The sequence below is a fragment of the Podarcis filfolensis genome, assembly GCF_964270895.1.
Source record: "Podarcis filfolensis genome assembly, chromosome: 2".
Taxonomy (NCBI): Eukaryota; Metazoa; Chordata; class Lepidosauria; order Squamata; family Lacertidae; genus Podarcis; species Podarcis filfolensis.
Window position 1 is genome coordinate 67,211,522 of NC_139605.1, and position 72,089 is coordinate 67,283,610.

General features: G+C 42.8%; 1 protein-coding gene, 1 long non-coding RNA gene and 1 pseudogene across 5 annotated transcripts; 2 read left to right on the forward strand and 1 right to left on the reverse strand.

Annotated features, from left to right (window-relative positions):
- Positions 1-2,285: 2,285 nt before the first annotated feature.
- LOC310756355 lies at positions 2,286-8,705 on the forward strand. Its single transcript, XR_014544828.1, has 3 exons — positions 2,286-2,352; positions 4,404-4,489; positions 8,310-8,705. It is a non-coding gene; the product is annotated as an uncharacterized lncRNA (long non-coding RNA).
- Positions 8,706-14,397: 5,692 nt separating this feature from the next.
- Positions 14,398-21,374, reverse strand: LOC310754201 (annotated as a pseudogene). Its single transcript has 3 exons — positions 20,946-21,374; positions 15,372-15,432; positions 14,398-14,489 (listed from the first exon to the last, which is right to left on the reverse strand). The product of its transcript is annotated as an uncharacterized misc_RNA (transcript).
- Positions 21,375-33,302: 11,928 nt separating this feature from the next.
- On the forward strand, positions 33,303-58,408 carry VDAC1 (voltage dependent anion channel 1). Of its 3 annotated transcripts, XM_083600167.1 has the most exons (9): positions 33,303-33,970; positions 44,570-44,639; positions 45,705-45,754; positions 45,911-46,063; positions 46,160-46,212; positions 53,513-53,740; positions 54,321-54,471; positions 56,645-56,702; positions 57,406-58,408. In XM_083600167.1, the coding sequence occupies exons 1-9, from the start codon at positions 33,872-33,874 to the stop codon at positions 57,495-57,497; spliced, it is 954 nt and encodes a 317-aa protein (XP_083456293.1). In that variant the 5' UTR covers positions 33,303-33,871; the 3' UTR covers positions 57,498-58,408. The 3 variants fall into 3 exon arrangements, with proteins under 3 accessions (XP_083456293.1, XP_083456295.1, XP_083456294.1); XM_083600169.1 differs by lacking the exons at positions 33,303-33,970; positions 44,570-44,639; positions 45,705-45,754; positions 45,911-46,063 and adding an exon at positions 49,758-50,576 and having other exon boundaries at positions 46,160-46,644; positions 52,373-53,740; XM_083600168.1 differs by lacking the exons at positions 33,303-33,970; positions 44,570-44,639; positions 45,705-45,754; positions 45,911-46,063; positions 46,160-46,212 and adding an exon at positions 49,758-51,856 and having other exon boundaries at positions 52,048-53,740.
- The last annotated feature ends 13,681 nt before the right edge of the window (positions 58,409-72,089 follow it).

Consider the following 72,089-nt stretch of genomic DNA (forward strand, 5'->3'; position numbering starts at 1 on the left):
TGAAACTGAAGGGGCAGATAATGACAGCAGATCTGTGACAAAAGGAAATTTCAGATAATTTGAATATAGCAAAGATGGGGAACCTGTGGCCCTCGAGAGGTTGCTGGACTACAACTCCCATCATCCCTGAACACTGGACACGGTGGTTGAGGGTGATGGGAGATGGAGTCCAACAACCTCTCGAGGGCCACAGGTTCCCCCATCCTTGGAATAAAGAATGTTTGTTTGAAATGTATACCTTCAGTATTTTTATTCAATAATCTAATGTCTTTGAAAGCTGTCAGCATGGCTTTAAAAAATCTCATTTGTTTGGGTTATTGTAAAAAATGAAACCTTTCACAGAAGAATGAGATAAAAAAGTGTGTTCATTTTATGGATGGTTTACTAGTGATTAAACACTGATGAATCAATCGGTTTCAATAAATTATTTTAACACAATGTACAGTTTTGTATCGTCCCCACAGCATACTTGCTTAACATGTGCAGTACGATCCTAAGTATGGTTACTAAAATATATCCCACTGAGTTCAATAGAACTTACCTTCTGGGAAGTGCATTAAGGATTGGAGCCTCAACTATGCATAAACAACTCTAATTCAGAGCAATCCTATGTATGTCTATATAGAAATTCTGTTGTGTTCTCAGGAGTTTAAATGCGAATAGTCAACACTGAACACAGTGGGTCTTACTTCTGTGTAAATTTGCATAGAATTGCTTCTTTAAAATAGCTATTTTAATTTTTTGGTAAAAAAGCGTAAGTCCTAATTAACCTTTTATTCTAGGCAGTGCTTGGAAAATGAGGACTGCTAATATAAGGTGAAATGAGGTTGTATTTTTCTAAGGCGTAATTGTTCACATTGTGAAGCACAAACAACTCCTAATAACCGAGCTCTAGTGCCATGCACAAGGCACCTCTGTATGACGAGTCTCGGTGCAAATCAGGGCCAATCTGATGGTGCATAAATATTCAAATCCTCTGTAGAGAATGAGCACACCTGGCTTTATTACAGGGTAACACATTCTAACAAAGAGAAGGTGATCAATATGGATGTCACAGCAAAGCCCTGTGTTCTCCTTTGAATGTGAAGTACAGTTGCTTGCACATCAATAACTTGAGCATCAAAGGAGCAGCACATTTTAATGAGCCATTTCAACAGTTTTGTTTGAAAAGAATTGTTTTAAATTCATTTTAAAGCACCATCACCCATCTCAATCACCCATCTTAGTGTTTATTATGTAGAATGGCATTAAGGTTATATTTACATACAATCACAGGTTTGGGGAACTTGATGGCACTGAATATTGTCGTATTCTGCCATTGAAATGAAGGCTAGAGCAGAGGGGTTTTAAGAACTAGATCACATTGTAAAACTAGTTACAATAAAAGTGTCAAGTCATGGTCAGCAACCACATACCAGCCAGACGAAAGTCAGAACAGGAGCACTTCAATGACAGATCAGGGACACCCTTACATTAACTGTTGCAGAGAATTAAAATAAATGTTACTCAATACAAAGAAAAAACTACCGGTAATAATATAATTTTAAACAATACTGTGAGTTTCTTCCATCAACTATTTGGACACTTCCTGCTCTTCAGTCTATATCACTCAGTCAAGAGGTGGCTAGGTTGATTGTGGGGACAAACTATCACAAGCATACAATGTTTTGCTTGCAGGATTTTCACTGGCTGACAATCTGCCACAGGGCCAATTTTAAGGTGTTGGCATTAACATATAAGGCCCTATACACCTGAGAACCAGGTTACTTGAGAGACCAGCTTATCCCTTATGTATGTGGAAGATCACTGTGGTCAGCGAAAGAGTTTCTTCTGCAAGTTCCAAAGATCTCAGAAGTGTGCTCTGCAGTAACTCAGATCAGGGATTTCAATATGGCTGCCTCTTATGTAAAACAGTATCACTGTTGTCAGGTGCCCAGTATCTGCACTTTCTGGAAACAATTGAACATCTGGCAGTCTTTCTCTGCTGGATAAATGGGTCTTTGCCACAAGTGTCTGCTTTGTATTGTTTCAGTTTTGTTTTAAATGTATCCACTGGGTTTTTAACTGGGTTTTTTTTTGCTCTTTTTATTCTATATCAGCTTGGGATGATTGTGTAGAAGACATTTAATAAACAAATTAATAATAATATAGATGCACTTCTAAAAAAAGAACCTATGATTCTTTTTTCAGGATTCTAGCTTGCACCGGCCCTACCATTTGGTAGAATGACGCTGCAGCAGCAGGGAGGAGCATCCATGTGTTAGTTGACAGGGGTGTTTGTGCCACATGGCCTGCCCTGGGCCCACTCTATTCAGTTGTGATGGGAGATGCTGTCCCTTCTCCATTGTTGAAGTAAGATTCTACTGGAGTCTCATCAGTTTTCATATGAGGAATGGGAAACACTAGCTAGTCTTTCACCCAATGCTGGATTTACATATAAGCTAAACTAGATATAGCTTAGGGCCCCACTCTCTTGGGGCCCCCCAAAAAAAATTAAAGGGAAAAAACCACTGGGTGTACATTTCCCAAATTCTTAATTGTATTTCAGTTCAACAATTACTTTGATAAAATACATATCTTGTTATATGCAAATAGCTTTAGATACCTATTAGGTCCATAAATTACCATATAGCATACATTCAACACAAAAAACAGCGACCATTTGTTGTTGACAAAGGACAGCTGGACATATAAAAGGCCCCATTAACTTCAGTAGCTTAGGGCCTCATCAAACCTAAATCCAGCCCTGCTTTCACCTCAGGTAGAAAAAGACATTGGGCCAGCCCTTATTCTAACATTAGGTAGCAGTGCCAAATAGCACCAGAGATGTTTTTATTTATTTATTTAAGAAAAGTACACCCTCTTTTTCATCATATGTCTCAAAGTGGCTTACATAGTGGCTTACATAGATTAAAACATTTCACAGCAGAATAGTAGAACAACATTCATGGTGCTGGAGCAACTGGCTAAAATGTTTTAAAATGTTTCAAACGGTTCTAATGTTGGTTCATCTGTTTTGTTTTTGCTGGGTTGATGTTGGTTAAATGTTTAGTTGGGGCTGGTGGTTATTTTAATTTTGGTATAACTGCAAACTGTTATACCAACAGGGCGGGATATAAATAAAAATGTATTATTGTTGTTATTGTTGTTGTTGTTGTTATTGGTTTCTATTGATTTGTTGGTTTGTTGATATTTTGTTTTTTAATGTTTGATGCTTTGTTGTGTTTTTATATATGTTGTAAGCCACTCATAGTGGCTGGGGAAACCCAGCAAGATTGGCGGCATATAAATAAATAAAAATATTATTTTTATTTTATTATTCAAAAGCCATTTTGAAGTAAAGCCATTTTAACCCATTGCCTGAAACTTAGAGATTGTGCCTGCCTAATTTTGACTGGGCATCAAGGGCTCAGACTTGCTCAGAAAAAAGAAAAGTAAACACATGTTAAAACTGTTCTTATAATATTTTTTAAAAAACAATTCACAAGGAACCTCCTGGACTGGTTTTTTTTTTTGGTCAAAAGTGTTAACCTCTGATTCAGAAAAATAATATTAAATGAAAATAAACATAAAAGCTTGTCTCAAAAAAGCATCCTTTTCCGGCCAAACACAGTGAAATACAACGTTTGCTTGGGGGTATCAGGTGCATCTACCACATTTTACAGCAAGCGAAGCCTGTAATATAGAACGGTTTTGATCTCCAGTAACCTGTTCACAACTGCACATATGTCATAACGGATCCTGTCTCTCTTCTCGATAAGAATCTCCAAGAGGTTTTTTTGTTGTTTGTGTTGTGTTGTGTTTTTTTTCTTTTTGACAAAGTACTGCAAGCAATTCAAAGCTGCTTGGCACACAACAAATGTGAGAAACCCATGACCACAGACTGCCTTTAAAGCAAACCCAAGATTTGACATTACTCACATCTTCCGATACCTGTCAGAGTTCAAACAGGAAACCTGCTTTTTCCTCAAATGTCAACAACATTATTTTTTACGAGTTGCTCTGAGGTAAAAGTCACAATGTAAGGGGCCAACTGTCTTGCAGCTTTTCATGGCCGGTGTGAGCTACTATTTTTGTATCATTCTTGACACAATATTAAGTGAACTCTTGGGTGCTTCAGCAGAAATGGACATTTTTGCCCTGAACTCACAAAACACAGCAGCATTCTGAAAGATAGAAATATTTCATTAACAATCCCAGCATACATGTAAAGCACATTTATACCACTTTAACAATCAATCTCAATACTTGAGATTCCCCTCAAGTATCATGGGGCCTGTAATTTACCCCTCATAGAGCTACAAATCCCAACACTCTTAACTACAGTTCCCAGAATTCTTTGAGGGCATGTAGCTTTTAGATGATGATATCTGCTAATGCCTTTTGCTGGCTTTGCTGGACAGGTGATGATGGCACTACAATCACTATTTCCAGTCAAGAAAACAGAACAAATCTCCGTCACAAACAGCTGTGGCACCAAGGGTTAAAAGTGAGGAATTTTAGATTATTTTCAGACCTATTTTGATCTTTTGTAATACCAAGACCCCAATGTTCCTTCCTTCCTTCCTTCCTTCCTGGGTGGGCAACCAGGGGTGACTGTTGCTTCACCCTTGCCAACATCCTGAAGCAGATTAGGCTACTGCATCCATTTCACAAGGTAATAGTCTATAAATGCTTTCTCAGGTCCCGTGCTGGAGGCCTTCATTTGGAGTTAGCCCATGAGTCATCATAAAATCCATGCTGTTCATTTGCTAGGAGGGCAGGGATAGGTGGATGAGTACAGAGAGATGTGTGTTTTTAAAAAATGGCATAAAATTATTGTAAAAGTGTTAATTATAGTTTATTCAATGAGTTGGCTCAAGAGCTGCCTTTTAAACTTCCCACCCTTTTAAAAATAAATACCCTAGCTGCCATGTTTTATCCCGAAGTGTCTCTCTGAAAGCAATGACACATTATGAGATGCCCTCAGTTCAGGGCATTGGCAATTCCATTTTTTCTTTTCTTTTAACATGCAGGTTTGATTTTTCCCTTTTTTATAATAATTTTTATTTGTTGTTGTTGTTTAGTCGTTTAGTTGTGTCCGACTCTTCGTGAACCCATGGACCAGAGCACGCCAGGCACTTCTGTCTTCCACTGTCTCACGCAGTTTGGTCAGACTCATGTTTGTAGCTTCGAGAACACTGTCCAACCATCTCGTCCTCTGTCGTCCCCTTCTCCTTGTGCCCTCCATCTTTCCCAACATCAGGGTCTTTTCCAGGGAGTCTTCTCTTCTCATGAGGTGGCCAAAGTATTGGAGCCTCAGCTTCAGGATCTGTCCTTCCAGTGAGCACTCAGGGGTGATTTCCTTCAAAATGGAGAGGTTTGATCTTCTTGCAGTCCATGGGACTCTCAAGAGTCTCTTCCAGCCAGTGGCGTAGCGTGGGTTGTCAGCATCCGGGGCAAGGCAAGTAATTTGTGTCCCCTAACCCGTGCATTTGCGCCCTCTAACCCGTGGATTTGCGCCCCCTAACCCTAACCCCCAGATGTTGCGCCCGGTGCGGCTGGCCCCCCTGCACCCCCCACGCTACGCCACTGCTTCCAGCACCATAATTCAAAAGCATCAATTCTTCGACAATCAGCCTTCTTTATGGTCCAGCTCTCACTTCCATACATACAATAATTTTTATTAGTTTTTCCAAATATTTTCCACCATAACATCAATTTAATAAATAAAATAAAGAAACATTTGGCTATATAAGCCAGGCTAGGCAATTCCATTTTCAACCTACATGGCAGGAGTCCCCCTCTGACTAGTAATTCCAAATGTGCTTCTCAGTTCTACTTTTCTAGAAAAAGAGGTGCTGGGACTCACGCCTCCCTTGTTCTGTTAGAATGCCAATGGTGCCCACCTGAGAGGTGCTGGAATTGAGTTCTGTTGAGTTCCTGCTGATACAAAGCCCTAGTGCATCTACTTATGGGTGGCTTTTACCTGCTGTTCCCAGGTACTTTTTGGACTCCATGTCACGTAGTGTTTGGCAACCCTTGGTGTGAACCCACCTGTCCTTCCGGTCATTGTGTCGTTGAACTGCCCTGGCTGAAGGAATTAATTCCTAGAGTGCTACTGGGTGGTGGGAGAATGAAGAACAGCTGACCATTTTTGACACTGACTGAAAATGAATAAAGGGGGAAAATTAGCCTATGGGGAAACTGCTTGATTGGGAAAACTTTCCTTGATGATTTATGAATGACAGATGAAAAAATGCATTGTGAAAAAGGACACACAGGCGGTTCCATTACTATCATCTTGCTTTTTACATGTCATTCCGAAATACATTTTTATAGTGTGCATAATCAAGAGGCAGACCATATGGCAAAACCTTGTCATTCTAAAAAAGAAAATCACATCAAATCCATTGAGCTCAGCTGTACAGCTGGCTTGTTTAAGAACAGCTGGTTGGCATTAAGAATACTAATAATGCTCATAGGGAGAACTACATGTGGAGGCAGCAGGAATGAGACCAAATGGTCCACACACATCAGCTGATTTCTGCAGAGATCAAGGAGGGTTTCTTTTTTTGTGAGCAGAAATGCATAACAGATTAGCTTTGTTACTTGTATGAATAACACATTTGACTTGTTTCTGCTACCTCAAACTTTGAGAGTTGCAACAAGGCATAGAGTGCATTCATTGACAAAGCTACAGTTGCATGCTGACCTTAGAGACAGGCACATATTGTTGTGCTGTATGTCAGTTGCAATCCTGCTCACAAACCTTATGTAGTCGGATATAGGAAGCATGCAGACTTGTGCGGCCATGCCTGGATCTATGATGGTGTAGGGATCAAAGGCTGCCGCTTTGCAACAAGATATAGTTCTTTGTTCTTTGCCTGAACTCAAGGAACTGTGGTTTCTTCTAACTCTGGTTAGCAAACCAGCATCAAACTGCATCAAACTTATTTATTAGCTAGTTAGGATAAACCATAGTTCCCTGACTTCAGTTGTAATAGGGAACCATAGTTTGCTGAAAAGTGAAAGCCTTTCATCTTCTCCTTGCACATAGGGAGGAGTTGTGGTGGGAGATGGATCAGTGGGGATGGGAGGTAGACCATGAGGGCTGGACCCAGGGGGGCATAAGTCTATGGCTCCTCACAACGACACTTAGAAGGGAAGAAAACACAACAGGGCTGGATTAGTATGTTTTGAAGACAGTGAAGAAATGCACATGGCAATTGAAAGAGCACCACTCACTCCAGAGTCTAGAATGATCTAAATGAGCCACTGACGGGAGCCATGTAAGCTTAAGGCTCATGCAAGTTCATTTTTGTAATGGGAATCCATCGGCATTTGGCCACTCTCTGCTTCTAGCTCTATGCTGGGCTTTCTGGATTACTGGAAGAAATGAGATTAATTTCATATTACCTGGTGTCTGTCTCAGACTACAAGCATTTCATTTAGTTTTAAAAGAGTAAGAGCAACTGCAAGATTCAGACCAAAATCCATTCAGTTTCTCATTCACCCCAATTAATTTGATGGCTCTGTAGGAAATGAACAACTACCTCATCACTGAGAAATGCCTTTGCTGTTGGGAAATCAACTCCTGATGTAAATTTTGATCCATGCTGGTGGGAATGTTTCACATGAAATTAGAGCTAAGCACAGCCTAATATCAAATTAATCTACTGCTTGAAAGAGAGGAGCTCATGTCTGCATAGAAGGCCCCAGTCACAGAATGATTATAGGCCATATTTACAAAGTTGTGAGGGAGAGGTAAGGACTCGGCTAAAGCTCAGAGGGACCCTCGCTGGTCAGCCTGCAGGGAAACAGTGAGTTCTATATCAGAAAATGTGGGATGAGGCCTGACAGCAAAAGCTTCAGTTGGAATTATTATGTACTGATTCTTGTTCTTGAATGCTTTGAGCTGGTAAAGCAATCTGGTCATATAAAGCTCTCTTGTTATGCTTCCTTGTTTAGAATAGAAATTCCAGGGATTGAAAATGGGGTGTTTTATATGATGTGTACACATAGCATAGTCTCAGACACTAAGCTACAGGCCCAAAAAACCTCCAAGATAATTAGAGTTTATTCTTATGACTTTTAGATTGCCATGGATGACTCCCCCTGCTTTCAAACTGCTTTTAATTGACATTTTAATGCTCTGTGTATAACTATCCTTTAACAAAAAAATCTTAAAAAAATATTTATACTGCTTTATTCTGCTGGGATTCTTTTGACTGCTACCGTAATATTGTTTTAACATTTTTAGACTAAGGCTTTATGGATTGTATATGTTATTATGACATATTATTTTTTAATATGTGACTCTTTTCTAGGTTCAGAAGCTGAGGAAGGAAGAAGCATTGTGGTCTTTGGGAGGGAAACCGAGACATGAAGAGGGGAGATTGTTTGGTCCTGAGGGGAAACAGAAACAGATGGCAGAGAGGAGGTATTGTGGTCCTAGAGAGGGGCTCTCTGAGGGGAGAAAACTGAGGCAGAGAGAGAAGATGTGGTCTTGAAGGTAAACTCACTTAGTGACCCAAGGGTTCAAGGTCTCACATGATGACCTAAGGGTTCAGGCAGGAGGACATGAGAAAAGACAGGTAAACAGGGTAAATGGGTCCTAGATCAGGGGTCACCAACCTAAGGCCCATGGGCCGGAAGCAGCCCGTGGAGGTTGTTTGACCGGCCCACAAGCGGCCCCTGAACTGAGGTGCCCGCTTGCGCGCTGTGCTAAACTGGCACAGTGTGGCACAGGGACTTGCTTCTGTGGTGCCGGAAATCATATCTGCGCACACGCAGATCCCAGAAATCACATCTGCACAGACGCAGACTCAAAAAATCATGGGCACACACATGCAGACACTGAAAATCACGGGTGCTCATGCATGCGAGAGATCCAGCCCATGGAGGGATCTCTGTGGGACCAATCCGGCCCAGGTGAGATAAACCTTGCCGACCCCTGTTCTACGCAGATGAAGAATTTATACACCAACTTGGCACAGTAGCTAAATTGGCAGCCAGCATAGACCTCTTAACAGCAGTGTTACATGCTGACAGTAGGCCACTCCTAACAGCAGCCTAACCCTGGTATATGCCACCAGCTGTAGCTTTGGGACCAACCTTCAGGACAGCTCTACATAGGGCGCGTTACAGAAATGCAGCTTTGAGGTTACATGCACTGTATTAGATCATTTCCCCATGTAGCTGTATTCCCAACAAAGGCTGTTCCGTGAGGAGGAAATACATGTCTGAGCCCCTCACGTGTCTTGAAAGTCCAAAAAGATCAGATACAGGGAATCAACCACAGCAGCTGAATTATGGCGATGACCTGCAAGAAACAAACATTAAAATGAAATATTAGGACACGTTAGGTCTCATATTAAATAAGTGAAGGCAATGGTGTGGTGTGGACTATGGACGAATATGACTTGGAGCAAGTGGGCTTTCATTGAATTAGACTACAATTTCAGCAATTGAATCTATTTGAAAGAGAATCCCCTGTTGGGACTGGGTGGGTGAATTATTGTGAAGCCAAGTTAAAAGCTCTACTTGTGGAAACATTCGGTTGGTGGTCCTTTTTCTTTGTTTTGTCAGCTCTTGTTGAACATCTGTTTTGAAGAATAATTAAGTGCACAAGTGGCTAGGAACCAAATCATATTCGTGAAGTCATTGCTGAATAATTCTGTTTTCTGTGTATGAAAGCATTATGACGCTGTGTTAGGACCAGGGGAAATGCTTGCCCATGTAATTCAGCTTTACCACGACAAAGAGCTGAAGTTGTTCCAGCCCAGGCAGAGACGTCAGCTTGTCAACAGCGGAGTTCTCGAAAACACTGTGCCAACTTTGCAACAGAACTCTTTGAGGAAGACATCACATAGTGCTAGGCTGCGTGAAACAATGCAGGGAAATGCTCCTCCAGACGGGAACATTTGGGTACCAAGAAATCCTTGTTTATTTGTGTAGGATACCTTATTTATTTTGCCACCTTCCAAGCTATCTTGCCTTTTCCCCAAGAGTTTATAATAACTTCAATCCCCCCCAACCCCTATCTAACATTTTTTTATTTTAAAAAACACTATATGTCAAGGCTCAGTGGTGCAGCACATGTTTTTCATGCAGAAGAATCCAGTTTTGATCCCTGGCTCCCCCTGCTTAAGAAGAACTCTGAGTGGAGAACCCCTACCAGTCAGAGTAGACAGAATTGGATGAACATACGTAACTCTCTATGATTATATTAATTCAGTGTGCCCAAGCCATGTGCTGCTTTGTAAACCATGTGCCCCTGGCACAGCTCACATCCATACCATGCATTGAAAACACATAGCTATTCTCCCAAAGAATCCTGGGAAGTGTAGCTTACCCCCACAGAGCTGCAATTCCCAGTGCCCTTAACAAACTGCACACAACCTAGATAGACACTCAGTAAGGCACTGCAGTTGTGGTAACAGAAGCCTCTGACTGGTTCGGGAGAATTGACAGGGTTCCATTGTTCTTGTTCCTCTCATGATGCAGGTTCTCTCCATCCATCCCTCTCCTTAAGAGGCTTTTGGACTCTGTCAGTCATTTTTCTCAGCCATGGAAAGCAAGGATTGAGCAGACGAGGGATGAATGGATCAGTCATGCTCCTTTCATATTTACCCATACATCTGCTCTGTTCTAATTCCTTATTGATTTCCCACCCCCCTAAATAAACTCTGTATGGATTTAGTATGCAATAGTACACAATATCAGATACAATGGATTTATTCTGTTACGGCAAGGATTTATGTTTGCGCAACACTACACCCGTCTCTCTCCACCCCCCATGTGCTCTGTTCTCTGTTTTCTTCTCAAAAGCCACTGGAACAGATCTGGGGAAGGTGCAGGAGGGTGGAGAAGAAGGAAAGGTCTGTTATGCTAGCATAAATCTTTTTACCTTCAGAGCAAGTGTACTGGATACGGTGTCAGGGACTGGACTGAGGAGGAATGGTGGGGACCGCCCCCCCTCTTCCTGAACCTTCCTGAGAAGAGGAGGACAGTATAGATTTAGAACAGTGGTTTGCAGAAGGTCATAGTTCAGAGACAGTAGCAGGGAGAAGCTGGGAAATATTGGGAGAGCGGCAGGAAGAAGAAGCACCAGGGGAGAGACAGCTGACAGACTCAGTGTCTTTAGACAGCATTCCTACCCCACCCCCTCCCAGGACCCAGCATGCATTGAGAGTAGTAGAACAGAAAGCTCAGAAGCAGAATGCACAGATCACAGGGAGGACACACAGAATAGGAAAGACAGAGGGGTGGAACTTTACTCAGAGCAGACATCATATCTCTCTCTCTCTCTCTCTCTCTCTCTCTCTCTCTCTCTCTCTCTCTCTCTCTCTCTCTCTCTCCCTCTCTGAATATTGAATAAAATACCATGGTAAGAACGTCTTTTCCCCCCCATTTCTAGCTGCCAGCCATGAGGGAGATGGATCAAATTCCTTGAAGCTTGACATACAGCCCAATATCTGACAACTGACTGTATACATTTTTCTTTGGGAAAATAATTTGTTGTTCTGTGGAGCAGTTGGAAAGATCTGTTCCTGCCACCCATATATAAAGCAGGACTGGTAATTGCATCCATGGTGGTGCACTATCCCAACCAGGGGTGTAGTATGGGGAGGGGGGAGATATACAAGGCAGCCTTCATAGTCATAGCCTATTGATATCAGGCAGGTGATCTCACTGCTTGGTGCCTGCTAAAAACATTCTTGTTTAGACAAGCCTAACCAGATATCTAGACTGCTGAGGGGGTTGGACTTGGTGACCCTCACAACTCCTTCCAACTCCAGAATTCTATGATTTGGTTTTTTGCTGATTATAATTTTTTGAATGATTTAAGTGTTTCTACTAATAATTCTATTGTGTCGTCCCCCCCCCCCGTAAACTGCTTTGTAGTTTTATGTTTCTCTTAACAATCAAGTGGTTACGAAATAAATGTTACAAAATAAAAATAAATAAATAGTTCTATCTGCCACTTCCTCCTTTCTGGAGTCATTCCATGGGTAATACCATGCAGTCAGAGATGGCCATACACCATAACTATATGATGATGCCACAGAGAGCGGGTTGGGCAGGGTGAGAGTGAATATATCGCAAGTACAAACGTTTCAGCAAAGAAGGCCAAAAGGCTTCAAGAAAATGAGAGCCGTTTTTCCATGCTGCTGAAAAATACTTTCTCTCTCACATGCAAAGTCTACTAGTTTTGTTTGAGTTCTAGTTACAATCCAATTTGGCTTGATTCTGTGTGTACATGAACTTTTAAACAGCCCCTTCTTTCCTGTCTGTATACAGACACGCTGAAGCTTTGTTCAATCCCATCACCAGAAATGAGGATTATCTGTCTATCCTGCAGTAATTATGATTCATCACTTCAATGTAGTTCAGTGTTAAATCAGGACAAGCTGTGAGTTAGTACATCTCTAATCTGCAGCTTCAGAACGTTATAAACAGCAGGTCACATCATGCATATGGATTATTCAAGAATCTGAATATTGTAGTTGCCTTTCAAACTGAGCTCATACTCATGTTTAGCTGGTGTTTAGATAAGAAAACTAGCGTAGCAAGACAGACAGCCCAATGTAAATTACCCCTTTTATCTGTTGTTACTTGATCTGCAATGCCAAATGTCCAGAGAAGAAAAAAGGTTTGCTGCTACAAAATCCTGAACAAATCTTGTATGAATGTCTATTTGTGCAATATGTATATGGCTACAGTCCTACTATAGAAGGAGCTCAAACGTAGGCCATTTACTCAAAAGTAAGTCCCACTGAGGGCTCACTCACGTAAGGGGATGACAGAGGACGAGATAGTTGGACAGTGTTCTCGAAGCTACCAACATGAGTCTGACCAAACTGTGGGAGGCAGTGGAATACAGGAGTGCCTGGTGTGCTCTGATCCATGGGGTCACAAAGAGTCGGACACGACTAAACGACTAAAAAAAAACATGCATACATACCAAGGAGAAAGTTCCATTGAAACCAGTGATTTTTGCCTAGTAGGACCAGTTTGTTAGCTATGTGTATCAAAGTCTGCTTGGCTTGGGAGGTCATAATATTCCCAAATGTCAACATGCAAGTGCAGCTCTAGTTTATTGTTTATTTATTTTATTAAAAAGTGTTTGTAATCCACCCTTCAGCTGAAGGTCCCAGGGTGGCCTTTTGCACAGTCCAAACCCAAAGCTAAATGATAAGATTAAAATGGTGTAAAACAAAATACAGAATTCAGTTACAAATAAAACCATCCATGGCAACAGAAATTCAGATGGCAAGTAGAAAAGTCAAATTGTTATTCTCGCTTTATTTTATAAAATGCCTGAAATTCCAGATGCTGCGCAATATTGAAAATGAGAATATGGAAGCTTGAAGCAACTAAACTAGACCCAATGCATGGAGGTTTCACTGGGTCTTACACTATTTAAAGAAGGGATCAAAGGTTCTTGGCTAAATATATGTTTTGCATGCAGATGGTTGCAAATACAACCTGTGGAACTTGGAATCCTGGTAAAACTCCCACCCACATTTTGATATTGTGTTATGTAATGTTTGATGCTTCATGGGTTGTGCAGAACTCATGTGGAACATCTGCTAAGGAAGCGTGGGACATGACTTACAAAGACAGCAGTGCGAGTTGTTACCCCTTCCTGATGCCCTCAGGTTCATCCTCCATTTTGCAGATGCTTAAAAACTTCATAGAAAGAGTCCTGTATTGATGGAAGTTCATGTGTTCCTATCTCCTTCAGTGATTGCGACCATCTCTCACTGGGGATGAACTCCAGAAGAGTCGCTATGTTATTCTGTGCTATCAGAATAACAGTCTTGAGAAACGTTGATGATTAACTGGTGGACTACAGCATGGGACTTCATAAGCAACGGTCAGCTCCATCAGAGACATCTGCCTATTGATTAATGTTTTAACTTTAAATAGTAAATAATGTGTAATTCCACTCCAGACAGCAATGATGATTTTCTGTGGCTTACAGTTTAATTCTTTTTATATATATATAAAAATCAAATACATTATCTGAGTTGTCTTAATCAGCTGTCTCACTAAAAGATAGGCAAAGAGGAGGAAGAAAGTGAACACAAGGGTGGAGCCAGGAGGACATCTAGAAAAACAAAGGCGACCACATCTGAAGACCACAAGTGTCACCCAGATGGCGGGCAGGGGAAGCAACAAAACAGTTTCAAGCCAATTAATTCTTGGTTGTAGCTCATATTGAGGTAGAAAACAAATTGCTTCCTTGACACAGTTTTTGTGTGTGTCTTGCAATGTATAAGAGGCTTATTAAGAGCTTGTCCTGAAGGAAAAATGGATTGTAAAATAGGATTTATATTTCCTGGAAATGTCTAGCAAGCATGGGTTAGTTAACATCACTAACTAACTGAGCTTCAGTTGGTTCTGTTGTTACTTGTGACATACTGAGAAAGAATGAGGAATACTTCCTAGGATATTTTCCTCACAAATATTCTGAACCACCAGATGCTGGAGAGGTATTTCTAAGGAGGCCCTTTCTTCAGCTACTAGTGAATAGAAGGGAAGGCCTGTGAGTTCCATGGCACTGATAAGTAGCTCAGTACATCTAATATACAGGTCAGTTATGCTGAACCTGTGTGGTGTAGAGGATAGAGGACCAAGGAGCAAGGACGCCCAGCCTTAAATCTGCATTCCTTTCAAGAAGTGACCTTGGGCCAGTTACTCTTTTGATGCTTCCAGACTATCTACCCTTTGAGTTTTCCTTCCAAATTGTTAAACGGAGATGTTGCGTTGAGCCCACACTTTCCACTACATTTTCCTTATTGCAAAAAAGTTTAATATTTTTGGGGAAGCAGGTTTGCTTAACTCTTCCATGGAAATGTGGAATTCAAGTGCTTAACTTTGGCTTGATCAGGCCCTAAATATGTGGTTTGTTCATAATTTTCACATACTATGGCCAAATATTGATAAATCTTATGAAGCCTGAAGGATGTCTTATTTTGATTTCAAAGTTCTGTTTCTCTTAACTTTAGGCTTGAATTGATGAGTTGCAGACCCAGAAACACATTCTGTTGTTTTGTCAAGCATGTGGCAATAATATTAGTACAACAAAACTTACATCATCAGAAAAGACAATTGATTTCTTACTGAGCAAGATTTATTAATGAGCACAACTGACAATGGAAGCATAATGGAAACAACTAAACGCCACATGTACTTGAAATGTTTAAAAGAGACACCATGTATAAATGTATGTATTTTACTAAGTTTGTAAGGTTACAAAAAATACACACACAGAAACCACGTGTTTCATGCAGTGGAGTCTGGTTCATTAGAGCAAATGGGGCACTGCCCCATCAACTTCAGTATGCCATCAGCTAGATGCCACCTGCCTTCATACTTACAACCAGCCAAAAGGGGTGACTCCAGCTGTCAACTTCCTCCTGCTTTGCCTCAGTACTGCCCCTTGTAGGTAGGAAGATGGGGGCAAAATTACAATAAGTTGCCCCCATCTGTCCTATGCTCTGGTGGCCTTTCTGCCTCGCCAGACTCAGTTGGTACCTGTGACTATTGGTTTCATGGTGGTTTATGACAGTGGGTTTCACCCAGTGTGCTGTGGCACCCTGGGGTACCTTGAATGATGGTCAGGGGTGCAGCAGGCAACACTGGCCTCTGTCCCTCTTTCCTTCCCTCCCTCCTCTAATGCCCTCTCATATCTCTGCTTCCCAAAGGCTTGCACAGCTGTTTCTTGCAGCAACCCTGCTGCCGCCACTGCTGCCTCCCAAGGTAAGATGCTGGCCTCACATTCACCTTTGGCCAGTCTCTGTTGGGCCACTAAGGCTGGGGGCATCCTCTGCCCAGGCCCCTGTGGGGTGGCGTGAGGTGGCACCTTTCTTTGGGGCGGCAGCAGCAACTGCCCGGAGTATTCCCAAGGAGAGGGGAGAGGAGAGGAGGCTGAGGGAACACTCCACAAGGGAGGGGGTTCGAAAAAGGGTGAGAGGCTGCCAGCTCTGCAAGCCAGGGGTGACATAACTGGGCTCCTGAGCCTCACAGGGGTGCCGCAGAAAGAAGGTAGTTGGTCAAGGGAGCCGTGGACTCAAAAACCTCTGGTATCTGATACAGTAATATCAAAATGAGCATAAAACAACCCAAAGGAAACAAAAAAATGGCAAAAATGTAAAATAGTAGTAGTAGTAAAGTAAAGGTAAAGGGACCCCTGACCATTAGGTCCAGTCGTGGCCGACTCTGGGGTTGCGGCGCTCATCTCGCTTTATTGGCTGAGGGAGCCAGCGTACAGCTTCTGGGTCATGTGGCCAGCATGACTACGCCGCTTCTGGCTAACCATAGCAGCACACAGAAACACCGTTTACCTTCCCACCGGAGCGGTACCTATTTATCTACTTGCACTTGACGTGCTTTCGAACTGCTAGGTTGGCAGGAGCAGGGACCGAGCAACGGGAGCTCACCCCATTGCGGAGATTCGAACCACCGACCTTCGAATTGGCAAGTCCTAGGCTCTGTGGTTTAACTCACAGCGCCACCCGCGTCCCAGTAGCAAAACAGAAACAAAAATTTCTTAACTAAGGAGGGGCAAATCAGTCTGGGTGGAATTCAGCATTCTGCTCAGATGATGGTTCAAACAATGCCAGAATTTCTGCTTGGTGGATGGAATGATCTCTCCTCCCCTCTCCTCTTGTGTTGTTCTGAGTCCACCACATCATCCCAAGGAGATTTGGAAAAGGTGGAAGGGAGGGCAGGGAGAAGGAAGGGGGGAATCCTACTGCACTGAAAGGACTTGCTGTGCTGGCTTCTGCTAGTGCAAGAACTTGGAGCTGTCATTCTGATGGGGAAGTCCTATGGACTGCTCTCATGTTCTGCTCTCAATTTGTTTTTCATTTAGCTGTTGACTACGGTGCGGGGGGGACCCCATTTGGGCTACAATTGTATTTACAGGCTTTAATGAAGAGGCAGGTGAGAATGAGTTTAGTTGCATGACCATACACATACACTGCAGGAAGTGGAAGATCTCTGAATAATCTACCTGCTGATTCTGTTTTCTGTGTCTGTTTCAGCAAAAGTTTCCGTCTCCATAAAACGGAGAGGAAGAACAAAACATGAGTTTGTCTGTGTACGTATGGAGGAAACCGTGCCTGCTCACCATTCCAATCAAATCATGAAGAGACAATTGCTTCCATGTTTATTCTGTGGTGGTCACAGCAGGAAAGCTCATTAAAGTTTAACTGAGAACCTGTTTTGTTCCTGTCTGGGCAAGCCACAGTAATATATCAATAAATCACAACATGGTTCTGGAAAAGATCTCAAGATCTTAAATGCGCTTTCTAATGACATCACAAATATCAAGTCCAAAATATTTAGAGCATTCTGCAATTGGGAGCTTTGCTCATAGTAGAAAGAGAAAAAAGGTAAACATAAGGGCTGAGTCCATGTAGTCTTTTATCACTCATTAACCATCCTCCTCTCCCTTGTATGAATCAGTGGGGCTTTGACCAAGGAGCCATTTGTGGACCATGTCCCACCTCTTGCCTTCCATTCAACATCATAGTTGCATTGACCCCCAAGGCTCTGTGTCCAGTGTAGCTAAACCAGTCGTGCTTCCCTAAATCCACCTCTGCAGGAGCTTCTATATCAGAGTGCTGCATGTTCCTAGCACTAGCGGCAGGAAGAGTGGTCTTGTTTTGGGCTCCCGGTAAACAACTCTTTAGCTTGCTTGTCTTCCCTGGCTTCTGTGTGGTTATGTCCCCATGCCAAGCAATCTGTTGGATTTCCCTTACCTATCCTGGCTTTAATGCTTCCCAAAAGCTTACTGTTTCTCCTGGTAACTGTTTTGGTGCCTTCAGTTTTTAGCAAAACTTATCACCTCCTGCCAGTGTGATACCAGAAAACCAGGTAACATGACTGTCTTAGTGCCACACACATAGCTGATCAGATTTGGCAAGGTAAGGTAATCTCTGCAGGTGAACGATTTCCCACATTTTCAAATACAGTGGTACCTCGGGTTACAGACACTTCAGGTTACAGACACTTCAGGTTATAGACTCCGCCAACCCAGAAATCGTACCTCGGGTTAAGAACTATGCTTCAGGATGAGAACAGAAATCGCATGGCGGTGGCGTGGTGGCAGTGGGAGGCCCCATTAGCTAAAGTGGCACCTTAGGTTAAGAACAGTTTCAGGTTAAGAATGGACCTCCAGAATGAATTAAGTTCTTAACCCGAGGTACCACTGTATGTCAAATGTTTTCCACGACAGAGAATTTGAACAGCTTTTTAGTTTTCGGAGGAAAAGGGTGTTATTTTCCAAAATGTACCGACAGCTAAAACAAACGTGTTACAGGTGATATGTGATGTTGATGGCTGTGTACACACTGTACCTTTAAAGCACATTCTTCTCCTCAAAGAATTCTGGGCACTGTAGTTTACCCCTCACAGAGTTACAATTCCCAGCAGCCCTTAACAAACTACAGTGTCGAAAATTCTTTGAGGGGAAGAATGTGCTTTGCATGTGCTTTAATGGTATAGTGCTTTAAAGGTATACTGCTTAAAAACTATGTTATTATGCAGCATATAAATTACTAAAATAGCAAATAAATGTGGAATGGGAAAAGGGATTGGAGAAAGGGATTGACTGTCCTTCCCCCCACTTCTTCCCCAATGAAATTAGCAGTCCTCCTCAGCTGCTTTGAAGTAAAGAAAAACATCTGGTTTTGCCCTCAGCGGAAACAAAACTTTATTATAATGTAATACCATTGTACACAGATACACAGAACTCTAGAGAGGGATGTGGAAAACAGCAATGCCCATTGGTTTAAATGTAAATATTAACAAATATATCTAATTATTTCTCAGTGCTATTATACCCATGGGAAGATCAGAAAGAAGTTGAATTTAGGGATGGTCAATCACTCTACTGAAAGAGCTTCAAGTGATCTTATGAAAGACTAAAAAAGGAATATAGAAATAGGAAATATGACTTATTTAATGATGACAACATCTATTTCAGGAAGATGTTTGGGCCACTATGAGTGCAATGAGTGAAATTTAAAAAGGTTAAAGTGAATTTTTTTTTCCTGGACATGATGGATTTAATTTTATTAACTTCTGTAATTTAGCTTGTTTAATAGAAATCTTAAAATGCTCCACAATAAAGCTTACACACCAAGGAACCCTATTTTTATTAAATCCTAGTAAATGTCAAAATCAAGTTACCAGATTAATATCATTAATATCCAGGCAAATAGTAAAAATTGCCCAGTCCTCCTGCCCTAAACTATTTAGCTTTAATTTAAGTATTTGTTAAGTATTGTGGTGAAGGAAGATTTGTTTTCTTAAAAACTCTTGTTTCTTTCCAGTGAAAGTTGCAGTCACCCTCTAGCGTTGTTTGCTAGAATAGCTTCTAATAAAACTCCGGTACTTCTGAGAGTCCACAACTGTGGGAATCCACATTTGTAACTTAACTTTTCCTCCAGGCTTTTATATGGATTGAGACTGCATTAAAGAGAATTAACCACATAGCTCTCTGAGGTGTTTTTTGTTTTGTTTTGGGGGCAGGGTTAGTCTGTATGCCTGAGTTCCTTTTAATTCCTGGATGTTGTTGTTGCTTCTGTCCATGGAGCAGAATGACCATGGTTTCTATACCACAACAGATGGAGACAGGGTTCATTTCAGAGCAGGCTGGTCCACCTATGTCTGTGAATGTAGGGCTATGATTCAGAGGGGTTCCAGAATATGGGTGTATGGGAAATATGGCAGAAGACATATGATGATCATGAGGAAATCGTGGCATTTCAACAGGCTATCTCTCTGAGGTCTTAGGCTTATGAACCTGAAAATGCTTAGCTAATACAGTGGTACCTCGGGTTAAGTACTTAATTCGTTCCAGAGGTCCGTTCTTAACCTGAAACTGTTCTTAACCTGAAGCACCACTTTAGCTAATGGGGCCTCCTGCTGCCGCCGCACCACCGGAACACGATTTCTGTTCTCATCCTGAAGCTAAGTTCTTAACCCGAGGTACTATTTCTGGGTTAGTGGAGTCTGCAACCTGAAGCGTATGTAACCTGAAGCGTATGTAACCTGAAGCGTATGTAACCCGAGGTACCACTGTAACAGAATCCTTCTAGCCTGCATCTTACATGAGGAGTTAATTGTGTAGAAAAGTATGACGTCATGAGAAAGGGCTGTGGTCTTACGCTAAGACCACAGCGTGGGAAAGTACAGATGTAAGGGTGGTGGGCTTCCCATAAAGGCCATCAAGATAAGGCCCTGGATAGCTGCCCAGGCATCACTGAGGCACGAGGTTAGCACAGGAGTAATGAGCCATCACCTTTGGCCACCGGCCAGTCCTTTGAAGTCACCGACCAATGTTGCAGTCAACAACCAGGAGAGTGGAAATATTTTGGTGACTTCCTCTTGAGACTTCAGAAGTATATAAACTCAGCAATGCACCCTGCTTAGTTGGAGATCCCAATGCCAGTCATAGACTGAAGGAGTGGGAGGGTGTGCTGCTGCTCTGGAGGAACTTTAGATGGCTATTTTTTTTAATGCTTTGCTCTTGCAGTCTTGTTTGGCAAATAAAGTACAGTGGTACCTGGGGTAACATACGCTTCAGGTTACATACGCTTCAGGTTACAGACTCCGCTAACCCAGAAATAGTACCTCGGGTTAAGAACTTTGCTTCAGGATGAGAACAGAAATCATGCTCTGGTGGCGCGGCAGCAGCAGGAGGCCCCATTAGCTAAAGTGGTGCTTCAGGTTAAGAACAGTTTCAGGTTAAGAACAGACCTCCGGAACGAATTAAGTACGTAACCAGAGGTACCACTGTATCAAGTTGGTGTCTCTTTTATTGCCTACCTGAATAATAATAATAATAATAATAATAATAATAATAATAATAATAAGAAGCCCCTTGACAAGACAACAGGCCTCTCTTGTCCACTAAGAGCCTGTGGAGACAAAATGCTCACCTGTATTGGAGCAGAAGCCACTGAAGGAGCCAAAGAGCTACCAGCAGAAAACTTGTGACTTTGGACATTTCAAAGGACCAGATAGCACCTCTAATATAAGGCGTGGGGGGGGGGGGATTCAGTTGGAGAGATGGCATGTTTAGCAGCACCCTGTTTGCTGAGTGGAGAGGAAAATCTACCGAAGATAAGCATAGCAAAGAACATCTTCTGTAGAGGAACATTGTGAGGGTCTTATACCACTCAGGTGGATATTTGACACCCACATTTATTACACATATCTTAACATCCCCCTGCTTCTGCATATCAGCTTCTGAGTTCCATTGGAGGATCAAGAAGAGGCAAAGTTCTGCTGTGCATCTGGAGCTCAATGAGGGAGCTCTGGTCGCAGAGCATAAGAAAGGACTGAGTTGCATCTGGCTCTCTTTACTGATTAAAATCTGCAAAGATAAAAATCTGCAAAGACAAATAGGAGTCAGGCTGCCCAGGGAACCAGCAATGTAGACAGAATGGTGGAGGCCACTTCATATTGTTCAATGAGAGAAACAATGCCTCACTTTGCCCACTTTTGCTGATGGCCCTGCCTACAATGGCATGTGGCCCCCCCAAATGTTGCCCAGAGGAGAATGTAGCCCTCAGGCTGAAAAACATATCCCATCCCTGAACTAAACTATACTTTCTATTCCCAAAGGGTTCCAGATAGCTAAATGCATAGAAGTTCAAAGCAGAGAACACAGGGACTCCTCTACCACCTCTTCCCCAATGGGGTCACTGTAATGTCTGTGTAGGCCTACACTGGCATCTAGGCAGGTCAGGAGAGCCTTTTGACTCAGTGGATGGTGCTTTTCACACCTGCTATACTGAATGTCTTTTGAGCATTGTTGATGTGCTACTGGAAAATGTACGAAGATGATAGTTGGTACTGACACAAAAGCAGCATAGTAGCCACCATCTTACAAGGACTATATGCGCTGCGGTCTAAACCATTGAGCCTCTTGCGCTTGCTGATCGGAAGGTCAGCAGTTCGATCCCCGTGACGGGGTGAGCTCCCATTGCTCTGTCCCAGCTTCTGCCAACCTAGCAGTTTGAAAGCATGCCAGTGCAAGTAGATAAATAGGTACCACTGCAGTGAGAAGGTAAACGGCAGCTCTGTGCATTCTGGTTTCCATCACAGTGTTCTGTTGTGCCAGAAGCAGTTTAGCCATGCTGGTCACATGACCAGGAAAGCGATCTGTTGGAGAGCGACTTTTCCCCTTTCTCCCCCCAAAAAGCCCAGCAAGAACCTCTGAACAACTTTGACCTGAACCCCTAAAAAAGGGACTTTCCTACCTAAAGAAAGCTCAACAGCTTTGACCTGAATCCTCCCAAAGGGTAGATCACTGCCAGTTTTTTATTCTCTCTTAGGAGTTGGCCATCCCTGGACTATAGGATCAGACTACATTTTCCTTGTATTTTACACTGTGTTTGTGATTAAATTTTCCCTACACAGGAATTTCCATGGTGGAATAGCAGCACATTTAATATTCTCCATTGAACTTATTCTCACATAGACCAGGTGAAGGAATAATTCTGAAAGAATAATTAAATGTGCTGCTATACATAAATCACACAGTAGACATTTACAGGTCATAAAAGGGGGGATCAGCCTGTATGTAAATTTTCATCCAGGCTGACAGCTCATTAGAGAATGTTGCTTTTACAGCTCAGCACAGATGAAACTGATTGCCCCTTTAATTTGAATACAGGGAAATGAAAGGGTTTGTGGAAGGAAGGAGGATATAGGTCAAGTGCATCAGGAAGATGCCAAGCTGTCTGCCCCAGCAACTGCATAATATTTGCTACTCTTTGAAAGAGCATAACACACTTTTTAACTACTTTCGTGGAAAATTATTATAGTCCCAGAAGAGGAATCTTTCAATTAAATCCCAATAACTCTCTTTGCTACAAATTAGAAACGCTGTAAAATGTTAATAAGAAAACTTATTCCACTTACATGGCTACATCCAATATTTTACAGCAATGCCAGATTTATATGACCCGTAGTGTAATTACACTAAGTGAGTGGTGCTTTGAATGCCCTATAGATAAGGCTTTACCCTTGGTCAATGGAGAAAGCAGCTTGAACATACTGAGCTCTCGGCTCAAAAGAACAATGTTCTGTAATTCAAGACATCCAGCGGGTGTGGATAGGGCACATTAGCTTCCATGTCCAATGATGTCCAAGGAAGTGTTGCATTCAACCATCTTTAAATTCTAACTGTTCAGCAGGCTGAAGGCAAACATATAGGAGTGGGAGAGGCACATCCACTGTTTCATCTTTGACAACTATAGAACTATGTACCACCCTTCACTTTCAGGGTGGTTTACAGTATAAAACAGAAAATACGTAACACAATAACAAAAACCTCACCCGTCCCACAAAAATATGTTTCTGATTGCACTCCAAAATGGAGGAGAGAACATAAACTCCCCAAGGAAGATGTAAGAGCTATTGTCAGGAATGAGCCAGCTCCAAGCGAAGGTTTGCAGCCAACTGCAGAAAGCAGCTAGGAGATGAGAAGCTTTGATGTTAGGCAGAGGAGAGCCAGCAGCTGCAGACTTCGGTTCTTCCTGACCTTGAGGGGAAGGCTAATAAGGCAGTAGCTGAGAGCAGGCTAGAACACAACCAAAGCTCGCTGGAAGCACAAACAGGTGCAAACATACTCAGAGACAGCCTCTCCGAACGGGAAGAGGTTGGAGCTGATCTACTAAGTCCGAAGAGTCAGCGAATGGGAGGGCTGCTAGATAGGAAGCAAAACAAGAGACATAAGGGTCGTAAGTTCAATATCTTCTGTCAACGCCGGAAGGAGTTTCCAGAAGGGTAATCTTGAGTAATGATGTTGGAGGCTTTGTTAGAGCCCACTGGAGCTATCTGTTTGTTTTTGCAGTAAATCCCCCTTTTTAATTATCTACGCTTACTGTGTTATCAAGCTGGGAACCTGCACTCCTGACAGCTATCATGTAGAAACCAGAGCACTTTGTCCCTTTTCAGCCCTTTTATTTTCACTGGGGAGTGTATGTCAAACCTCTGGAGCTCTCCTCCATTCCAGATGCAAGGTGTGTAGAACTAGACCAGGGGTGGGGATACATCTGACCCACAGGCTTAATTAGGCCCATCAGACTCCCCATTTAGCCCACAAGTCCATTTGGCCAAGACATGCCCAAATCAGGTATGTTGTAGCTAAATTGTGGCTGGGACAATAAGGGGTTGGCAGGCATCAATCAACTGATTGGTGGTACTTGCTAGGCTCTGTGCTTAGTACGCCAGTGGCTATTGCACAGATCCCTCCATGATGCTATGAAGCCGCAACAGTCAGCTGATTGTCAAAGCTTCAACGTGCTACTGGACAAAAATGGGTCATGTGATTGGAAGGTGGCCAGTCATGCTCACTTGAAACCTTGAAAACTATTTAAAAGCAGCAACACAATATCAAGAAAAAAGTACTAATTTGGCACCAGGAAGTTATCAGGGTTTGCTGGCCATATCAACAAAAAAGGTCTTTTTGACAGCCATCACTCATCTGACAGCAGACAACACTATCAATGGCAAAAAGTATTATGAAAAAATGCCTTGCTGTGCAATCTCAACCATATCTGCTCAGAAGAAAGTCCTGTTGAATTCAACCCCAGGTAAGTGTGGCTAGGATTGCAACCATGAACTATTAAGTATTATTTAGTCATTACTTAGCAACAAGTGAATTGCGGCTGGTTTCTCCATTGCTTTGCAAACAGTGAGAATGATATAAAGAGGGTCTGCTGTAGGAAAACACATCTGCTCCAAACACTCTAGGAATCACTGCAGAAAGGAACTCACCCCGTACCACAAAGCTCTGATGGGATGCACCATATGTCCTAGTTATCCACTCAAATTGCAACAAGAAAGATAATAATGCCAGCATGAAATATTTTCATGTCCCTTTAATGCTAATTAACACATCTGTCTTTAAACTGTGCCCAGGGATTGCCTCACATTCTCTGCTTTCAGATGCAGCTTTCAGTAATTAAAATGGTAATCAGAATGAAAGCCTTTATTGTTTCCAGTGGAGTGACTTTGCCCTACTAGTTCTATGCTGTTCTGAGGCTTTGATCTGCTCATATGTTCTGCCCCTGGACACTGACCTCAGACTTAATGTGATGAAGTTACTGTGAAAACCTTGATGTGTTCTTTGTGGGAACTTAAAAAGCAGTTATTTTCATGGCATAACAGGGGGCAATCTAGATCCTAATTCTGGGCACATATCTGCATCTTCAAACCACATATGCACTTATCTACAAACCTAAGAAATTAAACTGAATAATTCTATGAATTTCCTCTTGCTGCACATCCATTGTAACCTCCTGCTAAGATACACGGGAGAGCTGAGATGTTTTCAGCTTTAAAAAAATCTAAAAAAATCTACCTAGGTCAATAACTTTTCAGCTAACATTCAAAGATTGATTTCTTCCTTGGGTTTCAAATCTTTTTCTTGGGATCATTTATTTGTCCTTTATGCCTGATGTGGAATGAAAATGATGATGTTTAAATGTGTGATATGCCACTAGGGTGTCATTGACTGTCTAGATCAGTGGTTCTCAACCTGTGGGTCCCCAGATGTTGTTGGACTACAACTCCCATCAGCCCTGAGCTCTGGCCTTGCTAGCTAGGGGTGATGGGAGCTGTAGTTCAAGAACATCTGGGGACCCACAGGTTGAGAAAGGCTGGTCTAGATGCTGAGTAGCAGTGGGAGGCACCAGCTGAGCAGCCCCCAAGGGAGGAAGGCTTAGAGCCAGGAGACTGGTGGTGGGATGATGATGAGTGGGTACCACATCTTGCCTTTTTGGCTGAAGCTTCCCCATCCCTGATATAAATGGCACATAGCTAGCAGCAGCATCCATAATTTCTATCTTAACCTGTTTTATTTTTTAAACCAAAACCAGAAAATGATCAAACATATGTGATAATTGGAGTATATTTATTTCCTTCCCCATAGTATTTAATTTGTGTTCTCTAATTCAGAGATTTATTGGGGATGGTCACATTTGGGTGGGTATCATACCCACATCATTCCTGTCTTATTGAGACACCCCCCCACCTGTTTCTATAGAAGGCAGTTCTAGTTAATTGGGTTATATGTTTTTTTAAATAAAACATTAACAAATGTAAGATAATGGTTTGTAACTTGCTTTAGAGGGGGTTGTTGCCTTGAAAAGCAGCATAAAAATATTGATGTAGGTAAATAAAGTAAGACAACAGATCCATGTATCCCTCTTTTGATCTCTCAAGGGGTATGAAGTCTTAAGCTTGTATTTGTGTTCTGGAAACCTGTCTCCAAAGCTACAGGGGTTGTTCCACATTCATTTCCCAGTTGTGTCTTCAAGCTGCATACATTTACCTTTGAGGCATGGGGATGGGGTTACAGAATCCACAGGAGTCTTCTCTTTTCTAAACAGTCCTGTTTGAAGTAGACTACTGGTCCAGTGCTTCCAAGAGGGAAAATGTTGCAAACTTAACAACTTGCACTCAGAGTAAAGAAGAAAATATAAAGTGACGGAAAAACTGCTTTGACTTTGATCACTGCCTGTTACGCAAAGTCAACACACACATCCCAAAGCAAGGGGGTGAGGGGAAACAATAATGTCAGCTGACTTTCTTTGTCATCTATCATGATCAAAAGATGCTCACTTGGCTCACTTTTGTGGCACACTTTTTTTTATTTCTTATTTTAGCTTTTTTCCAGATGACTGGGAAAAAGGAGATAATATTCAGTTATTTGACTTTTCTAAATTTTGTTTGCTACTGAATGTGCTCTTTTAACCAAAGTACAATTTATGCCCCACCACCAATGGCAATATTTCCCCCCCATTTTTAAAAAAACATTGCATGCATGGGGGGGGAGAAGTTACTGAATTTGAAAATTTAAGTTACATTTTCTCTGTGATTACATTCTCTGTTTTTAGGTACCAGACAAAAACCTTTCTTTTGACCCTGGCTTTCGGCCTGTCATTTAGAGGGCATTGGGCATACTGGTGGCCTATTTTAGCGGGGTGGGTTGTGTTAGACCTGCAGTTTGTAAACATGTTGTATATATGATATGGAGACTGCAACCTCCCAATGACATCTACCCTTCGGAATTCCCCTTCCCTCAAGAATACTAAACACCTACTGAATACCTTGTTCATTCAACAGGCCATTTAAGTTGAAAACTCTCCCAGTCTGCATCTGCATTGGAATTGTTTTTAAGATTTTTTTTACTGTGCTATCACTTGCTGCCTTGGGCTCCTTTAGATGGAAGGATGGGATGTTTACATTGAATAATAAATTCAATGTAAGTACTTTTTGCCAAGCAGGGTGATCCAGTAGTCCTACTCGGTTAGGCAGCCATGACTCCAGAGCTGACACTGGTGTAACATAGCCACCATCCGTAATCTTGTAACAAAATATAGCAACAGTGACAGGCAGTCCTCCAAGCATCCCTGGTAACTTTGTCACCATTCAGCAATCAACATGTTACTTCATAACCATCCAAAATAGCAGTGCATAGAAGTCACCAACCAATGCATGGCAATGGCCAAGCTGGCTCCATGATGTCACCCGATGCAAGGTATAGTGCATCACCTAAACTTGTAGCCCAAGAAAGAGACCCTTTTGCATGTGCTTCATAATGCTGTGGATAGACAGAGAACCCATAGGCTGTAGCACACCATTTCCATAATGCAGCACACAACACATTAATTTTGCTACCTATGAGTGGCTATGAGTGGCTATAAGGGACGTGGCTGGCACTGTGGGTTAAACCACAGAGCCTAGGACTTGCCGATCAGAAGGTCAGCGGTTCGAATCCCCGTGACGGGGTGAGCTCCCGTTGCTTGGTCCCTGCTCCTGCCAACCTAGCAGTTGGAAAGCACGTCAAAATGCAAGTAGATAAACAGGTACTGCTCCGGTGGGAAGGTAAACGGTGTTTCCATGTGCTGCTCTGGTTCACCAGAAGCAGCTTAGTCATGCTGGCCACATGACCTGTAAGCTGTACGCCAGCTCCCTTGGCCAATAAAGTGAGATGAGCGCTGAAACCCCAGAGTCGGTCACGACTGGACCTAATGGTCAGGGGTCCCTTTACCTTTTACGAGTGGCTAAATAGCTTTTTGCAAGGAAGAGGGAGGTATGGGGCACGCGACTGCCCACACCATTCCACTCATTGGACAATATCACACTCAGTTATCAACTCAACAGACTATTTTATAGCACCATCTGTTTATTACAACAGAAGAAAGCCATAAATAGTATATAGCTAAATTGATAGGACCTTTACTGCCATCTTCTGGCAGATGTATATAAAAAATAAAGCAAGCATACTCAGTGGATATGATAAACTCCCACCCAGAAACTTATATCCCCACTGTGGAAGGACATGTGGATCCAGAAGTGGCCTCCACAGTCACCTATGGACTCACTGTTAAGACCGTGTTCATGGAATATAATCTTACTTGGCTACAAGTGATCACCAAAGAAGACGAAGACAACATAATTCCTATACAAGCAATGAGTGCTGTCACCACAACAGAAACAAGATTGCTGGAGCAGGTTAGTCATTATAGGGATATTCCTGGCTCCATCATAAGAATGTATTGTCACCGCTATGAGGTAACAGAGTCTATCAGTGAATAGCAGAAATTAATAAATGGTAGGATTTTGATTATTTGTTGTAAGAAGGGATAATACAGCAGAGGAATTCCTGGACTAACCTATGCAAAAAGACCTGGATGAGCTATGACCATTAAGAAACAATAGAGGGCCATTAAGAGCCATTGGCAATGCAAGAAAACTCTCCTTCCTTCCCTGCCCTGAGGTGTGAACAGAGACAGGATATTTGGAAGGTTGGTAGGGTAATGGGGTATGATGTCACTGGAAGGGTTTGGTGCCTTTGGCTTGCAACAGCTGAAAAAAAAGGACAGAATGATTTTGGATGGCTGTTGAAGGCTGGCTGGGAGAGATGCCCTGGAAAGTCAGGTGCTGCACTGCTGTGGAGAACAAGCCCCTCTTGAGATGAGCATGCTGTAAGATCTGGACTCTCTGTATGTAGACTAAAGGTGTGTTGTTGTTGTTAGTCGTTTAGTCGTGTCCGACTCTTCATGACCCCATGGACCAGAGCACGCCAGGCACTCCTGTCTTCCACTGCCTCCCACAGTTTGGTCAAACTCATGTTGGTAGCTTCGAGAACACTGTCCAATCATCTCGTCCTCAGTTGTCCCCTTCTCCTTGTGCCCTCCATCTTCCCCAACACCAGGGTCTTTTCCAGGGAGTCTTCTCTTCTCATGAGGTGGCCAAAGTATTTGACCAAAGTATTTGACCAAATGTGATCCACCTGGAGCAGGAACCGGCAAGCCACTCCAGTATCCCTACCAAGAAAACTCCATGGACAAAGACAAAGACTAAAGGTGTAAATATGTGTAATTAAACCATATTTCTAAAGGCACGACAGTCTCCACTGTGTCCGAATTATCACAGGAACACAGACCCTCGGTGAGCACCTGGAACTTCCTGGAATCTTGTCACAGCTTGTTAGAGATTGGTGGTGGCTTCCAACTTTTGTAACCGTAAGAAGCACTTGCAGTAGCCTTACACAGAGTCCGAGCATTGGGCATATTTTCTCCCTTTTCTGTCTTATTTCTGGGCCAGCAGAAGTCTGCTTTCTATGAGTTCCTTTATGTGAACGTCCCGAAGGTGTCTTATACATGGCATTGCCTAAGTGGATTGCCCCCTAGGCCACATAAAGAACCAGAATGTAGACATCTCTGAATCTGCATTAAACAAAAGATGCTTTGAAAGAAAGAGTTTGAGGCTAAAGGTTATTATCTTTATAATATTTTTTTAAAATAATTTTTATCCCGTATTCCCGGAGTGGCCATCCAGATTACTAAAAACAAAAATGATAGTCCCTGACCCCAGGAGATAGTAAGCAATTGCATGTACAAGTTTTTAGTTACAAAAATAAGGAACAGAGAATAAAAAAGAAGAGCTTACCAGAGACATCTCACCAAAGTAGTGGCAATGCCCCTAGACTAGTGTGATGGTTGAAGCAGAATGTCATCTGCAATGGGCAGGCTGTTGTTTCAAGTCCAGGGGAATGTCAGTCACCCAGCAGAGCTAAAAACAGCCCTGCAGGGATGAACTCCTACCTCAACACAAACACATAATTAACAGCACGTTCAAAACACAGGAATGAACACACACACACACACACACACACACACACACACACATGGCCACAAAGTTCCCTGAGGAACCTGGCTCAGGCATTCATTCTCTCCCTCCCTCCCCTCTCACACACAGAGTTTTACTGCCAGTGATGCATGAGGGGCCAAGCAGGCAGTTCCCAATCCCTTTGCCTTGAAAGAAAGAAAGAAAGAGAAAAAGAACAAAGAATGGAAGCAAAAACTGGCCTTTGTAGTTCAAAGCACCCTGCAATTGCATGAGCAAGAGGCCAGAAAACACCACACTGTATCTTCTTCCCCATTCTGCAAAAAGGGGAGGGGGAAACTGCAGAAAGGGAAAAAAGAAGAGGGGAATAGAAGGAGTTGTCTCAGTGGTCCAGACTCCCGAACAACTGACAACCCAGTAAGCAAGAGGCTGGCCCCCTGGCAAGAGGAAGGAAAAGGTCCCACATGAAAAGTGACTGAGAAACTTTTTTTAAAAAAACTACAACAACCCATCACTCCAACAATAAAAATCAAATGAAAATCAAATAAACAACCAATTGTTTTAAAACGTTTTTAACATTGCATTTCATTGTTAGAACCCAGCCAGGGACTGTAGGGTGAAAGGTGGAACAATAACAACAATAATAATTTAATAGGAGCAGCAGCAGAACTGAAAAGTCATGTGGCAGGGGGTCAGACAAGGTGGCTGGGAAGGAAGGACCTAAATTCCTCTTTCTACTTCACTACTCATTCAGGTCCCTCCCCCTGCCCCCACAGCAGGAAGCTCTTTCTCTGCTTTCTCTCCTCTCTGCCAGGGTCCCTTAGGAATGAATCTGTTCTCATCCCTCTGCTATTTCCCCCCCCCCCTCTCTCCACACTGTCCCTGAGTGACCTCCGTGAATTTCGTGGCTTACAGAACCACCTCTTCATGGTTCTGTAGGCCACCAGATCCTGCTCTACTTCTCAGCTTTCCCTTTCCATATTATTATTATTACTTATTGAATTCATTAGTCACTTTATCTTGTTCAGGGCAACCCAAAGCGATTTACAACTGATATAGTAACCTCCCTATAATAACCTCACATCTCTAACTTGCCTGTCTGGAGATTTTTACTTGGATCATAAAAGCATCAAACTCAATATGATCAAAACTTCTCATTCTCCCTTCCTCTCCTATTCTCTAAAGATCCATCCCTGTTACCACCCATGTCACCAGGCATGAAGCTTCTCTCTCCTGCTTCCCCTGAGTATTCATTCCATCACCATTGTGCAACATCCCTCTATTCTTTGGTGATCACTTGCATCCGAGTAAGATTGTCTTCCATGTAATGAATTGAAGAAAATGTTTAAAATGACATTTGTAAAGAAACCAGAAGCATTTTTGTTAGGGATTGTAGGACAAGACCTACCAAGGAAAACAAAGAACTTATTCATGTATGCTACAACAGCGGCAAGAGTCTTGATAGCACAAGGATGGAAGAACGAGGAAACCCCGACAAAGGAACAGTGGCAAGAAAAATGGATGAACTATGCAGAATTGGCTAAACTGACATACAAACTGCGAGATAAGGACAACTGTGACTTCAAAGAAGAATGGGAACTTTTTACAAAGTACTTAAAAAGACAACAAAATGAATTGGACTCCTTGGCAGGTTTTGAATAAACATACACAAATTTATTGATTGATAACATGGTAGATAGATAATACAAGGATTGAAATAATTTTATAATATGCAGAGAATAACGTGTGCTGAGAAATCAGAGAGAGGAGCTGAGGGAAGTCTCAGCGAGAGGAGGGTTTGATGGGGAATGGGAAAAAAAGGGGGGGGGAAATAATGAATATGATGTTTTGCTATTGTTATGTTGAAATTGTTAATATATTTTTTTTGCAAGGGGGAAAAAAGATTGTCTTCCATGAACACAGTCTTAGAGGTGTGTCTGTAAGTGACTGTGGAAGCCAATTCTAGATCCATGCATCCTTCCACAGTGGGGACATAGGTTTCCAGGCAGAAGTTGATCATGGTGAGGGTTTGCCAAATGTGCCTTCCTCTTAGCTCATTTCTCCCTTTTGTCCTGAGTTTGTGTTTCTTTTTTTGTTGACTTCCTCTATACAAACATGGTGAAAATATGGCCCTTCCTTCCCACTCCCACTAGTCATCTACCACCTGAGGAATTGTCACCATTTTCTTTCCCCTATTCCAGTCCCAAGGGGAAGAGCTGCCATTTAGTAGTAGAGAATCTGCTTTGTACACAGAAGGTCCCAGGTTCAATCCTCAACATCCTCTAGGTAGGGCTGTGACTGGGAGAGAGACTCCCTGTCTGAAATCCTGGAGAGACACTGTCAGTGTGAATAATACTGAGCTGAATGGAACAATGGCTTGATTCATCTACTCCAACCCCCTGCAATGCTAAAGCATTCGAGACAGATGGCCATTCAACCTCTGCTTAAAAACCACCAAGAAAGGAGAGTCCATCACCTTCCGAGGGAGTCCTTTTCACTGTGGCTCTTAATGTCAGGAAGTTCCTCCTGATGATATCATAGCTACTCCCCATCATTTGATGGCCAGTACTAATGTGGTGGGTTCCTGTATGCACTCTGTCTTCTTGTGTCTATATGCAGGGCTCCCATTGTCTCCAAGACTTTCAGATATTCCTTGTGCTCATCTTGTGGGCTGCCCACTGCGAGAGCTGGACGCTGGTCTAGAGCAGGGATTGGCAACTTAAGGCCCATGGGCCACAAGCGGCCCACAGGGGTCATTTAACCGGCCCACAAGCTGCCCCCGAACTAAGCCGCCTGCTCAGCGAGTCCCCGCGCGCTGCACTAAATCAGCGGGGACTTGCTTCTTTGGCACCGAAAATTGCGTCCGTGTATGCTCAGACGCCGAAAAACACATGTGCGCAGACACAGATGCCAGAAATCGCATCTGCACAGATGCAGATGCTGAAAATTGCGTGCACTCTTACACACGCGATCCGGCCCATGTAGGGGTCTCCGCTGGAGTAAACTGGCCCAGGCGAGGTAAACCTTGCTGACCCCTTGTCTAGAAGCTTCACTGGCCTGATTCAGCAGATGCTGCTTACGTTTTTTGGACAGCTCCCCCACCGGGCATTCTTGGCATGCATTTTAGCATATCCGGAATTCACACCAGCCTTCCGCTGCCTACGTGCGAACGATCCTCACGGATTATCTGGTGTAGCGATCTCTGCTCTCTGGCTTTTAACCGATTTCTAGCTGTTTCGAGTGTTCTATTCGCTTGGAGACTTGTGTGTGTAAAGCGAGGAATAAATGCTGATAAAGACCGCCATTCCTGAGCGAGAGCTCCGCTTGGAAGCGAGGGCCACCGATTTCAGTTGGAGACGAGGCATTTAACACCACCTCCTCGCCGCCCCGTCTCCAACTGCAGCAGCGGCCGGGGCAGAAAAGGCGAGGCGCTAAAGCTGAACGATCCGGCGACTCCGCGGGCGCCCGCCTCCAGCGTCGCGCTCGGCAACCACCGTGCGGCTTAAGACGCGAGAGACGCCGCCCTTGGCTCATTGGCCGAGCCGCTCCCTTCGCCCGGAAAGCCCAGCCCCGCTTCTTCTGCTATCCCCCCTCCCGTCCCCGGCGCTCAGCCTATCCGCGGCCGGCCAGCGTCCGACGGCGGCGCAGTCACGTCCTTCTGCTCGGCAGGGAGGGTCCGTCTGCCTGCCTGCCTGCTGCCCGTGGCTCTCCCGCGATGCTGGCCTCGGCGCCTGCAAGATCCGCCCCGTTCCACGCCGCCGCCGCCCCTCCCGCCGCTCACCAGAAGCCTTGCTGCGGCCACGGCAAAGACACGGTAAGGCGGAATCAGCCAGATCGGCCGCTACGGGCGGCGCCGGGGCTGCTTGCCAGCCTCTCTCCGGGCCGCCGCAGGGATCGGGAGGGAAGGCGAGCCGGGGCAGGCGGCCTTGGCGCGGCTACTGCTCCCCTGCCCGCCGCAGCCGGAGAGAGAGATGCTGGGGGAAGGAGAAGGCTTTGCGCCACTGCAGGCCTGGGAGGTGGCCGTCGCGAGGATGGCGAGGAGAAATCGCCTTGCCCTCCAGCGCGACCCCTGGCGCCTTGCCCTTTCTATTTCAAGGCCGCGAAGGCTGTCTGATCGGCGCGCCGCCGCAGGCCCCGGAAAGCCCTGGACGAGGCCGCCTCGCTTCGCCGCCGCGGGCGCCAGAAGCCCTTTCGCGGGCCTCCCTCGTGCGCATCTGCTTCCCATCAGACCTCTTTCCGCCTCTCCATCCTTCCCTCCCAGAGGTGCCCGGCTGGCCCTTGGAGACCTCTTCTTCCAAGCCAGCGCCATCTGCGTGCCAGCCCATCCCCGCCGGGGGCTCCTGGAAGACGGGGACGAGGGGGGTCTGCCGCTCCCCTTCACCCCGCGCTCAGCAGCACCGAGCTGTAGGTGACCTCTGTGCGCGAAGCGTGCTTCGCGCCGACTCCATGTGCTCTTCTTCCTCGCTGGAAAGGCCTCGAGCTGAATGCTCCTTGCGTTCCTGGGCAGCACATACCCAAGTAGTAGCGATGCCAGATGGTGTGACCCCGGGGTAGGCCACAGACACGGTAACGTGGGCTTGGCAAGGTCTAGATGCAGCGCACAGGTAGCAGTGTCGTCGCCTTTCCTGGCTACCTGTTAGTGGGTGCTGCTTCCCTCCAGTTTCCTCTTTTCAGGTTCCTCCCTTTGACCTCTAAATGCCCCTAATGCCCTTGCGTGTTCTTATATCTGCTGGATGAAGGCAAAAGTTCAATGGGCGGAGAACATGGAGTCATGAGGTTTTGCCCCAAAGGGATGGGTGTATTTGAATGTCTTCAAATGGATGTAGATAATTCTAAAGGAATGTCATTTTAAAAATAAATAGCAAGGGTTTTTCAATATTCATGAGCATGGCTACATCAAATTCCACTGTCTGCAATGGGAAATACCTTCATTCTCAGATTGATTTTGATGTGTTTCAAAAGGGCTATCTGAATGTGACCTGTTTTTGCAGCTGATTTTTGCAACCATTATGGCTGGATGCAGATTGTATTTGTTGCCCTAGGCAGAATCCTAGTGCCATTCATAAGGCCAATATAGCTGCTAAGTAGATAGAATTCTACAGTATAGATATACATATATCTAGCAAATAGACAGTTAATTATACGTGGGATATTTCTAACTTTCCATGTATACTGTCACAATCCTTTTTGTTTGTAATAGAATTAAACACAATATTAACTACTAGCACAAATTCAAAGCCATTGACAACCAAATGTATGGGGATAAAACATAAATGTGTGTTTTGAAAATGTGCTTTGGTATTGAGCAAAACTGACACATGACATCCAATTCTAAACATGCTTTTAAAAGTACATGTGAGACTAATGTTTCTTTCACACTTCAGTATGGAATTGTGATTTTTTTTTACATGACATGCTAAATTTCATTCACACCAGTGGCTACAGTGTTCATTGGACAGTGTTGCTACTCCCTCATCCTTTCTGCACATGTGTGCTTCTGTTCCAACTTGATTCCCCTGTGAAAATGGTAGGAAAAATCTGTATGCTAATTACCACCTCTAATTTCATCATTTTACTCCTTTTTTGTTTTTTGTTTAGTGGGGTTGCAAACAGATTCTTTGTCAAAAGCAATGCAGAGAGTTAGCACCAACTTTCAGATACATATGAGACATATGTCCACAGGTTCCTGATTTGGCAGGTGATAACATGTGCAGAAGTCAGATGTCCTCAGCTGGTTCAGGTTGACTGACTGGAAATCCAAGGGATTGAAGGCTACTGCATGAAAGAAGCATGTACACTATCATATGTAAATATTCTGGCTTCCAGTACAGGTTTTCCAGACAAGTGTCCAAGGAGCAAAACAGACTCATGTAGCCATTCACATATTACATTTAGCAGATACTGATCTCAGTGGGAAGTTACACTGAGGCTATTGTTTTTCAGTTGCTCCATTTGCATATGCCTCTGCTCTTTTAGCAAGGCATATACTAGTGATGTGCTTTACTTTTTATATAATTATTTCAATAGAACTGTTCATGTGTGGGCAACATTGGTGAAATCTTCTCCAAGATGCCCTGTTAAAAGGCTTCCCAGCAGTTTTCATAAAGTCTGTAGCAGAAACAAAGCAACACATTTAAAAAGACACCTAGAGGCAAAGTAAGAACAAAATCTAATTCTTAAAACACAAAAGAAGAAGGTGTTTTCTTTCCAAACGTGAGCTTCTTGCAGAAATGATACACTTGGGCGCATCTGTCATTCCTGTTCTCCTCCCGTATCTTTGTCCAGCTAGGGGGTGGAGTCAGAACTGAGTGCTCACAATGCTGCATTCAGATCTTGATATGAAAGGTACATCAAGATTGCAGGATGGAGATCACTAGAGAGAAGGCAAAGAAAATCCTCAAATGCACAACATAAAAGCACAGAGCCAGAGAACTGTGCACTCACTGTCCTTTTACCACCTAAGGAAAGCAGGAGCTGAGTGCAAACTGTTTCTCACCAAGGAACATTAGATGCAAAAGGCGAGGATTGGTAGAAGTCAGAACTGACTGAGGGTAGCAAAGATGAGATAGACATGACCTAGGTGACAGTGGAGATACAGTGGTACCTCGCAAGACGAATGCCTCACAAGACGAAAAACGCACAAGACGAAAGAGTTTTCCGTTTTTTGAGTCGTTCCGCAAGACGAATGGGCTTGCTTCGCAAGACGAAACGTCTTGCGAGTTCTTGCAAGTTTGTTTCCGTTTTCTTAAAGCCGCTAAGCCGTTAATAGCCGCTAATAGCCGCTAAGCCGCTAATAGCCGTGCTTCGCAAGACGAAACGCATTAATTTCGTCTTGCGAGGCACCACTGTAAGATAAAGCTAGCGTTGTTAGGAATGGGTTGTGTGTGTGTGTTTATATAGACATATGGGAGGGATGGTGGCTTGATATATAAAGAAGAAATTTGGTCCATTTTGTTTGTTGTTTATTGAAATGTTTTAAAAAGATACAATGAAAGAACCCCCCTCCCCGATTCCCAGCTATGCAGTTAGTGATAACGGACAGGTAGCATTAAATCTGCAATGTCCCGTTTTTCTCCCTGCCCCATGCCTTTCATGTCATTGATGTGTCAAGTTCTGGGACTTAAATAAGGCACAATTTACAGTTACTACATATATTGATTTGACTATTCTGGTAATCAATTTTTTACAATGGAAAAAAGATTAAGAGAGAGAGAGATAAAACAAATCAGTGTTGGTGGTGCAGGGGGAGCAAAATCCGTCTTTTCAGTCTGCAAAAGATTCCAATAAATTATGTGGGATATTTTGAAATGTATATTCCACCCTTCTTTTAATATAATGTATTATTGCTTGTGAGCTGCAAGATCTAAGAGGTCTTTCATCAGGAGACTTGGCCACTTTCCACTTCTGCAGTCTGATACGTTTGGCTCTGACTTCTGTGGTGGCCACATCTCTGTGCTTTAGACATTCCCTATGTAAAAGGTATGGATTCCAGCCTATAATAGTTGGTAGAAATTCCTCTGAAATAGGAAACATTTACAGGTGACTGAACAGAACCTCATACAGTGTGAACAATTGCTTGGGCACCACTGGAGTATGTGGACCAAGTTAGCTGATGTAGGATTTCTTCCTCAGTGGGTTATGTATCTAGTTTGAGTCACTAAAATGGCTGCTAGCCATCATAGCTATGCTCTGCCCCAGTGGCTGGAGGCAGTAATGCTTTTAAAAACCAGTTGCCTGGAGCCACAGGAGGGGAGAGTGTACTTGTGCTTGAATCCTGCTTGTTGGTTTCCCATAAGCATGTGGTTTGCCACTGAGAGAACAGAATGCAAGACTAGATGACCGTTGGCCTGATCAAGCAGGCTCTGATGTTCTTATGTAAAAATATTATCAGCAAATGAGTAGCAAGGCATTTTCCTACCACTTCTGTGTGGTCAGGTCAAATCCCATGCAAAATGTCACTTCAGTCAGTATGACTGTGAAGTCTGCGTGTGGGTTAGAGCTGGAATTTTATGGAGGTTTGACTGTGGAGCAGGAAGTCAGAACAAATATTAGTCTCTTGAATCACCTTTGTATTTAGTAATATGAATGTGTAAATCTTACTGAGGCTGATATCATTCATGTTCTATGGGCTGAAGGGCTTAGGTTTGATTGCTTTCTGCACCTGTTCACACAGTAAGTCGGGGAGAATAAGGTAGGAATCAAAGTATGTAGAAATTCTTTGCTTACAGTAGCTTTGTGGCAAGGTGTGCTACCAGTGTTTGAAATTGGTCATGCGCCAGCCACATTTCCCAGCTGGCTTTTGACCACTTGCAACCAAGTGAAGATGGGCTGTTTTCACACACTAATACCCCATCCTGTAGAATTCTATCAGTTATATTTTATCTGCACAATTGGAATGAATTTCTGGAATCAAATTGCTTTCTCTGTGCAGCCTGAGCAGCAGCAGTCACCATTAAGGAAAAAAAGGTTGGAATGGCCCTCTTATATGTGACTGTCCCTGGATCAAGTCAGTTTTCTTATTTAAGTTCTCAGAGCTCTTAACCTTGCTCAAGGTTGACATCTGAACTAGCCAGATGTTTAACTGAGACTCAATCACAGTCAGTCCATCATTTGAAAAATAAGACATCATTTGAAAAATAAGAGCTGTCTTACCCCAAAATAGCAACTAGACATTCTGTTTTGGCTACGGCAATCTTGGTTTAAGAAGCCATTTGGCACCTAGCTTATATATCTGAGTTTCTAACACTGTGTGCTACATCTTGTTTGGGGGGGGGGGTTACTGCTAACCAGCAGCAAGGAGGTGATCAAATGCAGCAAGGAAAGCTGAATTACTTGGAGAAAAACACAATATTATGTGATTAAGACCAAACCTGAAAACTTCTTTGTACCAAGCTCCTCCTATTGGGATGGATTGCCTGAGTACCAAACACTGTGTCAAGATCAGCCCTGACATTCTGTAGCTGCTGGTACCTTAGGATTCTGCCACCGTCTCCAGATTCCATGAAAATGATACATTACTTGTTACTCTTTAACTCTTTTGATGGGGGTTTAAAGTCCATTCCTCCTGCCTGGCTGGGGTGTGTGGTGGCGGCAAGCGATCTGGGGGTCAGGTAGCAGTGAGGGGGTCAGCAAACTTTTTCAGCAGGGGGCCGGTCCACTGTCCCTCAGACCTTGTGGGGGGCTGGACCATATTTTTGAAAAAAATAATAATGAACAAATTCCTATGCCCCACAAATATCCCAGAGATGCATTTTAAATAAAAGGACACATTCTACTCATGTAAAAACATGCCGATTCCTGGACCATCCGCAGGCTGGATTTAGAAGGCGATTGGACCAGATCTGGCCCCTGGACCTTCGTTTGCCTACCCATGCTGTAGCTGGTGCAGAAGCAGAACCCACAGTTTCTGTACCAGCTGCAGAAGAGGCACTAAATAAGGGCAAGAGAGATGGATCAGCAGAAAGTGGCATGAAGATGGGTGCTAAGACAGAGGTTGACCAAAGCTGGAACTAAGACTGCCTAATGTACATACAGTTTCCTGCTTGGCAGGGGGTTGGACTCGATGGCCCTTGTGGTCTCTTCCAACTCTATGATTCTATGGTTTTCACTGCAGAGACTGAGAAGTGTATTCTTATCTATTTCATAAAATTCATATGCCACCCGGTTGTGAAACAACAACACCTCAAAGCTGCTTATGAAAGATAAAACAGTTAAATCAAGAGAAATTTGCAACTATACTTTAAAATATACAAAAGTTAAAATACTAAAACACCTTAAAATGATCTTAACTTTCTAAGCTTGGTCTCAATAGGCAGGGAGTTCCAATGGGAAGGTGCTGCCACACTGAACAAATGAGTTCTTACAAATGCAGAACAGGCATTATGTGGCACTCAGTAGTGCTGCTACTGCACCCCCCCCCCCACTTAGTCAGAGGCACTTTGCCTTCAAATGCTGGTTGCTGGGAATCACAAGTTGGGAGAATGCTCTTCCACTCAGGGCCTGATTCTGGGCTTCCAGTGGGTACCTGTGCACTGTGAGAACAGGATGCTGGACTTGGTGGGCTTTTTGCCTGATTCTGCAGGGCTTTTCTTGTGCCCTTAAAATAAGATATGAAAAGTTTTTGTTTTTTTTAAGACAGCAAATCATTCCTTTTGGTTTAAAAAATGAATTGTTCCATGCCCAAGGGTCCAGAACAATTTCAACTTGTCATCCCTTTGTGGCTATGCAGACTTGTATTTATTTTTAGAGAAAGTTCTTCTGCCGTTTTGTTGGTGCTGACCTTTAAAGCCTTAAACGGCCTCAGCCCAGTATACCTGAAGGAGCGTCTCCACCCCCATCATTCTGCGCGGATGCTGAGGTCCAGCTCTGAGGGCCTTCTGGTGGTTCCCTCGCTGCGAGAAGTGAGGCTACAGAGAACCAGGTAGAGGGCCGTCTCTGTAGTGGCGCCCGCCCTGTGGAACGCCCTCCCATCAGATATCAAGGAAATAAACAACTACCTGACTTTTAGAAGATGTCTGAAGGCAGCCCCTTTTAGGGAAGTTTTTAATGTTTGATGTTTTATTGTATTTTTAATATTTTGATGGAAGCCGCCCAGAGTGGCTAGGGAAACCCAGCCAGATGGGCGGGGTGTAAATAATAATAATAATAATAATAATAATAATAATAATAATAATAATATCTTCAGTGCTAGGGATATACAAGAACAAACTTACTTTTCTTTTAGAGGGAGGCTTCTTAACCCGAGTATGAAGGAACTCCAACCTATTCCTGCCAGGTGGTGTTTCCTAAAACAATTAGCTTCTAAAGCTTGCTACCTAACTTTGCTTCCACAACATCTTTTAAAAATGTAATAGTCCTATAAATTGCAGAATCATGAGGTGGGACAACAGATGCCAGAGTTTAGTGTTGCTAAGTCAGGAGTGCTTAACACTGACTTGCATTTTGTCCCAGCTATTTCAGTCTTGGTGATATCCTTGAACAGGGATTGAGTCATGTGATAGCTTTATCATCTTCAAGGCTGGGATCAGACACTGACATGCAGTTTCACTTATGACCCAGTCGGAGTTCACATTCTGAGATCCCAGAACTGATATATAGGGGCATTTACAGGCTGCCCTGTTAAGACCCCGCAGCCCCACTCATTAAGCTCGTTGAACTTTCAACTTGCGGAGCCTGACAGTTGTCTTTGAGCTACCGCAGACCTAAAACGACTGATCAGCTCTTGCACAGAGGAAGCAAGTCACTTTTCCTCCCCTTGATGATTCATATCTTAATCGGGGTTAACCACAGAAAAAACACTGTGATACTGTCTGTTTCAGACACCTGATCCCCTGTGAAGTTAATAGTTGCTTAGAACTCAATTCTCATTAGATGCAGGATTATCTTTTAATATTCCTTAATTTCAGTAATTGCATAAGATGGGATTTAGACACTTCCCACTGTTTCATAGGCATAGTTTAGACTGCTGCATTAAGCCGGCATGTCATGATCGATTCATCACACAGCCATCGCTGACGTTTCCCGTGCTGTGGTGTCTTGCTTGAAAAACCCCGGAGCTGATCCTGGTGACGTAGCTTTCTTCAGTGCTGCCTGCTGGAGTTTTAGAATGGATTTGTAGCCAGTTGGAATAGAAGTTGTCCTGACTGATATCTGTCACATCTGAGCACCACGAAAACATCATTAAGGATGTCAAGGAGCTGTTCCAGGTATTGTTTCCTCCAGCTCACACTAGTATAGCAGTGGACAAGTACAGCACTGGAGAAGGAGGCCTAGGAAGACAAGCTCCTCTGAGAGGAATTTTCTGGTTTTGGAGCAGAGACAGTGCTTGCCACATGGAAAGATGCACGCAGATCTAGTCACTCCAGACAGCTGTGGAATCTTGAGAGGTCCCTTCTCTGACCTAGTGCTCATATTCAGGTCAACAGCTTTTGAGATCTGTTAATGTTTCATGGCTCTCTTTTAGTCTTTCATAGTGACACATATTGAATATATCAGGGGTCAGCAAACTTACCGCGCCTTGGGCCGGTGTCTCCAGCGCCGATAGCATGGCAGGGCGGGGGAGCGTGTGCCCATATGTGTGCGCACACGCTATTGCTGGCGCACTTCTGGGTCGGAGGAGCACCGGAAATAGCTTGTGCGCATGTGCATGGGCCTCCCTGACCTGGATGTGCACCGGAAATAATGCTTGCGCATGTGCACAAGCTATTTCCGGTGCTCCTCCAACCCGGAAGTGGGCAGCCGTTCAGCGCACGGCTAGTAACAACGGGTGGTGGCAGCGGGCAGAAGGGGTTGCCGCGGGCCGGATAAACGAGTCCCACGGGCCTTAGTTTGGGGACCTCTGGAGTATATGCAGTGGCGGAGGAAGGGAGGGTGCGGGCTGCCCCAGGTATCATCAGCGAGGGGATGTGACAAAATGACAAAAATGAGTTTTTTTAAAAATGGGGCTCACAAAACTTTTTAGTTCAGTCAACAAATGTAACAAAATGCGGCTGGCACTGGGTGCCACACCGCGGGGGCTGGCACTTACCGCGGGGCCTGCAGTGTACCCAAGCCACGCGTCTCTCCTGGGAGTGACGTGGTGGCTTGGGCGCCTGCAGGCTCTGCGCTGCCTGAAACGGCTGCTTGGGGCTTGCGTCTGCCCTCCGCCTCTCCCTCAGCTGCCCTACAACTGAAGGGGAGGTGGCGGAAAGGCTCCACGTAGCACCCCCCTGTCCCCATGGGCGGCTTGCCCTGCCCCTGGCTGCAGGATGCGTGTGCCGCACCAGGCACCTGAGTGGCTAGTTACGCTGCTGAATATATGATTCTTGGCCTTCGGGTCTTCCATTTTGCTAAAGATCTGATTAGTCGAGGAACATCCATTTTAAGTTTACTGAGTTGGGTGGCAGGCTTGGAGCACCCTGGAGACGGTCACAGAATAGTTAAGTTAGTATCACCTGGGGTTTGTATCTCTCAATCAGTGTACCCTAAGAATGTTGACTATGTCACTAGACCAGAAAGATTCTTTGTAGCTTGTTTTCTAGGTTTGCTTGGTGTAGTAGTTGAGCCAGAAGAGACTCTTGAGACTCTTGACTTATCTAAGAGTAATATCCAACTCTGGCATGCAACAGCTTGTTGCACTTAGCGCTTCAGGCTGTGAATAACTGCTAAAGTACCTATCTGACACATGTGCTCTGGCAGTTCTCTTGTAAAAGCAAATTGCTTCTGGTCTGGAGCCAAAATAAGCAACAACTTAGTGGTGCTTGCTCCAAAAGGGTTTAGGGACACGCACCATTTGGTGTTCAGCATATCCTTACTTTGCGTTCTACTTTTTAGTGGAATTATGGTAAATCATTCTGTCTGTGAAATATGAAATAGATCCTCAATGCCTGTTGCTTACTGGCAAAATAAATTATTTTGTATAAAGCTTCTAACCTATGGTGTGCAGCTAGTAGTATACTAATGGATCTTCTAATCCATTTAAGAAATGAGGGTGGAATCTTCGGTTTCTACAATAAACAATCCTGCACCATGTGTAATGCGTCAGATAAGGCATAAGGCACTGTTGCATATTCATCTGGGTGAAGAGTAGAAGATTTAAGGGCTCATGAGTTTGGCCTGTTGTGGTTATTGCAAGGCAAGTCTACTTATGTGTAACATACTGGCCTTGCAGGAGAAGAGCAAAGGTGCTTTAAAATGTCATTTCATTGAGCTCAATTATAAGATTTATTAACCTCATGTGGTTATAGACTTGATTGCTATGAAATGGATCTCTATAGTTCCTGTTCTTAAAGAATGATTGTTTTTAGAATAACTTTTATGTATTGACATTTAAAAAGGTGCTGGATCCAGATCCTAATATTGCATAGCTTTGATGGCTTTGTTGCTTTCATCATCTGTTTCTGATGGATGGTTTGGGCTTCAAGGCTAGCTGGAAAAGAGAATAAAAATGCTTAAATGATACTACCTCCTTCCTTTGTGGAAAGATTTAGAAGAAGGGAAAACATAAATAGTGAGCTCTATATTGGGGGTGGGGGGGAGAGGAGAGAAGTTGTTTTTAACTCAGCAGATTCAGAGTGACATGTTTCACATGCACCTGGCAGTCCAGGTCATTGTGATCTGTTCATGTTTTTAAAGATCAAGAGGTAAATTAAAGTCCCAGGATTTTTCTTCTTGTCCAAATTTTCTTCAATATATGTTTTTAGGTGATTCAACATTACAAATAAAGGTCACGGCAAACTCAGCTCTGTTCTCGATTGTGGGGTTTGTTTTTATAGTGACCAGTGAGAGGGCATCTCGGTGGTGTAACATGAAAAAGGCTGTAATTGGTCCGCTTTTTGGTTAATTGGTGGCTGGACCTCTGGAATGACCAAAGCACCGTGGTGTTTGGATTCTCCACAAAACCATAACTCAAATGTCTTTAATCTTTTTTTGGCAGAAAATGGCTGTTCCCCCTGCTTATGCTGACCTAGGAAAATCTGCTCGAGACATCTTCACCAAGGGATATGGTAAATATTGCCACAAGGAAATGGGTGGTGTTTCACTGGTTATCTGGGTTGTTGATTTCAAGGATTTCACACAACTATAATTGCAGTTTCTGGCCAGTTGTGTGTGTTATAGATCACAGTCAATATACATAGATCAAACTGTGCCCTAAGAATAGGTCTTTCCCAGTATGCACTAGCTTCTGGGCATCATTTAGCTCACTTAGTAAACCTTGTGACTAAAGATGCACTGGACTTCTCTGTCCGTATGTATTTATGAGTAAAGCTCATGTCTTTCAAGGTGTAAACTGCAGCAGAGGGATGCAAAGAATAGTTCTCGGATGTAGCTCCCACTTTGTAAAAGCCTATCTAAGCCCATCTAACTGTATATCTGGAGGCAGCGTTGGCAATTGTGTATTTTTAAATTGTTTTTCAGTGGCAGAGACAAGGGGAGACATGTCCCTTTTTTGACCAGACTGAATTAACAGTTTTATCCAGCTGCTGTCAGCCTGAGTAATCAGTCTTGTCACTTTACTCTGCAACCTGTGGAAGGGAATAAATTTGGGCCAAGTCCCAGCTACCTTTGAATTTGTGTACTAAAGATGGTGTTGTGCATTTGGGCCTTTACTTTGGAGTATTTATTTCAGCAATTTGCCTTCTGATCCTTTGAAGAAAACTGTTTGTGTTCTGTTAAATATATCATGGAATCATGGCTCTCATCATGTGTTTCCCCATTATTCATTTTATTTATAGCCTATCTTCCAGTATTGCCTCACAACACGAATTAAAACAGATACAACTGAAAACACACCAATCAATAGAAATATATAAAAATGCTGCTCAGTTTACTTCTTGCAAGAGCAGCAAAAGTTTATTATGTTTATGCTGATTGTCCTGTAGCTAGATAATATATTATGTGAATATAATCATATCCCAACTTTCTGCAAGCTGCAGAAATTAGTGTAGCTTCTTAAATGCTTTTCTTCCTGCACAGAAGACTTCCATTTTATGAAAGTTCAATCAGAATCTCTGCTTGCCTCTGCCCCAGATGGTTACTGACATCATTCTGGCTTATTTATATTTTCTCAGGATTTGGCTTAATAAAGTTGGATTTGAAAACAAAATCTGAAAATGGACTGGTGAGTAGAGAAAGACCAAACATGATTTTTTCATGTCATTTTAATTGACACTTCCAATAAAGCTACCAGTCTACTTGGACAGGGGCCTGTATATTTTTCTAACTCTGTAAGGTGACTTTGTGAAAAACAAATTTTCACCCTGCATTTTGTCCTTAGGAATTTACAAGCTCAGGTTCAGCAAATACAGAAACAACCAAAGTTTCTGGAAGTTTGGAAACCAAGTACAGGTGGACAGAATATGGCTTGACATTCACAGAGAAGTGGAACACAGACAACACACTAGGCACAGAGATAACTTTAGAAGATCAGGTGAGTGTTACACTGAAAGATGGCAGTTTTTCAACTCTTTAAGCAGTCATCCTTTTAAACTATAAATGCAATTGGTGAATTTCTTTTTCTGTTCAGCTTGCACATGGACTGAAGCTGACCTTTGACTCCTCATTCTCTCCTAACACTGGGTAAGGAGTGGGTACATTCATACAGTAGAATAACCTTTTTGTTGCTGTTAGTTGCCTGCTTAATTTGCTTTATCTTTCCAATCTGGGCTGCATTAGTGATTATCCTTTGTGTCTGAGCATCTCTCCCCTTTTCATGAAGGTCTTTTCTTTTTGCAAACTTAAGTGTGGTGCTATTTAAAATAGTTATTCACTTGAGCCAGTTGTCATAACTGCTGCTAATTTTGGCCTAAGATGCACATGTGGGTCTTATAAATGCAAAATACATCTTCCAACAGCCTGCAGTGCAAGGTCTGTTTAGTGCTACTTAACAGTGTCTCACTCTTTACCACTAAGTTGTGCTGCTTGGGACGCCTCGTCTTCCCCTGCCCCAGCTGGATTTCTGGTCTCCCTTCTTGCAGGCTGTAACGCTAGATGCCTTTGGTTGGATGAAAGGTTTTTTTTTTTTTTTCACATTTAATTTTTTATTACTTGCATCAAGAAAAAGATTAAACAAAAGAATTATCTACACACACATGAGCTAATAAAAATAGAAATCATACACAATCATACACCACTAAAGAGAAAAAAAGTAAGAACAGAAGAAATATAAAAGAAAAAAAAAAAAACTTAATTTTCACATTTACTCCTTCTTAAATTAACACTTTCGGGACTTCCTTTAGCTTTCCCGACAATCATTCGAAATAATACTTTAAGCTACGCATTTCTTAGTAAATATTGTCATTATACTTTTTTATATTTATTTCTTAATATATACTATTCATTATTCGTTATACATTATTTGTACTCCTATTATCTTCAAACAATAACTCATATTCACTTACAGTGCATCTCTAAATCCCCTTAGCGTTATTTTCCCTTGACTAATAAGTTCCAGATAATCCACATACTTTCCCCAATCCTTGGTAAATTTTTGGTCTCTTATGTATCTTACTTTACCTGCAAGTCTATCCATTTCCATGTAATCTAGTAGTTTAGATCTCCACTCCTCTACCGTTGGTATTTCCTGTCTTTTCCACATCTGAGCAAGCATTACTCTTGCTGCTGTAACTGCATAGTACACTAGTTTACAATCTTTTTTCTTTATCTCATGGCCTAACATGCCTAATAAGAAAAGTTCTGCTTTCTTTGAGAACGTATATTTTAAGATCTTCTTTAATTCTATATAAATTTTTTCCCAGAACTGCTTCACTATTCCACACTCCCACCACATATGGTAGAAGGAACCCTCACTAACCCTGCATTTCCAGCATTTATTATCCACCTTATACATCTTTGATAATTTCATGGGTGTTAGATACCATCTATAAAACATCTTCAATACGTTCTCCTTTATCATTGTACAGGCCGTAAAATTTAATCCTTCATTCCAAAGTCTTTCCCAATCTTCAAATAGTATACTATGTCCTACGTCCTGTGCCCAGCGAATCATCACACATTTAACTTCCTCATCTCCTAAACTCCAGTCTAACAGTATCCTATACATTTTCGAAACAGTTTTCTCTTCTTTATTTATAATCTCCATCTGAAACTTGGATTCCTTCTCTCCATAGCCTCTCTCTTTAAGATCTTTCTTAAACATCTGATTCACCTGGAGATGGTGTAGCCAATCGAAAACATACTCTTTGACCTGATCGTATGGTCGGACCTTCCATTTACCGTCTTCTTTAATTATTAGCTGATTATATCTTGCCCAGTTACTTCTCATATTAATAGCCTTTACGCACATTACTTCCAGAGGTGAAAGCCAATGTGGCGTTTTTGGTTCCAGCAAGTTTTTATATTTTTCCCAAATTTCAATTAGTGGTCCTCTAAAAATATGATTTCCAAACCCCCTGTGTATCCTCCATTTTTCCCGCCATAAATAGGCGTGCCAGCCGAAGTTGTTGTCATGACCCTCCAAATCCAATAACTCCCTATTCTCCAACTTTACCCAGTCCTTAACCCAACTTAGGCAAACCGCCTCATAGTATAACTTCACATCCGGCAATGCGAAACCTCCCCTTTCTTTTATATCTGTCAATAATTTAAACTGAATCCGCGGCTTCTTTCCCTGCCAGATGTATCTCGAGAGCGTTCGTTGCCACTCTTTAAAAATTCGGCTTCCTTTAATTATTGGGATAGTTTGAAACAGAAACATCAACCTGGGTAATACATTCATCTTAATTGTGTTAATCCTGCCCCAAAATGACAGTTTTAACCTCCCCCATATTTCCAAGTCTTTTTTTATTTCCCTCCACGTCGGTTCATAATTATTTTTAAATAAATCTATGTTCTTAGGTGTTATCCAAATACCAAGATATTTCACTTTTTTGACTACCTCTATTTGTGTTTGCTGTTGAATTATTTCTGTGGTTTTCTGATCTAAGTTTTTGCTTATTATTTTGGTTTTACTCTTATTTAATTTGAACCCTGCCACCTCTCCAAATTGCTCTAATTCTTTCAATATTTCTTCCATTGCAGTTGTTGGTTCCTCTGACATTATTACAACATCATCCGCATATGCTCTGATCTTGTATACATTCTGTCCGACCCACACTCCTTTTATTTTTTGGTTCTGCCGTATAGAATTTAATAGGACTTCCAATGTCATTATGAACAGAAGCGGGGAGAGCGGGCAGCCCTGTCTCGTTCCTTTTTGTATCTTTATCTCTTCTGTCACTATGTTATTAATGATCAATTTGGCTTTCTGGTCTGTATATATAGCTTTTACTCCATTAAAGAAATCTTCCCCCACCTCCATATATTCTAAATTTTTCAGCATAAAGTCCCAAATGACATTGTCAAATGCCTTTTCGGCGTCTACAAACATCATTATAGCTTGTTTGTTAATCCTAACAGATAAGTACTCCAACATATTGATTATATTCCTTGTGTTGTCTCTCATCTGCCGACCTGGCAGGAATCCTGCTTGATCTCTGTGAATATTTTCTGATAACAACCTCCTCAACCTTCTCGCTAGGATCCCTGCAAAAATTTTATAATCTATATTCAGCAGTGAGATCGGTCTATAATTTTTGACCTGGGTTAAATCCGCGTCCTGTTTAGGAATGAACGTAATAAATGCCTCCCTCCAAGTCTCTGGGAGTTCTCCTTTCCTTAGAATATTATCCATAATTTCTTTCATAGGTCCCATCAATACAGTTTTCATCTCCTTATAATAACCTGCAGTAAATCCGTCTGGACCTGGGGCTTTTCCTCTCTTTAGCTCTTTTATTACATCTTCTATTTCATCACTTCCTATTGGGGTATTTAGTCGTTGTTTTCCCTCCATTGAAATTTTCTGCACCCCTTTGTCCCTCAGAAATCTTTCTATTCTCCTTAAATTAGTTCTCTCCCTGTTAGAGTATAGTCTTCTATAGTAGTCATGAAACTCTCTCCTAATTTCTTTGGGGTCTGTTTTCTCTTCCTCTCCTACCTTTATTTTATTTATTGTACTCCGTTCCTTCCTCTTTTTTATTTGCCAGGCAAGCCATTTGCCTGATTTATTTGCAAACTCAAAGTTTTTTTGTCTTAATTTTTTGATATTCCACTCGGTTGGATGAAAGGTTTCAATGCTGTGGTTGTTTCCTCCATGTTATGTGGGCCAGGAGGATTAAGCAGCTGGGAGATTATACGTACTTAATATTTCTGTGTGTGCGTCTTCATTTTTATCATCCTTTCTAAATGCTCCTGATGTCAGAATGTTGTGCAGCTAAAAGTAGTGCATTGCATTTCTAGTAATCAGGGATGCATTCATTAGGTATGGTGTCCCTTTCCTGAGTTGTGGATGTTCAATCTCAGAATGATTACTGAGTATCTGCTCCATAGCCTCCAGATTTGGCTTTGCAGCATCATTACAAACTCAGGTTTTACTAGCAGTGCTTACCTGGATGGGAATAAAAAATGTAAAATGACAGAGCACCTTTGCTAAAAGTACCAGGGGTTAATGTGGCATCCACCTTAGCACTGATACAAAGCTCTAAATCAGAGATCTACTAAAATTATTAAATTAAATAGATTCTTTTAATTACTGGTGTGATTTTAAAATGTCCATTTGGGGAACTAGCCATTTTAAGACCCAATTTAGACATGGTGTTAAATGCACCTCTTGGTTGTTGCATATTTTTTTGTTTCAAATTGGGGTGTGTGTGATTCGATTTGGGGACTGCGGAATGTAGGAAAGGAGTGGTTTCACTCCTTCCTCCTTCACCATTGTGCTAAATAAAATTCCTCTCTGCAGAGCTGCTATTCACCCAAGACACAGGGAACATTGATTTTCATCAGAACCACAGTGGCAAAGAAAAGAATCGCCTCCCCACTCCGACATCACAGTCCTGATGAAAACTGGTCTCCCTGTACTTGCCATTAGCAATGAAAGGACAAAAGTTGCCACAGCATGTTGTGTGTTTAGTGTTGCATTAAGTGTGGCCCTTTGCAACCCAGTTTCAGAAATTGCATTTTCAAAACAGCTGAATTACTGATAGCAGAGTGAGGAGGTAAGACACAGAGGTAAGACATCTTAAAGGCAGGTAAGACACAGAGCCATAAATCCCCTTTCCAAGTGAGTGGGTATTGAGAGGAATGCTTGTGTGGACTGGACTCCAGTGACAGGTAATCCTTTCCGCTAGGAGTCCTCCATTCTGTCTCCATTCTTGCCTTCCTGCTGCCTCATTGGTGGCACAGCAGAAACCACACAAGGGAGTGATAAACCTCAGTCCTGTCATTCCCTTGGTGCAGGTGTCTGCAAACTTTGACTGACCTTCATAACCAATCAAAATGTCACCACCAGCCACACCTCTCCCCTGACCTGGTACCTTGGAGCACCTCTGAAGCTCAATATGAGGTCAAAGTGTCTGTAACATGCCCTGGGGGCCCCCACTGCCCCCAGTATTAGACAAGCCTCTCCGGGCATTGTCCGGTGTTGTGCTCCCCCAGGATGGACATCAATCTTCATCCCAGAGCACTCAGCGACACAGGTCAGATGATCCTGTGTATGCTATTAATCAGCAGAGTCTGCAGTGATGACTGGAAGCATGAATGTGAGCTTTCTTAGATTTATTTTGCAATATTTACAGGACAAATCATAATGGCGTCTGCTCTCTTCTTCAGCAGCAGACACAGAGAGAAAAACACAGTGTAACAGCACAACATAACAGAAGAGATAAGATGTAACTTCCATCCTCAGACTTTCCCAGCTCGGGAAAGTAAACACAGACATGTGACTTACCAGTCATATATCAGCAACAGAGGAGTGATTTGCTAACACAAAGGAGACCCCCCCCACCTTTCACATTGGGATGGGATAACCTGTCCCTGATTTCTGCAGAGGTGCTAAGGAAAGCTGTACAGAGGACCCTGGCTTCCTGCATGTTGGGATAACACCCCAGCGTAGCCACTGGCCAGTGGGGAAAGATGCTGCTCTCCTTTTATAACTGGGTCCCTTGATGGAGTTTGGGAGTTGAAAGAGAGGGTGTGTGACATGCCTGGCAAAGAAAGCTGGGGAATGGCTAAGGAAGTTTTCCCTGTGGCTTCCAAGCAAGACCGCAGGGCGGATGGGAAGAGAAGAAGGCAGCTTTCCTGCGATGCTAGTTGGGACTGTTCAAGACTGTCCCTTTCTCCATCAGTGCTACACAAGCATCCTTTGGGGAGGGAGTATAGTTCAGAGGTACAGCCTGTGCTTCACATGCAGAAGGACCCAGTTGAATGCCCAGCACCAACCTAATGGTCTAAGGCAGCAGTTCTCAACCTGTGGGTCCCCAGATGTTGCTGGACTACAACTCCCATCATCCCTGATCACTGGTCATGCTGGCTAGGAATGATGGGACTTGTAGTCCAACAACATCTGGGGATCCACAGGTTGAGAAACACTGGCCTAAGGGTCTAAGTATAAGACTGTTTCCTATGTTCCTTGCATGCACAGCAACTCCAGCTAGATCAGATAACAGGTAATGGGAAAGTGCTACCTGAGACTCTGATGAGCCACTGCCAGTCAGTCTAATCAGTTCTGGGTTAGATGGGCAAATATTCTAGCCTAATATTATGTTTCCTGCCCATATAAAGCTCCTTAAAAAACACACCACACTGTTCAGGAGTTACAAATGTCAGATCCGCATGTCCTTTCAATTAATCCCAGGGAAAATGGAGGCAGGCCAGCATCCCTTGAATTAATTATGTGGTTAAGTGACACCATTTATATAAATGAAGTAGTGAAAGTGTTGCTTGACAAGGACTGGTGTGCGTTACTGATAGCACCTGCCTTCAGTGAACCTTGAACTGTGATCTCTCGAGGTGGCTCTGATGTTTGCCTCTTCTCCAAACTTGAAATGGAGGCACCGATATGTGAAAGAGGGATATGTCTGCTGATTAATGTAGCAGTTACCCTCCTGGGGTGCATGTCATGTCGAACCACGAGCTGTTACACCTGGGGTTTCGGTCTTGGATCATCTCAGTGTTCCCATTGGCTTCAGTGTGAATATCCAGGTTAAAATAAGGCTGAAGGAATTGAGAGGAAATAATGTGGTTGATTAATAACAGGTGAAAAAGTAGGTCCTTAATTTAACCAGCATGTGGAAGGGTGCCTGGTGATAAAGGCATTGCAAGTAAAATGTTTGCCAACCATCAGTTTTGAGTCAATATCTTCAGGTAATGTTCCAAATAATTTTCCTAACCTACTGCATTGATCATTAGTCTCCTGTATTGAAATAGTGCAGTGCCTATTTCAACAGCTCAAAACAGGACTGGTTGCTGGTTAGAATCATAGAATTGGGACCTCAAAACCATCTAGTTCAGTGCCCTGCTGATGTAATAAATTTGTTGCTGTAGTTTCCATGTTAGGTGGCCATCCAGTTTTTGCTTTAAAATCTCTAATAATGGAGAGGCTGAAAAAATTGGCCTACTTGTTTCAGACACCAGGTGCATGATGAGGTAGCATCTTAAGATAGCTTATGCATGGTGACTATAGCCTGTCAAGCGGCTCAGCATACAGAGAAAGAGGTTAATTTGTGTTGGCAGTCTCCATGCTACCGTTAAAGGTTTCTGGTGGTGGCAAGAACATAAGAGAAGCCTGCTGGATCACGTCAATGACTCATCTAGTTCAGCGTTCTGTTCTCAAAGTGGCCAACCAAAATGCCTCTGGAAAAACCACAAGCAGGATCTGAGCACAAGAGTACTTCCCTCCTGTAGTTTCCAGCAACTGATATTCAGAAACATTTCTGTCTCCAGCTGTGGAGAATGCATGGGACTGGTACATAGCAGCGAGGGGGAAATAGCTTTAGAATGCATGATTTAAAATGAATACTATAAAGCACGGTTTTCCTTTTAGGAAGAAGAATGCTAAAGTCAAGTCTGGATACAAGCGGGAACATATCAACTTGGGCTGTGACATGGATTTTGACATCGCTGGTCCTTCAATACGTGGTGCCTTTGTCTTTGGTTATGAAGGTTGGCTGGCTGGTTACCAAATGACTTTTGAGACTGCTAAGTCCAGAATAACTCAGAGCAATTTTGCTGTTGGTTACAAGACTGACGAATTTCAGCTTCACACCAATGTGTAAGTACTGGCAAGACTGCATACTGGGAAAGTGTTGTAAGAAAAAAAAATCCTGTCAAGTTGGTGAAAAGGAAGGTGGAACTGTTTCTTTATCAATAACTTGGATGCTTTAAACATCACTATGTGCTTTGGTAGGAGGAAGATTGTATTTTCACTTATCCAAATTTATATTTATTCAGATATATAGGACCTTCCAGATCATTTCTAAATCCAGATCTCCAAAACCCAGATGAAGGGTTTGGAGACCGGGGTTCAGAAATGATTTGGAATGGATGACAGACTTAAGTTCACACTAGTGTATTGAAGAAATAAAAAATGTGGATGTTGTTAATATATTTCCTTCATGTGTTTTTTTAAGCACCATATACAATTGATTGTAATTTAGACTGCCCTTCATCCTGTAGGATCTCACAGTGGTATACAAATGATGAAAAGCTAAACAATATAAACATTAAAAAAGTAAAAGCGCAGCATCCAACCATTAGAACAATTCAGCAGCAAATCATAAACATAACCATGCCTAGGCTTGCACACTTCCCACAAATGACTGTACAAAAAAGTATGAAAAATGTTCTTACAGGAATGATGGCACAGAATTTGGAGGTTCCATTTATCAGAAGGTGAATAATAAGTTGGAAACTGCCGTCAATCTTGCTTGGACAGCTGGAAATAGCAACACCCGCTTTGGAATAGCTGCCAAATATCAAATTGACCCAGATGCATCTTTCTCTGTGAGTAACATGTGGACACTCATTTTCATTGAGATTTATTCTGTTACAGAAGTTGACTGCTTAATTCTCCTGGAACTCCAAGACCATTTAACAGAAGCAGCTCAGCAGGTGGGGTGGAACAGCTATGCCAGCTTCCCAGCAGGTGGGTTTCTGTTGCTTCCTGCAAAGGGCAAGGTGGTGGGGAGGTTGGTGCAGTGCAAAAGCACCAGCAGAGCCAGTCCTGCACTTCTGCCAATGCACAGACCTTCCTGCTGCCCTCGCTTCCCCTCCTGGAGAGCAACAGCAACCCATCTGCTGGGTCACCTACCTCACTTGGTAATCACTGCTTCCTCTTGCTTCACGTATCAAGCGAAGTCCAGGCAAGGAAAGCAGCCCTGAGAGAAAAGCGACACTTGCACCTCAGCACCTCTCATTAATACAAATTCTTTTTTGTTTCCATTTGCTTTCCCTTTAACGTCACCTTTCTTGATTTATTTCCCCTAGTTATTCAGCTGTATTAGATACATTGGGTGTTAACAACATGGACTCGTCGATAAGAAACAAGAAAACAGATTGTATCTGAGCAATACAGCTTTGTAGATCTAGCACTTTGCCTAGTTACTCATAGTGAGTACCTGTAACTACCACCACCACATGTCTTCTCACTGCTGCTGGGCAGAGATGTGTATGCAGCTGCCGTAGCTTCACTCAGTGCTGTGCTATGGCACTGAATTTTGGTGTCATGCAGGGCGCTGCTGATATTTGAAAGCCCAAAGTCTGCCACTGGGCAAGAAGGAGGAGAGGGCCTTCTCGGTAGTGGTATCCGCCCTGTGGAATACCCTCCCATCAGATGTCAAAGAAATAAACAACAACCTGATGTTTAGAAGACATCTGAATGCAGTCCTGTTTAGGGAAGTTTTTAATGACTGATGTTTTAATGTATTTTTAATCATTTGTTGGAAGCTGCCCAGAGTGGCTGGGGAAAGCCAGCCAGATGGGCAGGGTATAAATAAAAAATAAATTATGATTATGGTTATTATTAATTTGCAGGGCCACATGTCCCCTATGCCTGACATATAGGGTTGTGTCCAATGTTAGTTCTACTCTGAGTAGCCCCATTGAAATGAATAGACATGGCTAACTTAAGCCCATTAATTTCACTACTCCATGTAAAATTTAATTGGGTACAACTCATTGCTTGACAATCACATCTGAGTCATAACATTTTTTAATTTTTATTTTAAATCTCTGCACCTGAAAAAAACTCAACATTTTCCTTCCTGGGGATGTTTTATGGTGTTTTTAATATTCTGTTGGAAACCACCCAGAGTGGCTGGGAAAACCCAGCCAGATGGGTGGGATATAAATAATAAATCATCATCATCATCATCATCATCATTAATTATTATAGCCCCACATGTAGCCTCAGTAGCACAGGATATGGTGGCTGTGGCTCTATCCTGCTCATTCCACTTGTGAACTGACATGGCCCCACTGGGGAGGGCAATGGGGACGGGCAGTAGAGGCATGAGGGCAGGGTGAAAAGCAGGATCCAATAGGCAATCAGAGCTGTGGTAGAAGTTGACGACCCCTTTCATTAATTATTTCCTTGGTTGGAATAATGCATGACGCACCTGCAGTAGCTATTCTGGAGAGTGGAAAGCGAGGGCTCTCCTGTTCAAGGCCAGCCTTTCCGTATTTTGGCTGCAGTATAGAGGCTGACTGGCAACTGGATGACTTGCAGAGAGCTTTTAAAATGATTCCTGGCAGCAAAACATCATGCTTAGCCTTAGGTTCAAATTTATAAATGGGTGGGGTAGGGTATAAGTTTCCATTTGCTTTCCTTTTACACTGGCAGCATGCCAACATCCTAAGTTCATTCTACTTGTGCCATTTGAGCTGCAAGCCACAATATTGTACTGATCACCTGGAGAAAACGTTTGTTCAGCAAAAGTAAAGAGTTTGTTAGGAAATGCATGAGTAGTCTTTTGCACATTTAGCTGACGGGGATGGGCAGGGCGGGGGGAGACCTGTTGAACTCAACAAGATCTGCGTTTTCAAATAAACATCTACATGCTTTCCGAATTCCCAATTTCCTTCCCCTGAGCGAATAAACTGTCATTTCTGTTTTCCACAATTCTTTTTATGATCTGCAACAAGAACTTTGAAAGATATCTTCACTTTTGTTTTTCAGGCTAAAGTGAATAATTCCAGTCTGATTGGTTTAGGATATACTCAGACTCTGAAGCCAGGTACGCATGGAATAGAATTGTATTCGATTCTGCTGACCTTTTCTGTCCAAATGGTTATGGTAGAAAATGACATGCGTGCTTTTGTTGTATGCTTGTGCTGTGTGGAAAGCCTGATTATTCTTCAACCCTAGTGATCAATTCTTTCAGGCTTTATTTTTATCTAAATTTCAATTCTTGTGAAGGCGACTGAATGCCACTCCATCTGATTTTTATATTTTTTCCTGTACTTCCTCAGATACATTGCCACTACAGTGCCAAAAACATTAAATCTAAATTGACAGAAAAAGCTGATCAGTCTATGTAAGAATTATGGATAATTGATCATGCTTTATTGTAGTCATTTGCTTGGATCAAATCTAAAATACTAAAAGAGGGTGAGTCAAAGGACAGTGTTGCTAATGCTTGACGTCACATGGAATGGCGAGCAAATAGCTTAGTGAGGTTTCTTGGTAGTTGTATTGAAGTTTTGGAACCACTGTCCTATATCAGGAAAGTATTGATTAACCCTTTATATCCATTGTATGTCTAGTTCTCATGCATCTTTCAGATAGGCTTCCCATATGACCAGAATTTCCCAGACATAGCCAGAACACAGCAGTCGGAAACTGTGTCTGGGCAGAAATCGCTGTCAGATTGTATGCATTGCCCTTATGTTCCTAAGTATGAATGCTCATATCTTCTCTCTCCCTGTTTTGCTATGCAGGTATTAAATTGACATTGTCAGCTTTGTTGGATGGGAAGAATGTCAACGCAGGTGGCCACAAACTAGGTCTAGGACTGGAATTTGAAGCATGAAAGAAGGAATTGTACCACCGTTATTTCTGGTGATTAATTCTGAAATACTATACAGCATAGATACCTTCCGAATTTAGTGTACTTTTCAATGTTTTATGTCTGGGATGCAATTATTGCCATGTGTCAGTCATGTTGAACCTGGTTAAAGAAGGCTAAGCTTCAAAGTGTGTGTTTTCAGAGAAGGCCGGTGATGATTTTTTTTCTCCAGTTCCAGGCCTTTGGGGGAATGTTGCTTATTAGAACGCCATACTTACCAGCTATTAATATGAAGGCCTGATTCTTGTCTTGAACCTTTTTCTTAAGATAATGCTTCCTGAAATGGTTGAAACATTTGGAATTCATGCTATGAGAATGCCAATCCATCCAAGTGCTCGGGAAGCTCCTTTTCCTGTCACTTGAATTAGCAGGCTTTCATTCTGTGATGGAGTGTTCAAATTTGTCTGATAAGGGGCTGCTCAGGCAGATGCATCACACACGTTTAAGTCTTACTTAGTTCTCCCTCCTACACCTTCAGCTCTCTTCCTACACCAACAGCTTGTCCTTGGAGTGCTTTAGAGTGTTCACTTCGTATAACTTTGGCGTGTAGAAAGTTTGATGTGACTCAGCCAACACCACTTAAAAATCACACCCCCTGTTGTGGTTCTTTCCCTTGCACTCATTATGGAAAAGCTTGTACAACAGAGCCATAAGCAGGGAAGTCTTTTGTAACTGTAATCACCTAGTGACATTGCATTAAACAAGATGGATTTTGTTTCTATCACTTCTTCTCTCTCTTTTTAGCAGTTTAATGGTTACATCTTCAGTCTTCCATCTTTTTTTTGTGTGGCATTAGACCCCAAAATGCTGTACTGGACACCACTTAAAATGAAACAAACAAGCAAACCCAACTTGAATAAAACATTGAAACTTCATCTCTAATTGTGTCTGTTTTCCTAAATGGTTTAGCATCCCCATCTGTGTTCTTGCAAAACGCAATGGCTACATTTCTCTTGACAACCTATAGGTGTTTCCCCCCATCTGTTGTAAGACAGAACAAACAGGTGAGTGAATATCCCAGTAAAGTCCTCAGTATGAAAGCTTTTGGTTATTATGGAAACAAATGAGACCCTCCAATGTTGCAGTCACTTTCTAACAGGTATGCTAACTAGTCATATTCTCCTCTAGGACACTTCATGACTCCCCACTGTTTCCATGGTTTCTTTTCCAGTTTGACCCTCAACATTTCATGGGATAATCCACCCTCATTTGGATTCAGGGTGTTTTTTTGGGGGGTGTGTGTGTGTGTATTTTTTCCTTGTTAAGTTGTTTAAAAGAATTCTGCAAACCTTGGGATTCCCCAAAGCATGCCGATATCTCCCCCAGTGTACATGGAGTTAATATACACAAAAAATGTAGGTCTGTGTCTTGAGGAACCTTTGGTATGGGGTAGGCATTGTGGAAGATGGAGGAATGGAAGGAACGAGAGCCTGGATGACACAAGAGATGCATATTAGACTTTCTACTGTGGTATTGCACATCTGTTTGAGAGATCTACCCTTTCCCCTGCACTACGATTATAGTTGCTTTCATCACAAGCAATGCACATGATAGAAAAAAAGTACATTCCTTGGAGTTTGTTTATAGCCTTATCAGCAAATGAATAACCTTCACAGATGTCTGTCATTGGTTCTTGAGCCTATGGTTTATTACAGTGTTCCTGTTCTTTTCAATGTTTTGCATTTGCCAATCTGATTAACACGTTCTCTCTGTCCAAATCTTGGCTGAGCCAGAGCTTGACATTTTTAGCTCAGCAGGCTAAAGTTTGACAGCAGAGAGAAATTCACATTCGATATACCTGCTATGCGCTGAGTGCAAACTGGTAAAGCCATCTAAGCATCAACATGAACCAAGCTGATGTGATGAGAAGCATAAGCACTAACCAAGCACAGGTGAGCAGCAAGCCCCACCCCTACTGAAGACCCTAGTCTGAATTGTGTGTGTGTGCGCATGCGCCAGACTGGCACTAGTAAAAGGAGTGGGACAGATCAAACTACCTGAGATGAGGTGTTTCCACATGGCTGTTTATTTCAGACTCTGTACAACTCATGCTTATAAGTTTTTGTGATGTCTCCACAACAACATCATCAAACTTTCAGCCCACGTTTCATTTCGCTTTAACCTGGATTTCCCCTTACCACAATAAAATCCAATAAGTAAACCCCTTATCCATCTGCCATCACTGCTGATGTGAAAGTTGCTTAGTGCATTTTTTGGGTGAGTGGTCAGTTTGTCATATGTGTGGTGACATTTCTGTTGCTCCAGGCCCCCTTCCACCTGTGCAAGGCCTGTAATAATAATAGTAAAAAGTTTGGGGCTGCTTTATGTGCTGTTTCCCTTGTAAATTAAGCTAATTCCTCACCTTCTGGACTTCTCAGACTAGTTTTCAACTTCAGCATAAAGCACGCACGAATCGAACCGTGGTGCTAAGATGGGTGAAAGGGAATCAAATCAGCCCTGAGTTTGCTGCAAGAGGCTTTTGGAAAGGTTTTGGGGAAAAACAAAAGAAAAGGCAAGAGAGCAACCCTGCTTGCTGCCTTCTGCTGTTTCCCCACCTCCCAAATCCTTCAGTAGTAGAGAGGTTTGAAAAAAACATCAGTGAGAGGCTCAGGACTGAATTGATTTACCTCCTGCCTCAGCAACGTGACCAGATCCTTGGATGCTTGAAGCTGAAGTTTAATGGTTGAAGAAGGCAGCAAAAATGGAATTATCTTCACTATCAGAAGCATTGGCACACACACAGGCCCCACTCAGAGCACTAAGCTGTTGCATTTTGTTTTTATTATTACATATCTTGCACAAGTGTTAAATCAGAACTGCACAATTTTTTTTTTAAAAAAGAACAAACTGATGGCTGTCTAATCATCTAAGGTGTCTGAGGGAAGAGTGTTTAAGGAGAGGAACAAAAGCTACACATGAGATTGTACTTTGAATATCTTCTGCCCAATTCTGGGGCAGGCAGCAAGCAGCAGAACAGGGATCAATAGGGTGACTGGGAAAAAAGGGAGTGTGCTAATAGAGCGTGCAGAAATATCAGCTCTGAAAGAGTTTGTGAGCTAATGCCCCATCTGGACTCAGCCTTGGACAGGATTCGCTGCTGTGTGGCTTGGCTTTTGCGTGGACTAACAAGTCCTTTTAGCACCCTCCATTGCAACCCGTGCAATCAAGTTGCTACGCACATGGTGCCACATAGGCAACCCCTAGCAGGCAGTATGCAAGCAAAAACTCCTTCTCCCTCCTCCTCTGATTGCCTCGTACACCCCAGAGGCAGCACCCATGCCACTGAGAGGCCTTTGCAGAGGATATCAAGCAGAAAGACGCCAATCTGCAGTCTAACAAGCTGCCTGCCCATTCCCCTTGGGAGTCCCATCCTGGAGTCAAATCAAACTAGGATGTGGATTAAGAATCTCTCTCACCCTCTAGGTGAATACTTCTGGCAACACTCAGACCTTTACTGAGCAACATCCAGGATACAGAGCAACACCCACAATGTTTTTACAGAGTCTTTACAGAGGGTGGTGAACACAGCACATGATATCATGGGCTGTCCTCTGAGCCCGCTAGATGACATCACAAGGGATTGATGTCTTAGGAGAGCGAGAAAAATTCTCAGGGACGATTCACACCCCGGCCAGCACCTCTTTAATTTTCTACCCTCGGGCAGGAGATATAGAAGTATAATCAGTCATACCAACAGGCTAAAATACAGTTTCTATCCGTGGGCTGTTAGGGTGCTGAATGGAAAATAATATAGTGCAAATGATTTTTGGGTTGGTGTATTGTGCGACAAGCACACAGAGTGCAATAAGATTGAGTGTTTGTGTGGGGGGGGGAGGGAGGCTCGGTTAAACACAGGTTGTACATTGACAATAAAGGTATTATTATATTATTATTATTGTTGTTGTTGTTGTTGTTGTTGTTTGGAAGAACCTTTTCATACAGTTCATGCACAGTGTCTACTGTGGTACGTGCTGCCAAATCCAGATCCACACCTTCTGGAACTTTGCTTCCTAAATCTTCTATTGCTTTTGTTGGCACTGCTTTTTAAAACTATTGATTTTCCTGGGAGGGAAAACACACCAGCCCTTGATGTGGTGTAAAGTTGCATCATCCTTGTGGCTGTGTTGTAGAAATTAAAGGGCATTGGCTATGGAATACACCCACAATCTGCCCACATTTCTATATCTATCATTCCACTGGTGCTTGACACTTACGCTGCTTCCTAAGTAGGAAGAGATGAGAAATTTGACTCAGTTCATATTTATAGGTGAGCCCACCTAATTTGCCCTTTCAAAGCAATACGTGAAACGAAACACAAACATTTTTTGACATTTTTGGTACAGTTCTCCAGCTAAGTAATGTGTACAAAAATGCACATGCCAGGGTGATATGAAAGCATATATCAGTGAAAATAACATACAGAATGCATTATATTAAGGGAAATTGCTTTGCAAAAATGTGTGTATTAGGCATCAAATGTATACAGGAAGGCATACATAAGGAGAATGAGGACTTATTCCCCCTTCCCAAAACTGAGCTGGAAATGTGAAGAACTGGATTTAAGATTGGAAACATGAGAAACCAAGACTGACATATTCACCAATCCTTTATTCTTAAGGCTGCTCAGTTAGTAGATCAGGGGTCAGCAACCTTTTTCAGCCATGGGCCGGTCCACCGTCCCTCAGACCATGTGGTGGGCTGGACTATATTTTTGGGGAAATAATGAATGACTTCCTCTGCCCCACAAATAACCCAGAGATGCATTTTAAATAAAAGGACACATTCTACTAATGTAAAAACACACTGATTCCTGGACCGCCTGTGGGCCAGATTGAGAAGGCGATTGGGCCGCATCTGGCCCATGGGCTTTAGGTTGCCTACCCCTGTAGTAGATCTTTGGAACAGGATTGTGCCTTTACTGCATTTTTAAAATGGTTGTTTTATTTAATGTGACATAATGGGACCAGTTAAACAGAATTGAATTTTAAGATTTTGTTTCGTTCTGCTTAATTATACCTTTTAAGCAGAAACTTTAGTAAGAGGCAATCAAATGTGTCAAATTAAAAGAGAAATGATAAACGGGAAAAAATCAATTTAATATCAAAACCCCCTTAGCTTACCAAAGGCAAGGATGAAATCATCTCTTGAAGTGAGGAACTTTCTCCTATGAAAGTGAATTATGCCTTTCATCAGTGTTCTGGTGAAAGGAATAAAATATTCTCCAAGGTTTTCAGTAGATGAAAGTTGAGAACTCCTATTGATATAAGCTTTCTTGATTTTTGTGGAATATAAAAAGTAGGAATGAAACAATTCAAGCAGATGATGCTCAGTACAGTTTAAGATTCAAGGTTGCAGGATGGCTTCAAGTCTCTCATCAAAGGAAAGTCTGTAATTAACACTGTCTGTTGTTTTCTGCATTTTATTTCTCTCTGATATCACTTTTTATTCTCACCCCCCACAAAAACCCATGTGCACAAATATCTGTTATTCAAGAATTGCACTTATTGCAACTGATGAATTAGACTGTACTCTATGAAGCCTTATACCATAGTAAATGTGTTGGTCTTTAAGTTGCCACAATCTCCCTGCAAAGGACTAATATTCTTCCACATGAATGTCATTGCTAGTCTTGAATACTGAATACTTTGTAGTTTAAAAGCTTAAAAAGTGCCTTTTAAAACTGAAAGCTGAAAGTCTCAGACCGATGGGTTCTGTGGAAACAGTAAAATGTTGTCCCTTTTCTGTCACCTGTCACTGAACATGTCTAGTTAGCATAGCTCTGTATGGAACCTCCCCCTACTCCCAGTGTAGCAAATCACCAGCCAATGAGGTTTGAGGCCCTGGCCAATGAGCAAGCGGCAGCTGCGATTGGCCGAGAGGAGGAAGGGGGCTGGGCTGATCTGGCCAAGCGCATTTCCAGCAGTCCCACATCGGAGCAAGCTGTTTGCCGCTGCCGCTCTGCTAAGTGCAGCTCCTGTGCCTGCCCTTGCGAGCAGCAGAGGCTGTCATCGGTGGAGGAGCCCACCCCCCAAAAAGCTTGCCAACCCCTGGTCTTAGGTGACCCCTGTGAAAGGGTCGTTCGTCCCCCATAGGGGTCGTGACCCACAGGTTGAGAACCACTGCTTTAGAGGGATCATGCCTCTTTACAGATCCTGAGAAGGAAGGGTTCAAATAGCAGCTGGCCTAACTCTTTGTAGAGCAACAATATTTTTTTAAATAGTGCTTGGAGGCTTACAGTTATGGAGAATCAAAGTAAAAGATGCTTGAACTTGACATTCTTTGGTCCTGAAGATATAACTTCCAAGTACTGACCTTAAAAGTGGACACAAGTGTACACAGGCAAGCCAACTCCAAGCAAAGCATACACATTATCTACACAGGCCATCATGATTCTATGAACATATAATATTTATTTTGAAATAACTTCATTGGGTACTACTTTGTTTTCAGATCCAGTCCAAGGTGCTGGTTTTGACATGACCTGAACACTTTGGGTTCTTTTTGGGTCTTTAAGGGTGCTTCTATGTATACCCTCACTGACACACCAATCAATCATAATGGCCTGTGTCCCCCCAAAAGGGAGCAGTCTTATTCTGGACCAGTTGAATATTCAGGACAGTTTTGGGAGAAGCCCCACATAAAGTGCACAACAGTTCTTTCTCTCCACAACTCAGCAATATAATCCTGGATGTGGCTAAAGAGAAGAGGGAGCTGGGAAATGTGTCCATATGAGTAGGCTCAGCTGTCAACGTCTGCAGTTGATGGAACTGTAAGTAGGTTTCATCTCCATGGCGCTGATATCCCCAAATGCACCTCTTTCACCCATGGTTGACAGTCACTCCTATGAGGAAAAGCAAAGGGAAGTACTTTGAGACACCATTGTTGGTGTTGCAAGATGATTAGATGATGGTGCAGTTCCAGTTCCAGAAAAACAAGGTCTTGAGTCCAGTGGCGTAACGTGGGGGGTGCAGGGGGGGGCCGGCCGCACCGGCCGCAACATCTGGGGGTTAGGGTTAGGGGGCGCAAATCCACGGGTTAGGGGGCGCAAATCCACGGGTTAGGGGGCGCAAATTACTTGCCTTGCCCCGGGTGCTGACAACCCACGCTACGCCACTGCTTGAGTCCAAAAGGACTGCTTTGATTCTGCTCTGGCAAGGAGTGTGTTTTCTTCTGATGGTGACGGATTCCTCATCCAACTGCAGCCCATGGACCACATCCTACATAATTTTGAACGGTCCCTGACTCTCAGAAGTGCCTTTGAGAGACTGAGGGTAGAGGGAGCTGTAAATACATCCACAGGATCCAATTCACAATATTTTCCTGTACAACAAAATATTATATTTCCTAAAAAACCCACCAGCAGTAAAAAACAACAACCCCCCAAGTGATCTCCAAGTTTCATGGTTTGTAAATCCACTCTGTGTAGTACAGAAGTATTCAACTCAGACCCTTACACTGGCAGTGTTCTCTGTATTTGGTTAGCAAAGAATTTCCCCCATAATTGGTCCAGTTATTGAATTTGCATAGACAGTTCTTCACATTTATTTTTAATTACAAGGTCTATTGCCTATTGAATTATGAACCACTGAAATGTACTTCAGTAGCTATGTTTTGTCTTTTGTTAAAATGGGAAGATTAAGACCCCTTGTTCAAGCTGAGGAGTCCTCAGAGTTTTATTTATTAGATTAAATAGAAGCTAGATTTGGACATGATTCTTCATACAAAACACAATAGTGGTGATGTTAAGAAATTGTTTTGAAGTCAAAAGTTGTGTTTTTAAAGTAACATGCTTTTTTTTAAAAAAAAGGAAATTTGAACTTTATTTCATTTATTGAAAGCAATGGGCCAATCTGTATCAGACAGGACTGGCTCCTGAGGTTACATGGCTCATTTGGACAAGACTTGAGCTGCTTGCTGGTTAGGCTGCAATATTATAAATGTCATAATTACATGGGAGTACATCCCACCCAGCTCAGTGGAGTTTACTTCTCAATCTCAATAGACCTTTATATGATTGCATAGCTTGTGACTGCTATTATTGTGAGGTTTGTAAAGGGATATGAGTAAAAGGGTTGCTGTGAAAGGGTTTGGGGCCTGATGCCTTTGCTGCAAGAATACCCCAGGAATACTGATTCAGGCAGGAACCAATGGTCCTTTCTCGGCAGGGCCGGTGTTATCATTGAGCCAATTAGGCAGCCGTCTAGGGCCCAGACCTCAGAGGGGTGCAGTGCTGACCTCTGAGGGGCACAGTTTTATACAGATTAGTTTTTGCTTAGTATCTCTTATACATTTCTGATAACATTTTACTTTTATTTTTTATTTCAAATAATTTTATCATTTCTACAAGACACCTGTTTTGGAAAATTGAGGTTAGCCATTTTTATTTTTTATTTTTTTTGGGGGTGCCTAGGGTGAAAAATAGTCTGGCACCGGCACTGTTTCTGGGGTCACTGCAGAAAAGGCATCTGTGCTAAAGCTTATTCAGTAAGGGTGGGGAAAAGGACTCTGTTTACTGATTCAGGACCTTTAGAAGGACTCTCCTGCCAAAGTGGCTTCTGCTGAGGCAGAAGTGTCCATTTTGTATTGCCTAGTGAAAAAGCTGGGTGAAGCCCACGGGCCTGCTTTATAGACCTCTTCTAAGGAAGCGTTGGCAGAAAACTGTTCTTATTCTACCCATTTTGGCATGGCCCCAGCAGTTCTCTGAACCCATCCTTCTGCAGGAAAAAAGGGGCCCAAGGCCTGGGATTTGATTGTAAAGATAAAAATGCTACCTTTCTAACTGTATCTCTCTCAGTTCCTAGATGAGACTTATGGATGTGTTAACTGTGTACTCTTCTTAAGATTGTACAGTAGCAAAGTCTAGTGTAGTAAGGACCAGTGGAAGACACTTTGCCACCCTGGCAACAGGATAACATCCTTCACCACACCTGAGGCATCAGGTTAGTTAAGCAATCCAAGACAGACCATGAGGCACCCATCTTTGTTTTATAATTGTAATGGCTTTACCTGTTTTTATAATGGTGTATTCTATTGTTGTAACCTACCCTATGATCTTATGGGCAGGTGATAAATCTAATAAATAACCGCTCTGTATTCCAAGTGAGGGAAACAGCTTGGGGACTCAGGAGGTATAACCAGTACCTGTCACTTGAGGCAGTTGCCTCACCCTACCCAGTGGTAGTGTAGTGAGATGTTTTCAGCCTTCCTCTTTACTTCTTGCAGTCTGTCCACTTCATTAATTACCCCATTAATTACTCCTCTTATGAAACTTCTATGCCTATTGAGAAGAAAGAGAGTTGTGTCTCTCTGTGTTAAAGTTAGCACCCACTTGGAAGTACAGTTTTCTGGAGTGTTATCTCCCAATTTCCATTGAATATGCAGCAGGGGGCGCTGTGACTGCATGGCACACAGCTATTCTACAAACCTGAAAAAGAGGGATGTTTCTAAACAAACACTGAAAGCCCTTCAGACAAAAGCTGACATTGTATGCTACTCTGTGTGCTAACATAAAGCACACCCTCTTGTTCTAGATTGTTTGCCCAGGTAACGGAGGAGTAGTTCTGGCAAACTGAATACAAAGTTTCAAATGTCTTTTACAATTGGCATTGATTATGACTGCAATAGCCCTGGCTTGTTGAATGTGTGATTTGCATTTGTCAATGCCGAGATCAATGAGCGCCAGTTAGCGAAGATATACAATAGCACGTGCAAAGTGTTAAGGCAGTGAGACTATCCTTCTAATTGCCATTGGGGAGTTGTTCAAACATCTAGGTTTGGTGCTAAGACAGACAAGATCCTGGGGAAGACAGATGGATGACTTGCTAGTCCACGGGGATTTGATACATGACCATTTGGAGATGGTGTGTCTAAAGATACATTGCCATCAGGAACCAAATCTCATGGGCAGTTTTCTATGCAGTTCACTAGTTGTTTGAAGTGGAGCTTATGTTGTGCAAGGAAAATGAAAAGAAAGGTGGTTGGTTGCACCCAACAAAAAAAGGTGTTGATATCAGGCACTGACTTATAGATTATCTTAAAGTTAATATTATTTATTTATTGAATTTTATGGTGAATTATGAATTGAATTATGGTGCTGGAGGAGACTCTTGAGAGTCCCATGGACTGCAAGAAGATCAAACGCATCCATTCTGAAGGAAATCAGCCCTGAGTGCTCACTGGAAGGACAGATCCTGAAGCTGAGGCTCCAGTACTTTGGTCACCTCATGAGAAGAGAAGACTCCCTGGAAAAGACCCTGATGTTGGGAAAGATGGAGGGCACAAGGAGAAGGGGACGGCAGAGGATGAGATGGTTGGACAGTGGTCTTGAAGCTACCAGCATGAGTTTGACTAAACTGCGGGAGGCAGTGGAAGACAGAAGTGCCTGGCGTGCTCTGGTCCATGGGGTCACCAAGAGTCGGACACGACTAAACGACTAAACAACAACAATTTATTGAATTTATATACTTCCTTATACCCAGAGGTCTCAGGGCAGTTCACAGAAAAGTATGTATGTTCTCCTTCTTGTTGTAGAATGATGCTTATGATTGAATATAATAGCACGTTACCATCCCTATTTTGATTATTAAGCCATAATTTCTTTTCTTCTTTTTTCTTTGTTCCACAGACCCTCTAACACGAGGTGAGAAACCTGTGGCTTTCCAGATGTTGTTGGGACTATAACTTCCATCCTTCCTCTCCATTGGTTATGTTGGTTGGTCATGATGGGAGCTAAAGTCCAAGACCATTGGGAGAGTCACAGTCATCCCGGCACTAGCATCCTGCACACAGCTCTTGCACTTGTAGAATGATTGCTCCAATGCATTCCTTGTGGAATTACCCTTGGTGATTCTTTGCAGGTAAAAGTGAGTGCAGAATGCAGTGACCAGGTTCCTCATGCAGATGTGTAACAGACACTTAAATACTAGTGTTTAACTTAGAGCTGAGCCAAAGAAAAGGTGCTTTGTGCAAATATTTTTGGCAGCACTGGGAAACATTCCCCTTTCAACGATTTTCCAGGCATTACATCAAAAGAAAATGAAACCTGTCAGCTATCCTGGAGGCTGCCACACTTGTGCTTGGTGATCTCAAATCAGAATCAACTCTTATTGGCTATGCATTGTTGTGATGTAATACACTGCGCACTGGCTGGGATAACCCATTTGACTCTTTTGAGGAAGAAGAGAGTCCAGGGTTTGTTTGTTTTGGGGTTTTTTTTAAAAGGCACAAAAGCAGCAGCAGATTGGGAAACAATAGGAGAGAACTGACTCAAATGAAAATAAATATTTGCATAATTTTGTGTGCTCTTAAATACTGAAACACCCCCACCTCAAAACTAGCCAACAAGAAGCACGGCTATAGTTCTGTGTTCTGTGCCTATGCAATGCTCTAGTCTGCCGGGGTTCCTTCTCCCCCATTGGGGATTTGCCCCTCTTCTGACCACAGTGACTGCAGCTAGGACTTTTCCTTGTTTCCCCCCAGTATTTTTGGCCTTACTCCTGTGTCTACAGCCACAACCATGTACTTCCCATTGTTTAAGTTACAGATAACTGTATCTGTGTATCTGAAGAAGTGTGCATGCACACGAAAGCTCATACCAAGAACTAACTTAGTTGGTCTTTAAGGTGCTACTGGAAAGAAATTTTTTTTTGTTTTCCCATTGTTTAGTTTGTTTAAGAATACAATACAGACAGCTATGTTCACTATCAGACATCAAGCCGAGGACATTCTGTTCCAGTTCTTGACTCTATTTAGCATCTTGTGTTAATTGTTTTACAGTTGACCTCTGTTAAGGTTTCTGTCACTTACTTTAACATACAAAGTAGCACAGCTTTTGTAATATTGTTGATTTTTCACAGCATGGTAGTCAGCCATTGTAGAAAGCATGGTACCATCTTTGACTGTGTACACATGACAGTTTGCAATGGACTCTAAGCATCCCATGTGGGATGTGTGTGTGCCACCCACACAATATCTTTTTCTCATCCAAGTGGCAGTGCACACATTCCCTCCAATTTAATTTGGATTTTTTTATGATCTGCGGATAATGCAGTAAGGGGGGGTGGGGAGGCGGAATCTAGCATAAAATTGCATGTTATCCAACTGTGGATGTTCTGAAGTGCATTATGTCAGTGATTTTTTTTTAAAAGCAACAACGTGTGTGGTGATGTTTTGTTTGGCATTGTCTTATCACTGCACCCTCTACTGCCAATAGCAAGGCTGTGGGCTAGTGGTGGAGCCACTTGTAACACATACATATTTAAATTTTAATTTTTAACCCACTGTTTTGCGCAAATCTTGTATACTGGAAACTTTGTAAAGTAAAAACAAAAAACCAAAACCCTGGACATCTGCATGGATAAACATACACTGGCTCACAATGAACCTCAGATTTGGGGTGGGGGTGGGGCTGTGATACAGCCATTTCTTCTTAAGCTGCTCTTTTATGTAAGCCTGATATACTGAAATTTTTATAAGGAAAAAAAAGCCTTGCACACAATTAAACAGATAACTGTGCACATAGGAGCCAACTCCTAGGGGCCAAGGGGTCCTCAGCCCCTCCAATAAAATATTTGAGGGGGCCTGTCCCCCCAAGTTGATGGGTATTGCCATTCAAATGATGTGCATGCACCACATCATGCAATTGATTATGCAGGGTGGGGCTTACCTGGCACCCCCCAATATTTTATTCAAGTTGGCACCCCTGTCTGTACATGCCCACAATGGACCTCAGAATTCCAGGACTTAGGGAGGGTGGGGAATTGCTTATCAAGGGGCAGAGACAACACTACAAATTCACCCCATCAAGCTCTGCCCACTAGTGTGGACAGATAACACTAAAATAGAGTTCAATTAAAATCACTCGTGGGACAAACATACACAAAAGTGCACACAGATAAATCAGATCTGTGTGACCCATGTGCACAATTAACAGCCTGGTTTGTACATTGCCTTCTCTTCAGTGATTCAGCACCATTTATTGACTTGGACACATTTCTTTTACAACCTTAAATTGATTCATCCCTTCATATATTTTTTGTGTTCCATTGTCACCCCCCCTTTTTTTTACAAAGGGCCAGCTGTTCTCCAAGCTAGTCTGAACTATCCATATTTGTATTTCCTATCGAAGCAACATGATTTCAATCAGCCTCATGTGAAGTTCTCTCTCACCAGTCTTTATTATCTCATATGATAGAATACAAATCAGAGGATGATTGAATGTTGCTCGTAATGAGATTATAGTACGATGAATCTTGCCCGGTGACAGTCAACATTTTCCAAAGCAATGTACAAATAATTGCTGGGTCCTGTAGCAAATATAGATTTCGGGAGACTTTGCTAAAATTACTGTGGCTAATTAATTTGTTCAGCTACTGACTGATCAATTATTTTGTCCTGCTTTATTGAACCACTGCTTGAAAATGGGTTATTTTTTGTTTGTAAAGTATTTGATGGGCTAACACAACAGATCTTTTCAATTATGGAGCCACTGTAAATTTATGCTGACTGGCAGTCAGGTCTTGGCTGCGCACCCCCATGTCACTTGTAAAACACTTACAGCAAAGTAGAGGGCTGCCCCAATGATATCTACCACTACAATCTATGGAAGCAATGGGGCAAAAAATCAGCAGGTTGCCCCCCAGACTTGCCTCAGAGCAGGGCAGTAATAGGTGGATTATGCAGAATCATAACTGTTCAGGATTAGTGGCTACAGAAAGTATTGGATCCTCCTGCCATGCTCCAATGGATGGACCTACGGTCCCAGTTACAGACAATATAAGCCTCTACCAAAGTACTCACCAGTGAGGGCAGGGCCTGATGCAGCACAGTTCAAACAAAACAAGGACAAGCACAGAGAATCAGTCTAGGTCCAAATGTGACCCAGAAACAAGGTTAGGAAACAGTCAACATAACAAGGAGGTCAGGCAAGGTACAATGTAGGCAGTCAGCAAGACTAGAATTTGGTCCAAGGAGGCAGAGATCTGTGTTGTTTCCAGAAGCTGGAAGAATCTGGTCTCCTCAACAACACCTGCTGGCAGTGAAGGAGTATCAGAAGAAGAGTTTGGATTTGATATCCCGCTTTATCACTACCCAAAGGAGTCTCAAAGTGGCTAACATTCTCTTTTCCCTTCCTCCTCCACAACAAACACTCTGTGAGGTCAGTGGGGCTGAGAGACTTCAAAGAAGTGTGACTAGCCCAAGGTCACCCAGCAGCTGCATATGGAGGAGTGGGGAAGCGAACCCAGTTCACCAGATTACGAGTCTACCGCTCTTAACCGCTACACCACACTGGCTCTCAGGAATGCCTTACTCATGAGCTGACCCCTTACTCACAAGTAAACCAATGGCATGGGTCTGTAGGTGCATATCGTGATGTCGCACTCCAGTCTTGACCCAAAGCTTCTGGCAGCCTCACTGCTGAGGACTGTTGGGCTGCCCCAACTCCTCCTCTTAGAATTCCATGAGGTTTTTCACCAGGTACCAATTCAGAGGGTCCTTCAAGGGGATCTTTGAAGGGTTGGATTGAGGGGGGCCCTACCTGCTCCTCAAGGTTCTCAA

What these genes read in the sequence shown, in the direction of transcription:
- VDAC1 (XM_083600167.1), top strand. Translation starts at nt 33,872, where the DNA reads ATGCTGGCCTCGGCGCCTGCAAGATCCGCCCCGTTCCACGCCGCCGCC. An exon ending in CAAAATCTGAAAATGGACTG is followed by an intron (nt 45,755 to 45,910) that starts GTGAGTAGAGAA and finishes TTTTGTCCTTAG; the next exon opens with GAATTTACAAGCTCAGGTTC. An exon ending in ACCCAGATGCATCTTTCTCT is followed by an intron (nt 54,472 to 56,644) that starts GTGAGTAACATG and finishes TTTGTTTTTCAG; the next exon opens with GCTAAAGTGAATAATTCCAG.